The 72,089-nt window shown below is 45.3% G+C and overlaps 3 non-coding genes across 3 annotated transcripts; 1 reads left to right on the plus strand and 2 right to left on the minus strand.

Annotated features, from left to right (window-relative positions):
* Positions 1–23,207: 23,207 nt before the first annotated feature.
* trnar-ucg (transfer RNA arginine (anticodon UCG)) lies at positions 23,208–23,296 on the minus strand. The gene is given in 2 exon segments: positions 23,208–23,243; positions 23,260–23,296. It is a non-coding gene; the product is annotated as a tRNA-Arg (tRNA).
* Positions 23,297–29,266: 5,970 nt separating this feature from the next.
* On the minus strand, positions 29,267–29,340 carry trnat-agu (transfer RNA threonine (anticodon AGU)). The gene has a single exon. It is a non-coding gene; the product is annotated as a tRNA-Thr (tRNA).
* A 28,031-nt stretch (positions 29,341–57,371) lies between these two features.
* On the plus strand, positions 57,372–57,445 carry trnat-ugu (transfer RNA threonine (anticodon UGU)). The gene has a single exon. It is a non-coding gene; the product is annotated as a tRNA-Thr (tRNA).
* The last annotated feature ends 14,644 nt before the right edge of the window (positions 57,446–72,089 follow it).

Below are 72,089 nucleotides of genomic sequence, written 5' to 3' on the forward strand. Positions count from 1 at the left end.
CCTCCCTGTACATGGATGATGTTGCTGTATTCTGATCGGATCCGCTGTCCATTCACAGACTGATGAGCATCTGCGACCAGTTCGAACTGGATTCGGGAGCCAATGTTAACCATGGCAACAGCGAGGCCATGTTCCTTGGGAACTGGGCTGACCGATCCTTTGTCCCCTTCACCGTCAGGTCAGACTACCTGAAGGTGCTGGGGATATGGTTTGTAAGGGCCGGGACGTGCACCAAAACCTGGGAGGAGCGAGTAGCCAGGGTACAACATAAACTGAGCAAGTGGGAGCAGCGATCTCTCTCTATTATGGGTAAGAACCTGGTCATCAGGTGCAAGGTGCTCACGTTGTTGCTGTAAGTGGCACAGGTCTGGCCCATACCCCACTCCTGTGCTGTGGCGATCACCCGAGCCAATTCCCGCTTTATCTGAAGACGTAAAATGGACAGGGTCCAGAGGGACACGATGTTCAAACCTCTGGATAAAGGCGAAAAAATGTACTCAACGTCGCCCTCAACCTGATGGCCGCCTTATTATGTGGCTGCATCAAGCTGTGCGTAGAGCCCCAGTATGCAAACACCAAGTGTCACTACGTGCTGAGGTTCTATCTGACCCCGGTGTTGCGAAGGATGGATCTGGTCACATTGCCACGGAACGCTCCATCCAGTTGGACTGTGCGTTTGTGGAAATGATTGTGTGGAAAAACACCTTTGACCACCAATCCATCAGGCAGTGGTCTGCACGGAATGTCCTCAAGTATATTTTTGGAAAAGAAAAGTCTGGAAGAGGAAAGACCGGCGGGAAAGCTCGGTCCAAAGCCAAGTCTCGCTCCTCCCGGGCTGGACTGCAGTTCCCGGTGGGCCGTGTTCACAGGCTCCTGAGAAAGGGCAACTATGCTGAGCGTGTGGGTGTCGGAGCCCCGGTCTATCTGGCTGCTGTGCTCGAGTATCTGACTGCTGAAATCCTCGAGTTGGCCAGTAACGCGGCCCAGGACAACAAGACGACCCGCAACATCCTCAGACACCTACAGCTGGCTGTCCAGAATGACGAGGAGCTCACCAAGCTGCTGGGAGGGGTGACCATCACTCCGGGCTGGGTGCTGCCTAATATCTCGGCCATGCTGCTGCCCAAGAAAACCAGCGCTCCTGGCACCAAAACCAAGGCAATCTGCCAGCATTTTATCAAATACCCAAAGGTTCTTTTCAGAGCCACCCACAGTATCATTCTTGTAAATCTCCTCTGTACTCTCTGCACAGCAATTATGTCCTTTCTGTAATGTGATGACCAGAACTGTACGCAATACTCCAGCTGTGGCCAAACCACCGTTTTAAACAGTTCTCGCATTACATCCCTGCTTTTGTTGACCAAGAAAGGAAAGCATTCCATATGCCTTCTTCACCACTCTATCTAACTATCCTGTCACTTTCAGGGACCTGTGGACATGCACTCCAAAGTCTCTCACTTCTTCTACCCATCTCAATATCTTCCCGTTTATTGTGTATTCCCTTGCTTTGTTTGCCCTCCCCAAATGCATTACCTCACACTTCTCCAGATTGAATTCCATTTGCCACTTTTCCGCCCACTCAATTAATCCATTCATATCATTCTGAAGTCTACAGCCATCCTCCTCACTATCAATTAAACGGCCAATTTTTGTGTCATCAGCAAATTTCCCAATCATACCTCCCACATTTAATTCCAAATAATTATTTTTTTTTAAAGAGATACAGCACTGAAACAGGCCCTTCGGCCCACCGAGTGTGTGCCGACCATCAACCATCCATGTTATACTAATCCTACACTAATTCCATATTCCTACCACATCCCCACCTGTCCCTATATTTCCCTACCACCTACCGAGGGACAATTTATAATGGCCAATTAACCTATCGACCAGCAAGTCTTTGGCATGTGGGAGGAAACTGGAGCACCCAGAGGAAACCAACACAGACACAGGGAGAACTTGCATACTCCACACAGGCAGTACCCAGAATTGAACCCACCACTAAGGTCAGACTTACCACATCCTTTTAAAATAATAGTGCAACGTTCGCAGACCTCCAATCCTCCGGCACCTCCCCCATATCCAGTGAGGATTTGAAGATGATCCTCAGCGCATCCACTATTTCCTCCCTGGCTTCCTTTAACAACCTCAGATGCAAACCATCTGGCCCTGGTGATTTATTCATTTTCAAGGATGTCAGACCCTCTCGTACTTCCACTCTCATTATGCTTATCGTATCTAATATTTCACACTCCTCTTCTTTTACGACAATGTCTGCATCATCCCTCTCCTTTGTGAAGGCAGAGACAACAAACTCATTAAGAACCCCGCCCACATCTTCTGGATCCACACAGAAGTTCCCTTGTACATCTCTGACAGGCCATACCCTTTCCTTAGTTATCCTCTTGCTCTTAATGGACTGATAAAACATCTTTGGGTTTCCTTCAAGTAGTTGTATCCAGTCCACATCCACCAAATCACCTCTCAGTTTTGTAAAATTTGCCTTCCCCCAATTTAGAACTTTTACTTTTCGAGCTGCCCTGCCATTACTTAGCTTTACAAACTCATTATTGCTCGTGTAATAAGTGTAATAAGTAGAATAATTTACCAGTTACTCACCGATCAGCATCTTCCCCTGTACCATGGAGGCTGAAAAGGCAGAAAAGAAAAGAGAGACCAAAGAGCACCTCCTTCCCCTAGTCAGTGAAGTCCCTCACACATCAACTCACAGCTTTACACTCTGTCCAAACAGCACTTTCTAATTAGTAATTATTCATAAATTACACTTACTAAAACATGAGTAACCTGACCAATTACAAGGTAGCTATTTGAGGGTTTTTAAACAAAGAGCTTTTTTCCCTCTCCTGATTTCAGGTCCCACTCTGGACACTTGCTTTTGATTCCAGGACACTGAGGACAGGGTGCTGCCGAATATCCAGGCCGTGTTGCTGCCCAAGAAAACCAGCGCTCCGGGCACCAACACCAAGTCAATCTGCCAGGATTTTATCAAATACCCAAAGGCTCTTTTCAGATCCACCCACAGTATCTGAAAGGGCTGATTACTGTCTGACGTCTGCTGTACCCACACCTCTGTCTATCCCTCTTCATCTAGAACAACCAGCGTCATCTTCCATTCCTTTCACCATCGTGTGTTTAACTCGCTTCTCCTTATAGACAGTCAGATATCAATGTAATAATGAAATGATCTGTGTCAGTGCTGGCCATTTCCCTGTCCTGATTTCAGACCCCACTCTGGACACTTGTTTCCCATTCCAGGACCTTCTTGTATTAATATTCAGCACCACCTGTCAGTCAGAAACTTGTCTCAATGAACTGATCCTTTTACTGAACTTCCAACTGCTGCTGTCTATTTCTCGAGGGAAAGAGCTGCTCACTGTATAAGGATGTGAGGGGAATGTAACCCGGCTGCTGGTGAGAAGGTCCCGTCTTCTCAATCAAAAGCCTTTTATTTTACTGTCGTGATTCCCAGATTCCCAGCTGGTCTGTTGAGGATTTTGTTTTCACAGAAATATCTTGTTAAATACAAATCTGATTCCAACATGTCAATAACAGGAAAGAATGGGAATCTTTTAAAAGGATGAAGCAACTATTTCAGTGGCTTCTCACTGTCCCCCTGAAGCCTGTGTGAAGGGGAATTACCAATAGTCTGTAATTTATTACTTCCACACCGAGTTTGAGTTATTTGTCGCGTGAAAATTGCTGAACGGAATCTTTTACTGTCAGTTACGGATGAGAAGTTGCCAAAAATTGGCAAAATAAAGCTGTTCATAAAATAGCACCAGAAATTTGAGTCGGTAAAAGCAAAATTGTGTTTTAAAAGTTTATTTAAACCGCTACGGGAAAATAGATTTTTATTTACTTTTCCAGTCGAACACTTATTTTCCATGGTGAAATTGGCGGCTTTCACAAATTCAAATATTCTGCCAGGTTGACAGGTTCAACCAATGATTTTTTGTATTTTGTGCTTCGAGGTTCTCTAATTGAATCGCTCATACGAGCTCATGGCTGTGTGCCCTAATGGATGAGGCGTCTGACTTTGGTATATTCTATGATGTTAGGATAAGATTGCAGGCTCGAGTCCTGCCACAGTCATTTTGACCCAAAGGGATTGTGCAGGGCTTTGGGGATCGAGTCGGGGACTGAACAGATTGGAAACCCGACATGGACTTAATGGGGCGAATGGCCTCCTCATGTGCTGTCACTGACTTTATGAGAAGAGGGTGACCAATCAGAAGTGGGCTGGGGTTACAGCGGGCTCAAACTGCAGGAATTCCAGGTCCCTGAATGACTGAGCTGAAACTGATCAGTTTCACTGCAGGAAACACCGTCTCGGGGGAAATAACATCACAAATAATTCCATTTGACTAATAATTCAATTATAAAACAATGGGCAGATGTGAAGGTGTGATGTTACTTTTCACTGTGAGGGGAGAATCCGCCATCTGGGTAAATCAGCAACTTTATAACATCGTCTGTACGTTTGGAAAAGAAACGATGAAAACTCTCCCCATAACCCTGGTGCGGTGGAAAGGCTCAATTCAGAGATTGGAATATAACGAGAGCACAACATAAATCATTAACTGTTATTTCCGGCATAAAACACACCCCAGCTCCCGTTCCCAGGTCACTGCTGTCCCGATGAGGCGGTGGGTGACTCTGAGAAGAGACTTTGTTTTGTGTTTCTGCAGGAAAACCACAAAGGTCCTCCCAGGCAGTGAAACTCATCTGCCCAGAATCTCCATACCAGATTGAAACAGAAAACACAAAGACAGTGAGAAAGTTCCAGAGAGTTACTGAGCATTAAAACCAATGAAATAAACCAATTCTAGAGAGATGTTGGTGCAGCTTTTTCAGAGAGATTGTGGGTGGCTCTTAAAAGAGCCGTTGTGTTTCGAGTGTTTTCACTACATGGTGGAGTTTTATTTGGAGTTGATGTACTTGGTCACACACTTTGTCCCTTCTCACATTCCGAGCGCTTTGTTGGGTGGAAATATTTATTCAGGCAGTTTCAACAGCTCAGAGCCGACATTGAGTCAGAAACCAGAAATGGGAGTACGGGACACAGACAAGGAATTTACGCTGGACCTTTAGAAATCTCACTGGTTATAGGCCTCAGTTAGAGCGTTGTGTCTAATTCCATGCTCCACACTTTAGCAGGAATGTCAAGGCCTTCGAGAGGGTGCAGAGGAGATTTACTGGAATGGTATCAGAAATGCAGGAATTCAGCTAATGTGGAAAGAATAGGGGTCTGGGGTGTGTGAAGCTGGGGTCCTTCCTCTTAGAGCAGAATGGCAGTTAATAGTTGTGTTCAACATTGTGAAGAGTTTTTATAAGAATAAAGAAGTTTGACTGCAATTAGACAGAGCCTTGGTGAGATCACACATTATGGGCAGCACAGTGGTGCAGTGGTTAGCACCGCAGCCTCACAGCTCCAGCAACCCGGGTTCAATTCTGGGTACTGCTTGTGTGGAGTTTGCAAGTTCTCCCTGTGTCTGTGTGGGTTTTCTCCAGGTGCTCTGGTTTCCTCCCACAAGCCAAAAGACTTGTTGATAGGTAAATTGGCCATGATAAATTGTCCCCAGTATAGGTAGGTGGGAGGGAAATATAGGGTCGGTGGGGATGTGGTAGGAATATGGGATTAGTGTAGGATTAGTATAAATGGGTGGTTGTTGGTTGGCATAGACTCGGTGGGCCGAAGGGCCTTTTTCAGTGCTGTATCTCTCTGTGACTCTCGAGATGTGGATGCCCAATCATTGGGTATATCCAAGAGAGAGATTGATAGGTTTTTGGATACTAAGGGAATCAAGGGATCTGTGCCAGTGTGGTAAGATGGAGTTGATGTAGGAGATCAGCTGTGATCTTATTGAATGGCAGTGCTATTTCGATGGGCCGAATGACCTACTCCTATTTTTTATGTAAAGTTCCATTCCTCTCAGGGAATATTTTATTTTCAAAAAGAGAAATACTGCACACACTGGAAATCTGAATAATAACAGAAGATTCTGGAAACACTCAGCAGTTCCAGCAGTATCTGTGGAGAGAGGAAGGGAGGAGCAATGTTTCAGGTCTATAGAAGGGTCACAGAACTGGACCATTAACCCGAGCTTCTCTTTTCCACAGTTGTTTCCGGACTGGCTGAGTGTTTTCAGTATTTTAGGCTTTTTCTTTCTGTATTTCATCCATTTCCCATTTGACTATTTGCTGTGAAACTTTCAGCGTTGTGCTCAATTCTTTGTGTCGTTGTGTTATCTTTATTTGAAGTAATGTAAATAGTAACCTGAAATGAATTTGCCAAATGGTTGGGCAAATTGTTAAAACCAGTTTTTGAGCAAGTTCTCCACATGCACAGTAAAGGATTTCTTCACATTTGCGAAGACCATACAGGACTTGCATATCGATAGCAATGCCGTGCCCATGTGTCATTTGACATTGCTAGCCTATTCACCAATGTACCACTTCAGGAAGCCATAGATATTTGCACTGCAGTGCTATATCATGGCGATATAGACCCGTCACCATTGTGTGAATCAGTATTCATTGAACTTATGAACTCGGCAACTTGCACAGTTGAGTTCAGTTTTACTGACACCATGTATCGCTGGTGTTGCCATGGGATCCCCTTTAGGCCCAGCTCTCACAAACATCTTTGTTGGATTCCATGACAAACCTGTTTTTAAGGGAATGACGCCTAACCTCCTACCTCTTGCATATTTCCAATATGTAGATGATACGTTTGCGATATTTGAATCCGCAGCTGCATGAAATAATTTCCTTGCACGTCTTCATGGGCTCCATCCTGCACTCAAATTCACCTTTGGAATGGAGCAGTCAAATGAGTTCCCTTTCCTTGATGTACTAGTTGAGAAATCTGCTAAGGGGTTTTCTACCACGGTCTACCGCAAACCTACCTTCACTGGTCAATACACGCGTTGGGATTATTACAGTTCCACGCGCTATAAGATTGGTCTTATCGACAACCTCATAAATAGGGCTGAGCCATTTGCTCACCATGCAAGCTTGATGCTGAAATAGGGCGAATCAAAGACATCCGGCATTACAATGGCTACACTGATCAGATCATTTCTCACTGTATATCACACAAACTTATAAACGGGCTGAAGGACGTCATTTTGAGCCCTGAAAAGTGTCCAGTCTCCCTCAAATTACCCTGGAAGGGTAATATATCCCCAGTATTTGAGTAACAGGTGAAGCGAGCTGTTTCCTGCTGTTACTATGCAGGAGCAACAAGTGTGGTGTTCACCACTAACAGGATGCTGCTGTCAAGCAAAAGAGACGTCCTGCCTATCACACAAATAAGTAACGTGATATATGAATTTCAATACCAGTGTGATGCTAGGTTTCTAGACCGTACATCCCAAAACTGGCGGATTGTATCAAATAACATGTCCCTTCCGCTGTTCGCAATGGGCCCTACCCAACCAACCCGTGCTTGCAAAACTCAAAACACAGTATCCAACATGAGATGTGATTCCACAATAGGAGAACATTTGCTAAATAATTCTCAGTGTGCTAAGAATTACACTGACAACCGATTTAAGACTGTCAGTCGGGCTCGCAGTGTGGTGCATTGGTGTGTACTGTAAGCTACATATATTAATACACAGGGCCCTGTTCTTTGCAGACAGAAAGAACATGCACACATATTGTGCCTGTTTCAGCTAAACAAAATAAGTGACAGCCATTCACTGGCTCATTCCACAGGGCAATGCCTTGACCAATCAGAGTCAAGCTGCCTGGTTTAAATTTCAAACAAAGCTGGGCAGTTATCTGTCAGTCACCATAAACTGATGCATTCTGAATGGCAATGCCTCGACCAATCAGAGTTCACTTGCCAACCAATCAGCACTCTCTTCTCATACAGAAGAAAGTTGTTGTTTTCCCTTAAATTGGTATTCTTGCGGATGGCCCTGCTGAGTGCAAGACGAAAACAACTGGCTACCAAAGTTTGGACAGCATGTCACTATTTTCACGAAATGATTACTTTTATTTTCAATATAAAAATATAAAGCAATATGAGTGTAACATTTACAGACAAATTCTATTACCTCACATTGCCTGATTCTTTCACACTGACAGACTATGTGAACTACTGTCCCGATTTTGCAGTTCTCACTTCCAGTTAGCAAATGTCAGCAATCTGTGATACAGTGCAGTTTACAGACCAGACCGTCAATCACAACATGCAACAATTGTTCAGCTTCTGTTGGACTGGTGGGATTTAGAAATACTAGGAATTGAGATGAGCTGTTATTGCATTTAATTATTTGTTTCATGGGATGTGGACGTCGCCAGCCAGGCCAGCATTTATTGTCCATCCCTAATTGCCCATGAGAAGGTGGTGGTTTTCTTCCTTCTTGAACCACTGCAGTCCATGTGGGGTAGGTACACCCACAGTGCTATTAGGAAGGGAGTTCCAGGATTTTTACCCACGACAGTGAAGGAATAGCGATATAGTTCCATGTCAGGATGATGTGTAGCTTGGAGGAGAACTTTCAGGTGGTGGTATTCCCATGCATCTGCTGCCCTTGTCCTTCTAGGCAGTAGAGGATGCAGGTTTGGAAGGTGCTGCCTGAGTAGCCTTGGTGCATTGTTGCAGTGCATCTTGTAGATGGTGCACACTGCTGCCACGGTACGTCAGTGGTGGAGGGTGTGAATGTTGTGGACGGGGTGCCAATCAAGCGTGTTGCTTTGTCCTGGATGGTGTCGAGCTTCTTGAATGTTGTTGGAGCTGCACCCATCCGGGCAAGTGGATAGTATTCCATCACACTCCAGACTTGTGCCTTGTAAATGGTGGACAGGCTTGGGGAGTCAGGAGGTGAGTTACTCACCGCATGCTTCCTACCCTCTGACCAGCTCATGTAGTCACAATATTTATAAGGCGACTCCAGTTCAGTTTCTGGTCAATGGGAACGCCCAGGAAGTTGATAGTGGGGGATTCAGCGATCGTAATGCCATTGAATGTCAATGGGAGATCGTTGGATTCTCTCTTGTTCGAGATGGTCATTGCCTGGCACTTGTGTGGCGCGAATGTTACTCGCCACTTATCAGCCCAAGCCTGGATATTGTCCAGGTCTTGCTGCATTTCTACATGGACCTCTTCAGTATCTGAGGAGTCGCGAATGGTGCTAAATTTTGCAATCATCAGTGAACATCCCCACTTCTGACCTTATGATTGAAGGAAGGTCACTGATGAAGTAGTGAAGAAGGTTGGGCCGAGGATACTACCCTGAGGAACTCCAGCAGTAATGTCCTGGAGCTGAGATGATTGACCTTCAACAATCACAACCATTTTCCTTTGTGCTAGGTACGATTCCAACCAGTGGAGAGTTTTCCTCTTGATTCACCCATTGACTCCAGTTTTGCTCTGGCTCCTTGATGCCATACTCAGTCAAATGCTACCTTGATGTCAAGGGCAGACACTCTCACCTCACCTCTTGAGTTCAGCTCTTTTGTCCTTGTTTGAACCAAGACTGTAATGAGGTCAGGAGCTGAATGGCCCTGGCAGAACCAAACTGAGCGTCACTGAACAGGTTATTGCAAAGCAAGTGCCCCGTCGATGACATCTTCCATCACTATACTGATGATTGAGAGGAGACTGATGAGGCAGCAATTGGCTGGTTTGGAATTGTCCTGCTATTTGTGTACAGGACATACCTGGGCAATTTTCCACATTGCCGGGTAGATGCCAGTATTGTAGCTGTACTGGAACAGCTTGGCTCGGGGCGCGCCAAGTTCTGGAGCACAGGTCTTCAGTACTATTGCCGGAATATTGTCAGGGCCTGTAGCCTTTGCTGTATCCAGAGCCTTCAGTCGTTTCTTGATATCACGTTGAGTGAATCGAATTGGCTGAAGACTGGCATCTGTGATGCTGGGGACTTCAGGAGGAGGCCGAGATGGATCATCAACCCGGCACTTCTGGCTGAAGATTGTTTCAAATTCTTCATCCTTGTCTTTTGCACTGATGTGCTGGGCTCCCCCATCATTGAGGTTGGGGATATTTGTGGAGCCACCTCCTCCTGTTGGTTGTTTAATTGTCCACCACCATTCATCACTGGATGTGGCAGGGTGTAGATCTGATCCGTTGGTTGTGGGATCACTTAGCCCTGTCTATTACATGCTGCTTCTACTGTTTGGCATGAAAGTAGTCCTGGGCTGTAGCTTCATCAGGCTGACGCCTCATTTCAAGGTATGCCTGGTGCTGCTCCTGGCATGCCCTCCTGCACTCTTCATTGAATTAGGGTTGATCCCCCAGCTTGTTGGTAATGTTAGAGTGGGGGAATATGCTGGGCCATGAGGTTATAGAATGTGGTTGACTGCAATTCTGCTGCTGCTAATGGTCCACAGCACCTCATGGATGCCCAGTTATACATTGCTAGATCTGTTCAAAATCTATCCTATTTAGCACAGTGGTAGTGGCACACAACACGATAGAGGGTATCCTCAATGTGAAGACGGGACATCATCTCCACAAGGACTGTGCAGTGGTCACTCCTACCAATACTGTCATGGACAGATGCATCTGCGGCAGGCAGATTGGTGACGATGAGGTCAAGTATATTTTTCCCTCTTGTTAGTTCCCTCACCACCTACCGCAGACCCAATCGAGCAGCGATGTCCGTTAGGACTCGGCCAGCATGGTCAGTAGTGGTGCTACCGAGCCACTCATGGTGATAGACATTGAAATCCCCCAGCCAGACTACATTCTGTCCCTTGCCACCCTCAGTGCTCCCTCCAAGTGGTGTTCATCAGTCTCTCGCTGTCTCTTATAATAAAAACAAGAAATGCTGGAACCACTCAGCAGGTCTGGCAGCATCTGTGGAAAGAGAAACAGAGTTAACGTTTCGGGTTTACGATGAAGGGTCACCGACCCGAAACGTTAACTCTTCGTTCCGATGAAGGGTCACAGACCCGAAACGTTAACTCTGCTTCTCTTTCCACAGATGCTGCCAGACCTGCTGAGTGGTTCCAGCATTTATTGTTTTTATTTCAGATTTCCAGCATCCGCAGTATTTTGCTTTTATCTCGCTTTTTCTTGCTCGTTTGCTCAGTACCATTCTCTGTCTGTTCATTTCTGGATCCTGATAATCTCTTCCTGGTTTTCTGTGTGTCTTTCTCTGTCTGTTCCTTTCTGAGTCCTGATAATCTCTTCCTGGTTTTCTGTGTGTCTTTCTCTCTCTGTTCCTTTCTGAGTCCTGATAATATCTTCCTGGTTTTCTGTGTGTCTTTCTTTGTCTGTTCCTTTCTGGGTCCTGATAAACTCTTCCTGGTTTTCTGTGTGTCTTTCTCTGCCTGCCTCATTGTCGGTGCTGTTACTCAGTGTCCTTGTGTTGTTGTGCAGTGAGGGTGAGTCCGTCAGCACGTGTGTTGCTGAGTCTGGGATTCTTAAGAAATCCGACAACAATCCTATTTTTATAAAAACATTGGGGAAATGAACATATTTCACTAACGGGCAGCTAAAATTTAAAACAGTAGTTAGCAGAGTGGCACAGCGGAAGCGTGGTGGGCCCATAACCCAGAGATTGATAGATCGAACCCATTCTCTCCTATTTATGTTCGATTGCAACACAAACAGTTCACTTTCAAAACATCAAGTGTTTCCCCATAATAACAAGATGCGCTGGATTGCAATCAGCTTTTTCCTTCGAGTGAACGCATCAATCAGTAACAAATCACTTTTGCTCACACGAACACAAGCTGCAAACACGGACCAGCCGAGTCTTTCCCACTTTGTCAACCCCCTTCCTGCAGAGCCTCCTCTCCACCACCAGATGGTGATGTTGGCCACAATAAAACCAGGACAAATGGTCACAGTGAGGAGACGGTCAGTAACAGAAAATAAAACAATAACAGGGAAAACCTTTACACAACAACAGGGTACATCTTTACACAACAGAAAACATATTTACACAACAGGAAATACAGTTACACAACAGGGAGAACACAATCATACAAATGCCTTGTTTCTCCACCTCAGTTTCGTTGTCTGTCTCTTTCTCTCCGTTCCTCACTTTTGCTTCCTCACAGTCTATTAGTTTTCTGTGTGTTTTTCTCTCTGTCCCGTTGTCGATGGTGTCACTCAACGTCATTGTAACATTGTGTACCAGACTGAGCCTCCCAACACCTGTGTTATAGAACATAGAACATAGGACAGTACAGCACAGTACAGGCCCTTCGGCCCACAATGTTGTGCCGAACCATTAACCTACTCTGAGATCAAAACTACCTACATACCCTTCATTCTACTATCATCCATGTACCTATCCAAGAGACGCTTAAATGTCCCTAATGTATCTGCTTCTACTACCACCACTGGCAGTGCATTCCACGCACCCACCACTCTCTGTGTAAAGAACCGACCTCTGACATCTCCCCGAAACCTTCCTCCATCACCTTAAAATTATGCCCCCTGGTGATAGCCCTTTCCACCCTGGGGAAAAGTCTCTGGCTATCCACTCTATCTATGCCTCTCATCATCTTGTACCCCTCTATCAAGTCACCTCTCATCCTTCTTCGTTCCAATGGGAAAAGCCCCAGCTCCCTCAATCTTTCTTCGTAGGACATGCCCTCCAGTCCAGGCAGCATCCTGATAAATCTCCTCTGCACCCTCTCTAAAGCTTCCACATCCTTCCTATAATGAGACGACCAGAACTGAACACAATATTCCAAGTGTGGTCTAACCAGGGCTTTATAGAGCTGCAGCATAACCTCGCGGCTCTTAAACTCAATCCCCCTGTTAATGAAAGCTAACACACCATACGCCTTCTTAACAACCCTATCAACTTGGGTGGCAACTTTGAGCGATCTTTGGACATGGACCCCAAGATCCCTCTGTTCCTCCACTCTACCAAGAATCCTGTCTTTTAGCCTGTATTCTGCATTCAAATTCGACCTTCCAAAATGAATCACTTCACACTTTTCCAGTTTGAACTCCATCTGCCACTTCTCAGCCCAGCTCTGCATCCTGTCAATGTCCCGTTGCAACCTACAACAGCCTTCCACACTATCCACAACTCCAGCAACCTTCGTGTCATCGGCAAACTTGCTAACCCAGACTTCCACTTCCTCATCCAAGTCATTTAGAAAAATCACAAAGAGCAGAGGTCCCAGAACAGATCCCTGCGGAACACCACTGGTCACCGAGCTCCAGGCTGAATACTTTCCATCTACTACCACCCAAAGGCAGCTGGGTAACAGTTAGAGGTGGGAAGAGGTCAGTGCAGGGATCTCCTGTGGTCGTTCCCCTCAACAACAAGTATACAGTTTTAGATACTGTTGGGGGGGACGGCCTATCGGGGGCAGGCTGCAGTGACCGGGCCTCTGGCACGGGGTCCTGCACTGTGGCTCAGAAGGGAAGGAGGGAGAATGGGAGAGCACTAGTCATCGGGGACTCGATGGTGAGGAGTACGGACAGGCGGTTCTGTGGGCGCAGGCGAGACGCACGGATGGTTTGTTGCCTCCCTGGTGCCAGGGTCCGTGATGTTTGTGATCGCGTCTTCAGGATCCTTAAAGGGGAGGGGGAGCAGCCAGAGGTCGTGGTGCACATTGGCACCAACGACGTAGGAAGGAAGGGTGGCACAGATGTTAGAAGTGAGTTTAGGGAGTTAGGCTGGAAGCTGCAAGCTCGGACGGACAGAGTTGTTATCTCTGGTTTGTTGCCGGCGCCACGTGATAGTGAGGCTAGGAATAGGGAGAGAGCACAGCTGAACACGTGGCTGCAGGAATGGTGTAGGAGGGAGGGCTTCCAGTTCTTGGATAATTGGACTGCATTCTGGGGAAGATGGGACCTGTTCAAACAGGACGGGCTGCATCTGAACCAGAGGGGCACCAATATCCTGGGAGGGAGGTTTGCTAGTACTGTTCGGGAGGGTTTAAACTAGTTTGGGAGGGGGATGGGAACCGGACTTGTAATCCAGGGACCAGTGGGTCCACTCAGAAAGACAAAGAGTGTAGTGAGGTATTGGGGAAGGTAGCACTGTCGCAGAGGACAGATGGGCACGGAGAAGGGTTAAAGTGCGTATACTTCAACGCAAGAAGCATCAGGAATAAGGTGAGTGAATTGAAGGCGTGGATGGGCACTTGGGACTACGATGTTGTGGCCATCACTGAAACGTGGATAGGTGAGGGGGAGGAATGGTTTTTGGAGGTACCTGGTTATAGATGTTTTCATAAGATTAGGAATGGTGGTAAAAGAGGTGGGGGGGTGGCATTGTTAGTTAGAAATAGTGTAACAACTGCTGAAAGAATTTTCGAGGAGGATCTGCCGACTGAGGCACTGTGGGTTGAGGTCAGGAACAGGAAAGGAGCAGTCACCTTGATGGGAGTTTTCTATAGGCCCCCCAATAGCAGCAGGGAGGTGGAAGAGCAGATTGGGAAACAGATTTTGGAAAGGAGCAGAAGTCACAGGGTAGTAATTATGGGGGATTTCAACTTCCCAAATATTGATTGGCAACTCTTTAGATCGAACAGTTTGGATGGGGTAGTGTTTGTGCAGTATGTCCAGGAAGCTTTTCTGACTCAGTATGTAGACTGCCCGACCAGAGGGGAGGCAATATTGGATTTGGTACTAGGTAATGAACCAGGGCAAGTGATAGAGCTGTTGGTGGGCGAGCACTTTGGAGATAGTGATCACAATTCTGTAGCATTCACTGTGGTAATGGAGAGGGATAGGTATGTGCAACAGGGCAAGGTTTACAATTGGGGGAAGGGTAGATATGATGCTGTCAGGCAGGAACTGAGGAGCATAAGTTGGGAGCATATGCTGGCAGGGAAGGGCACGGTCGAAATGTGGAACTTTTTCAAGGAGCAGATAGTAGGGGCCATTGATAAGCATGTCCCTGTCAGACAGGGAAGGGATGGTCATGTGAGGGAACCGTGGTTGACAAGAGAGGTTGAGAGTCTTGTTAGGAAGAAGAAGGATGCGTATATAAAGTTGAGGAAAAAGGGCACAGGCATAGCTCTGGAGGGATACAAGATGGCCAGGAAGGATCTGAAGAAAGGGATTAGGAGAGCTAAGAGAGGGCATGAAAAATGCTTGGCGGGTAGGATAAAAGAAAACCCCAAGGCCTTTTACGCGTATGTCAGAAATATGAGGATGACTAGGGGGACCGTAGGTCCGGTCAAGGACAATAGCGGGAGACTGTGTGTTGAGCCGGAAGAGATAAGTGAGGTTTTGAATGAGTACTTCTCTTCGGTATTTACAAATGAGAAGGGGTGTATTACTGAAGAGGACGGTGGGAAGCAGACTGGTAAGCTCGAGGAAGTGCTCGTTAGGAGGGAAGATGTGTTGGGGTTTTTGAATAACTTGAAGATAGACAAGTCTCCCGGGCCTGACGGGGTATATCCAAGGATGTTATGGGAAGCAAGGGATGAAATTGCAGAGCCGCTGGCAATGATCTTTTCATCTTCTCTGCTGACGGGGGTGGTACCAGGTGATTGGAGGGTGGCGAATGTTGTGCCCCTGTTCAAGAAAGGGAATAGGAACAACCCTGGGAATTACAGGCCAGTTAGTCTTACTTCGGTGGTAGGCAAGTTGATGGAAAAGGTGCTGAGGGATAGGATTTCTGAGCATCTGGAAAGACACTGCTTGATTCGGGACAGTCAGCACGGTTTTGTGAGGGGTAGGTCTTGCCTCACAAGCCTGATTGAATTCTTTGAGCAGGTGACCAAGCAAGTGGATGAGGGTAAACCAGTGGATGTGGTGTACATGGATTTTAGTAAGGCATTTGATAAGGTCCCCCATGGTAGACTTATGGAGAAAGTCAGGAGGCATGGGATAGTGGGGAATGTGGCCAGTTGGATTAAGAATTGGCTAACTGATAGAAGGCAGAGAGTGGTCTTAGATGGTAAATACTCAGCCTGGAGCCCAGTTACCAGTGGCGTGCCGCAGGGATCAGTTCTGGGTCCTCTCCTGTTTGTGATTTTTATTAACGACTTGGATGAGGAAGTCGAAGGGTGGGTCAGTAAATTTGCAGATGATACAAAGGTTGGTGGAGTTGTGGATACCGAGGAGGGCTATTGTCGTCTGCAAAGGGACTTGGATAGGTTGCAGTGCTGGGCTGAAAAGTGGCAGATGGAGTTTAACCCTGAAAAGTGTGAGGTCGTCCATTTTGGAAGGACAAACATGAATGCAAAATACTGGGTTAACGATAGGGTTCTTGGGCATGTGGAGGAGCAGAGAGACCTTGGGGTCTATGTGCATAGATCATTGAAAGTTGCAAGTCAAGTGGATAGGGCTGTGAAGAAGGCATATGGGGTGTTAGCGTTCATTAGCAGAGGGATTGAATTTAAGAGCCGTGAGGTGATGATGCAGCTGTACAGGACCTTGGTAAGGCCTCATTTGGAGTACTGTGTGCAGTTCTGGTCGCCTCATTTTAGGAAGGATGTGGAAGCCTTGGAGAGGGTGCAGAGGAGATTTACCAGGATGTTGCCTGGAATGGAGAATAAGTCTTACGAGGAAAGGCTGAACATTCTAGGCCTCTTCTCATTAGAAAGGAGAAGGATGAGGGGTGACATGATAGAGGTTTATAAGATGATCAGGGGAATAGATAGGGTAGACAGTCAGAAACTTTTTCCCCGGGTGGAGCAAAGCGTTACAAGGGGTCATAAATTTAAGGTGAAGGGTGGGAGATATAAGGGGGATGTCAGGGGAAGGTTCTTTACCCAGAGAGTGGTCGAGGCATGGAATGCCTTGCCCGGGGAAGTTGTTGAGTCAGAAACTTTAGGGACTTTCAAAAGGCTTTTGGATAGGTATATGGATAAAGGAGAATGATGGGGTATAGATTAAATTGTCCTTGACAGAGGACAAAGGATCGGCACAACATTGTGGGCCGAAGGGCCTGTTCTGTGCTGTATGTTCTATGTTCTATGTTCTATGTCCTCTATGGGCCAGCCAATTCTGTATCCAGACAGCCAACTTTCCCTGTCTCCCATGCCTCCTTACTTTCTGAATGAGCCTACCATGGGGAACCTTATCAAACGCCTTGCTGAAATCCATATACACCACATCCACTGCTCTTCCTTCATCAATGTGTTTTGTCACATCTTCAAAGAATTCAATAAGGCTTGTGAGGCATGACCTGCCCCTCACAAAGCCATGCTGACTGTCTCTAATCAAACTATGCTTTTCCAACTAATCATAAATCCTGTCTCTCAGAATCCTCTCCAATAATTTGCCCACTACCTACGTAAGACTGACTGGTCTGTAATTCCCAGGGTTATCCTTATTCCCTTTCTTGAACAAGGGAATAACATTTGCCACCCTCCAATCATCTGGTACTACTCCAGTGGACAGTGAGGACGCAAAGATCATCGCCAAAGGCGCGGCAATCTCTTCCCTCGCTTCCCGTAATATCCTTGGGTATATCCCGTCTGGCCCCAGGGACTTATCTGTCCTCATGTCTTTCAAAATTTCCAGCACATCCTCCCTCTTAACATCAACCTGTTCGAGCATATCAGCCTGTTTCACGCTGTCCTCACAAACGACCAGGTCCCTCTCACCCCTAGTGAATACTGAAGCAAAGTATTCATTTAGGACCTCCCCTACCTCCTCCGACTCCAGGCACAAGTTCCCTCCACTGTCCTTGATCGGCCCTACCCTCACTCTGGCCATCCTCTTGTTCCTCACATAAGTGTAGAACGCATTGGGATTTTCCTTAATCCTACCCGCCAATACTTTTTCATGTCCCCTTCTAGCTCTCCTAAGTCCATTCTTCAGTTCCTTCCTGGCTACCTTGTAACCCTCTAGAGCCCTGTCTGGTCCTTGCTTCCTCAACCTTAAGTAAGCTTCCTTCTTCCTCTTTACTAGCTGTTCCACATTTCTTGTCATCCAAGGTTCCTTCACCCTACCATCCCTTCCTTGCCTCATCGGGCAAACCTATCCAGCAGTCGCAGCAAGTGCTCCCAAAACAACCTCCACATTTCTGTCGTGCATTTCCCTGAGAACAACTGTTCCCAATTTATGTACCCCAGTTCCTGCCTAATAGCATTGTAATTCCCCCTCCCCCAATTAAATATTTTCCCATCCCATCCGCTCCTGTCCCTCTCCATGACTATAGTAAAGGTCAGGGAGTTGTGATCACTATCACCGAAATGTTCTCCCACCGAGAGATCTGCCACCTGGCCTGGTTCGTTGCCAAGCACCAAATCCAACATCGCCTCCCCTCCAGTCAGCCTATCTACAATGTTCAAATCTCTGGACAAGGGCGGGAAAAATGTACCCAACGTGGCCCTCATCCTGATGACCACCTTCGTGTGCGGCTGCATCAAGCTGTGTGTAGATCCCCAGTACGCAATCTCCAAGTGTCACTACGTGCTGAGGTTCTATCTGTCCCCGGTGTTGCGAAGGATGTGCCTGGTCACATTGCCGCGGAACGCTCCATGCAGTTGGGCGGTGCCGTACCACCTATCCTTCGTGGAGCAGTTTCTGCTGGAAAACACCTTTGACCACCGGTCCATCAGGCAGTGGTCTGCACGGAATGTCCTCAAGGCCCTACGGGAAAAGGAAACGGTGGATCCTGTCGGATGGTTCCCCGAGCAGACCGTCAAAGTCATTTGGCGGAATGCCTCATCACCAGAGCTTTCAAACAAGCACCAAGACGTAGCTTGGCTGGTGGTGAGAAGGGCCCTCCCCGTCAGATCCTTCATGCACACCCGAAGTCTCGCCCCCTCCGCACAGTGCCCCCGCGTTGGCTGTGGTGGGGAAGAGACGATCGCACACCTCCTCCTGGAATGTGCCTTTGCAAAGCAGGTGTGGAAAGAGATGCAGTGGTTTTTGTCAAGGTTCATCCCAATCAGCTCTGTAACACAGGAGTCTGTGCTCTACGGGGTGTTCCCAGGGACGCACACCGAGACAAACATCAACTGCTGCTGGAGGACTATCAATTCGATGAAAGATGCCCTTTGGTCTGCCCGAAACTTGCTGGTCTTCCAGCGCAAAGAGATGTCCACCACCGAATGTTGCAGACTGGCACATTCCAAGGTCCAGGACTACGTGCTGAGGGACGCACTAAAGCTTGGGGCAGCCACAGCAAAGGCTCAATGGGGAAAGACCACAGTGTAAGGTTCCCCCACCAAGCTGGACTGAGGGGCTGGATCCATGGGAAACCCCTCGAACTGTATCGTTAATATTCTCAATTGCTGTAAATGTAAAACTGTAATTGACATGACAATTGTGAAACGGAAGGGTTGGGAAGAAATTCATGACAGTATTGAAGGAAACTGATCCCCCTTGCAATGTTTGTATTTTTTGTTACTGTTTGGCAATGTAATTTTTACAGATTTTTATGAATAAAGTATATTTTGGAAATAAATAAAAAAAATCTACATATTGAGTCAGGAAACCTTCCTGGACACACCTGACAAAAACTGCTCCATCCAAACTATTTGCACTAAGGAGGTTCCAATCAATATTAGGGAAGTTGAAGTCACCCATGACAACAACCCTGTTACTTCTGCACCTTTCCAAAATCTGCCTCCCAATCTGTTCCTCCGTGTCTCTGTTGCTATTGGGGGGTCTATAGAAAACTCCCAATAAAGTGACTGCTCCTTTCCTGTTTCTGGCTTCCACCCATAATGACTCAGTAGACAAACCCTCCTCGATGACCTCCCTTTCTGCAGCTGTGATACTATCCCTGATTAATAATGCAAGTCCCCCACTTCTTTGACCTCCCTCCCTATTCCTTTTGAAACATCTAAACCCCGGAACATCCAACATCCATTCCTGCCCTTGTGATCCCCAAGTGTCCGTAATGGTCACAACATCGTAGCTCGAAGTACTGATCCATGCTCTAAGTTCATCACCCTTATTCCTGACACTTCTTGCATTAAAATGGACACACTTCAACCCATCATACTGGCTGAAACTTTGCCCTGTCAACTGTCTAACCTTCCTCACAGACTCTCTGCACTCGGTATCTGCCTGTTCAACAGCGACCCCATCCACTGATCCATAGCTCCGGTTCCCATCCCCCTGCCAAACTAGTTTAAACCCTCCCGAAGAGCTCTAGCAAACCTCCCGCCCAGGATATTGGTGCCCCTCCAGTTCAGATGCAACCCGTCCTTCTTGTACAGGTCCCACCTTCCCCAGAAGGTATCCCAATGATCCACATAACTGAAGCCCTCCCTCCTACACCAGCTCTGCAGCCACGTGTTCAGCTGCACTCGCTCTCTGTTTCTAGCCTCACTAGCACGTGGCACCGGTATCAATCCTGAGAATACTACTCTGCTCGTCCTGTCTTTTAGCTTCCAACCTAACTCCTATATTCGCTTTTCAGGTCCTCATCCCTTTACCTAGCTATGTCATTGGTACCGATATGTACCACGACTTCTGGCTGCTCCCCGTCCCCCTTAAGAATCCTGTACACTCGATCTGAGACATCCCTGACCCTGGCACCCAGGAGGCAACATACCATCCGGGAGTCTCATTCGCGACCACAGAATCTCCTGTCTGTTCCTCTAACCATTGAATCTCCTATCACTATCGCTCTCCTATTCTCCACCCTTCCCTTCTGAGCCGCAGAGCCAGGCTCAGTGACAGAGACCTGGCCGCTGTGGCTTTCCCCTGGTAGGTCCCCCCCCCAACCGTATCCAAAACGGGATACTTATTATTGAGGGGAACGGCCACAGGGGATCCCTGCACTGTGTGCCTATTCCCTTTCCCTCCCCTGACGGTCACCCAGCTACCTTTATCCTGTGACAGAGGTGTCAGTACTTCCCTATAACTGCTCTCTATCATCCCCTCTGCCTCCAGCTCCGGTTCCCTAACGCGGTCTGTGAGGAGCTGGAGTTGGGTGCACTTCTCACAGGTGAAGTCAGCAGGGACACAAGTGGTGACCCTTACCTCCCACATCCTGCAAGAGGAGCATGCAACTGTCCTAGCTTCCATCCCCTCTGCTCGAAATTGACAACAGAGAATAAAAAAATATAAAGGAAAACCTTACCTTACCAAACCCTCCACATAAGAGTCCTTTTATTTGGTTGGAGGAGGAGGATGGGTGGGAGACACTACACATGCAGTGTTTCGGGTTTAGCCACTGCCCGAATATATAAGTTCACTTACCCAGCAGTCCCCGTGTCCGCGTCCGCCGATTCGTCAGTTAAGTACTTTATAGTGAAACGTACCTTCCCGGCTGCCCCCTGGCTCGCACTATCACCACTACTGCTGATCAAAGGTGTTGCTGTAATAAAAACAGAAAATGCTGGAAATGCTCAGTAGGTCTGGCAGCATCTGTGCAGAGAGAAACAGTTAACAGTTCAGGTCTGTTTCCTTAGCTCACATTAACTTTGTTTCTCTCTCCACAGATGCTGCCAGACCTGCCGACTATTTCAAGCATTTTCTGTTTATGTTTCAGATTTCCAGCATCCGCAGTATTTTGCTTTTGTACGTGTGTTGCTATGTCTGGGACTGTTTGAGTGCAATGCTATTGCTTTATAAACAGCGTTGAAACAAACATTTATCTAGTTAACACACAGCACTAATACACAGCTGGATATAAACAGCAGCCTGCAACAGAGGGTGCAGTGGAAGTTTATTAACACAAATAATTCACCAACACTATATTTACTGCGATCCTCAATCACACCACCCTTCATCTTAACACGTTTTATTCTTCATTGACATCAACTTCTTGCTTCCAATAAACACTTCAATTTGGAACACAGCTTTCAAATCACCTTTATTCACAAACCCGAACACAAACTGCAAATGCTGCAAACACACACCAGCCCAGACTTTCCCCTTTCTGTCAACCCATTCCTGCATCACTGCCTCTCCACCAACAGTTGCTGCTAGAATCATACAATCATAGAATGGCTAAAGCACTGAAGGAGGCCATTCGGCCTGACGAACCCATGTTGGCTCTCTGCTAAAGCAACTCACCTCGTCTCACTCCCCAGTCAGTTCAATTTCGGTGGTGGGAAAACTTCTCGAAAGAATATTTCGGGACAAAATTAATAGTCCCATGGACAAATGTGGGTTAATTCAGGAAAGACAGCATGGATTTCTTCAGGGAAAATCATGTTTAACTGTCCTGCTGGAGTTTTTTGATGAGGTAACAGAGAGGGATGATGAGGGCAATGCTGTTGATGTGGTGCACATGGACTTTCAAAAGGTCTGGCAGCCTCTGAATGTTCACTGACCTGAAACATTAACTCTGTTTCTCTCTCCACAGATGCTGCCAGACCTGCTGAGTATTTCCAGCACTTTTTGTTTACATTTCAGATTTCTAGCATCTGCAGTATTTTGCTTTTATTGACTTTCAAAAGGAGTTTGATACAATGCAACACAACAGACTTGTGAACAAAGTTATAACTCATGGAATAAAAGGGACAGCAGTAACATGGACATGGAATTGGCTGAGTGACAGGAAACAAAGAGTAGTGATCAATGGATGTTCTTCGGGCGAGAGGAAGGTTTGTTGTGGAGTTCCCCAGGAGTCAGTGTTGGGACCCTTGCCTTTCCTGATATATATTAATGACCTAGACCTTGGTGTACAGGGCAGAATTTCAAAGTTTATGGATGATACGAAAATTGGAAGCATTGTGAATTTGTAGTAACAATTCTGTGATTCTGTGATTCCAATATTCAAGTCATTTATATATATGGTGGTCCTGACACTGACACTTGTGGACATCACTGTTCACCATCTTCCATTCTGAAAAACAACTAAATACCACAAGTCGCTTTTCTTGATATTTCATACATTTTTTAATCTAAGCAGATACTGACCCTCCTATTCCAGGAGCCTGAGTTTTGTTACCCAGCCTTTTATGTGGTAGTTTGTCAAACGCTTTCTTAAAATCCAAATGGACAACATCCATTGCTTTCCCTTCATCAACCATTCTGTTACTTCATCAAAAAAATCAGTTATTTATTAATAGATGCAGTACTGAAACAGGCCCTTCGGCCCATCAAGTCTGTGCCGACCAACAACCACCCATTTATACGAATCTGACATTAATCCCATATTCCCGATCACAGCCCCACCATTCTTCTCCCACCTCCCTGCACGGGGGGCAATTTACAATGGCCAATTTACCAATCAATCTGCAAGTCTTTGGCTGTGCGAAGAAACCCACGCAGTCACAGGGAGAACTCAAACTGCGCACAGGGACTGAACACGGGTCGCTGGAGCTGTGAGGCTGCGGTGCTGAACACTGATCGCCCAAAATGACCGTGGCAGGACTCGAACCTACAATCTTCTGATAACCTTGTAAAATACACCGAAGTCAGACGCCTTACCCATTAGGCCACACGGCCAATAGTGAAGAAGTAGAAAGGTGCTGAACCTCTCAGTTTTCGGTCTACCCAAACCAAGTTCAAGGCCTGAATAATGAACCGATTGCCTCATTCGTTCTGTGAATAATACAATGATTTAATAGACAAAGTTTTGGAACATTCCTGCCCATAAATCTTGATAACAGAGAGTGTGTGGATCTCCTGACTCAGAATGTTTAATGGATACAGTCCTCAGATCCGACAAGGAACCCCTGAACATCCACAGTAAAGACAGTGTGGATGAGGAAATGTAAGAGCTGGGAGCTGAAACTCAGGGACGGCCGAGCTCTCCTGTCATTGAGCTTGTGTGTCTGCTCTGCTCGCCGCGCTTCCGGCTCTACTTTGTTTCCAATGAAAAGATGAAAAGGGCCGTTCAGTTTTCCTCTCACTGACAGCGTGTTTCACTCGGGTTAATATAACCCGGGACTTCTGCTGCTGAAATGAATTCTGCAAGGTCCCAGCAAACACACCGGCTCCCTCCTTTCTCCCCTCTTTCTATCGGATTGTTTTACCAGGAGGGGCTCAATAATAACAAACCCCCTGCAGGGAATGACCGCAAATTGAGCATCTAAATGGGGCAAGTGGGCAGCTTTCTGGGTTCTCGGTTCCCCCTACCCCGCCCCTCCCTCCCTCCAGTCCAAGCCCCTCTTCACTTTCTTTGGGACTTTGATGAGGGTGAAATGGGGAAAGTTCCCATTGATGCTTGAATGCTGAATTGCTGCAAAGATCTGCGCACGCGCGACATAGCCCCGCCCCCAGTGGGACGTCACAATGAGGAGTGGAGCGCATGCGCATCCTTTCCCCAACTCAGTCTGTGAGGCCATTCACTTAATCAGGGGAAGATGCTTTAAATCAGCTGCTAATGGAGACTTCCCGGGCCCGGGGGAAGGGAACAAACAGCATCTGCTTCCAGCAGCCACTGCTTTGGGAGCGTGTCCGCAGATGTGCTCAGAGATTAGCATTGAGTGGTGGGAAGTTGAGGGGGAGTCGGGGAGTGTTTGTAACAGACACTGTGGAGCAGGAGCTGCTCCCGGAACATGGAGTGAGCCGGGGACACGGGGAAGGGAGAGTTCATTCTCGGACAGTGTCTGTACAGGTTCAGGGAGACACAATGGGAAGAAATCACTATTGAAAATCACTGACAATTTCACCACCCAAAGGAGAGGGAATTTTCCTGCTTTAGTTCCAGTCTCTCACTGTTTGGTGGATCGTGAACAGTGGCGGAAAAATAGCCGCAAAATAACAATCTGGACAGTTAGACAAAGAGCATTTATTGCAGACACCAGGTGAGAAGTGTGAAAGGCACATTTTAAATAGTGTAAAGGTCACTGCTCTGTCGGACAGTCCCAGTCATTGAGCAGTGCAGGGCTTGTGTTGTTTCTGAATGTCACAAACTTGTTGTAAATCCACTGCAAACACCTGGTAAACAGAAGCAGAATACTGCAGTACTGCAGTGCAGTCAGACACTGACACTGTTTGTGTTCCTGGTTTTCATTTTGTGATTGTTCATAATGATTATTATTGGGACGATTACATTGATCGCTTTTGTATCTTCTACCTCACCAGTTCTTTCATTCCTGCAGGAAAATACATGAAGGAACCTGAATGGATGTGCTGATTCTCGGACACAAGGAAAAGTGCAGTGATCTCGTTCCAACACACAGTCGGTACAGGATCACTCCCAAAGCACAGAGATACTGCCAGCTCATCAGTTCCACTGGAACAAACAAAAGAAGTAGTCAGACAGACACTGATCCCAAAGTCGAGAGACACATTTTCAATCCAACAGTCAAACAACAGCAGGAGAGACAGAAGTTGTTTCCATTTCACTCCAATTCAGTACAGCTGACAGGTTGATACATCAATCACAGTCCAAAAACAAACTCACCATCAGATCTAAATAAACTCTGTCACCATGGTGACATTTTAAATATAAAATCTGAAATAGAACAGCGGCACAGTGGCGCAGTGGTTAGCACCGCAGCCTCACAGCTCCAGGGACCCGGGTTCAATTCTGGGTACTGCCTGTGGGGAGTTTGCAAGTTCTCCCTGTGTCTGCGTGGGTTTCTTCCCACATGCCGAAGACCTGCAGGTTGATAGGTTAATTGGCCATTATAAATTGCCTCTCGTGTAGGTAGGTGGTAGGGAAATATAGAGACAGGTGGGCATGTGGTAGGAATATGGAATTAGTGTAGGATTAGTATAAATGGGTGGTTGATGGTCGGCACCGACTTGGTGGGCCGAAGGGCCTGTTTCAGTGCTGTATCACTAAAATTTACAGAATTGAAAGGTACAGAATGAATGCAAGGAGGCTTCAAGGGGATTTGGACAGGTTAAATGAATGGGCAAGAACATGGCAGATGGAATATAATGTGAATAAGTGTGAAGTTCTCCACTTTGGTAGAATAAACAGAAAGACAGAGTATTTCTTAAACGGTGAGAGGCTGGGAAGTGTCGATGTTCAAAGGCACCTGGGTGTCCTTGTTCCTGAGACACTAAAAGCAAGTATGCAGGTGCAGCAATCAATTAGGAAGGCAAATGGTATGTTGGCTTCATTGAAAGCGTATTTGAGTACATGAGTAAAGATGTATGAAGTCTAGATGAGACTGCACCTGGAGTATTCTGTACAATTTTGGTTTCCTTATCTAAGGAAGGATAGACTTGTCACAGAGGGAGTGCAACAGAGATTCACCGGTCTCATCCCCTCGGATGGTGGGATTGTCTTATGATGAGAGACTGCAGAGACTGGGCCTAAATTCTCTAGAGTTTTGAAGAATGAGAGGTGATCTCATTGAAACAGACAAAGTTCTTCCAGGGTGTCACAGGGTAGATATGGATAGGATGTTTCCTCTGTCTAGTGAGTGTAGAACAAGGGGACACAGTCTCAGAATAAGGGCAGGCCATTTGAGACTGAGATGAGCAGGAATTTCTTTACTCAGAGGGTGAGAAATCTGTGGAATTCTTTATCCCCGAGGGCTGTGGAAGATCAATCATTGAACATATTCAAGACATAAATCGATAGATTTCTAAATACTAACAAGATCAAGGGATATGGAGATAGCAGGTTAAAATGGCGTAGAGGTAGATGATCAGTCACGATCTGTTTGAATGTTGGAGCAGGCTCGATGGGCTGAATGGCCTCATGCCCCTATTTCCTATGATCCTATGAATCCCAATAATGTACATCGGAACGTTAGACCAAGTTATGCATAACATACCAGTTCAAAAATCCCACAGATATTAAGACTGAAAGATACAGTATCAATTCCATTACTACAAAATGAAGGACTTGGAGCTTGCAGACCAGCCCATGTATAAGATTGAAAGTTATATTTACATTCGCAATCGTTTTCACAGAGCTGAATATTGAATACCAATCCACAACTTGTACAGGACTACCAAATAAAACCTACAACTGTAAAATACAGTTCATCCATATTTTAAATTAAACACAAGGCAAATAAGTATTGATACATTAAGAGAGCGGGAAACAGTGAGAGCAGAGTGGAGCATAAAGAGCCCAGGAGAGGGAGCAAGAGTTCACTCGGGGAGCAGGGAACAGCGAGAGCAGGCGTCAAAAAAGGCAAAGGAATACACAATTAATGGGAGAACACTGAATGGTGTAGAGGAAGTGAGGGACGTTGGAGTGAATGTCCACAGATCCCTGAAGTAGCAGTACAGGTCAATAAGGTGGTTCAGCAGGTATATGGAATCCTTTCCTTTATTAACTGAGGTATCGAGTATGAGGGTGACCTGGTATCCATGTCAATAAGTCATTGACAGCTAACATGCAGGTGCAGCAAGCAATTAGGAAGGCTAATAGTATGTTAGCCTTTATCGCAAGAGGATTTGAGTACAGGAGTAGTGAATTCTTGCTTCAATTGTATAGAACCCTGGTTAGACTGCACTTGGAGTACTGTGTGCAGCTTTGGTCCCCTTACCTTAGGAAGGATATCTTTGCCATAGATGGAGTGCAAAGAAGGTTCATCAGACTTGTTCCTGGGATGGTGGGACTGTCCTATGAAGAGAGATTGGGGAAACTGGGGCTGTATTCTCTAGAGTTTTGAAGAATGAGAGGTGATCTCATTGAAACCTACAAAATATTTAAAGGACAGTCAGGGTAGATGCAGCTAAGATGTTTCTCCTGGTTGGGGAGTCGAGAACCAGGGGACGCAATTTCAAAATAAGGGGCAAGCCACTTAGGACAGAGATGAGGAGAAATGTTGTTCCTCAGAGGGTTGTGAATCTTTGGAATTCTTTACCCCAGAGGGCTGTGGAAGCTCAGTCATTGAGTATGTTTAAAGCAGAGATTGATAGATTTCTAAATACAAATGACATAAGGGAATATGAGGAAAGTGTGGGGAAAAGGGCATTGAAGTGGATGATCAGCAATGATCATATTGAATGGTGGGGTAGGCTCGATGGGCTGAATGGCCGACTCCTGCTCCAATGTTCCTGACTCCACATGATCGATGAGACACAGCCTCAGGCCGACTTGTCGGGTGTTGCAAACAGATAAGACTGCTTCTGATCTTCACCAGAACAGAGAGTGAGATGTAAAATTGATCATCAAACAGACTGTGAGAGAATACAACAGAATAAAACACATGGAGAGACACTGTGGAATAACAAATAGATTTGATTGGAATGTTGAATTTTGATTGGAATGAATAAAACACCAGAAACAACAGATTAAATTGGGACAGAAAAGAGAAACTGATGGGAAGAAGGAAGAAAAGAAAGGATGGATCTGTTCACTTTTTTCAGTTTTTTCACTGGTCCATCAAAGCTGGATTAAAAAACGATGCAAAAAACAGAGAATTTCACCAAAAAGGGAGATTAAATGCTGCCGAAACCTTGGATCGAAGGATGCCCCAACAGATCACCTGTTTAACTGTCTCCTCACTGGGGGATTTCAATCAATGAGCAATATTATTCTCTTCTTTTGTTAAATGAAACCCCTACTGTCACTTGGAGTTAATATCCCTGTCTTCCAACTCCTGAATAATAAAATTGTGAGTTTCGCGATATTTTCTGGACACATTTCCTGCTGAAAGAACTAAGAACTCTTTTCTAATTTACACAATACTATATACACACTCATCAAGCCTCCGAAACTAGCATCCTTGGTGCTGCTCTCTCTTCTCCCAAACCTCATCTCATGTGACTGTTACATCATCACTCTGATTGTGGGAGGGGTTAATCCCACTTCTCTTCAGCATTAACCCTTTACATCCTCATACTGCACTGTCTGTCCAAAAAAATCGGTGGAGGGAACTTGAATTATCAAAACAGCAACAGCTGCCAGTTGAAAATCAACTCAACCCATCAGAGAGAGACTGTCAGAGAACTTCCTGCATCCAGTCCTGACCCTGTCACATTAAGCAGTTGCTCAACCAGAACCCACTCTCATCAACACTGAACATTTTTACTGAGACCCTTCAAATACTGTTTATACTGCCGCAAAGATCAAAGTTCACACTGTTGTATTAAATACAACAAAGTTTTATATCTTCTCACCGTTTCTCGGTAACCACATGAGACATAGGTTTTCTTATTTGGTTCCTTTGATTTTTCTTGTTCCTGACAGACAAATATTCCAAACCTCAGATAAACCCTCCCACTTGCGTCATGTCCCAGTCTCGGTTAAAAGCAACACATAATGACACAAACACTCTGAAACACTTTCACACTTTCCTTCAGTGAGATTAATATCAAGCTGTTTTCCAGGTTGAATGTAACTGTGAACAAATTTATGTCAAAGAAGTTACCTTTGATGTATCAGCACTGAAGTTCTGTACAAGGAGGAACAGCCATTTCAAACTCAAATCCTTCACAAAGGCTGTTTTTTTGTGTGATTGAAATTCATCATGTATTTTGAATTAAAGTTCACAAGACACAGATGTCAATGTTGATGAAGAAACTTTTCAAGTATGTTGCTACTGTGAAATAAGGCTCTGCCGGGAGTTGAACCCAGGATCTTTTATTTACTAGACAAGTGCTTTAACCAACTAAGCGACAGAGCCAGATCACGAATGTGCGTGTAATTGAAATCAGAGGAAGGCCTTGTAGATGGTGGGAAGGCTTTGGCGAGTCAAGAGATGAGTTCGTCACGGCAGTGATCCCAGCCTCTGACTCGCTCTTGTAGTTGTAGCTGTAGTTGTAATTATAATAGGCAACCGTCCGTCTCGGAAGACGATGGGCTACACCCGGGGTGTACGTCACTTCTGTATTAAACATCGTTTGTTGTGGCTGCAGAGGATGACTCGTGAGTGACGATACCTTCCGCAGATGGTACAGATGAATATCATTGGCCCGAGGTCGACTGATAATTTTTCCTTCCTCTGAGCTCTCTTTCCCACCATCTGGTCATTTCTTTTGTCCTCTGCTTTTCCCATGGTCTTCCTGAATGCCTTTCTCCAGGAATTCCTGTCAGCAGGAAGGACTTCCCATGCATTGACTCCAATCCCAGTCAGCTTGAGATCTCGCGTTGCAGATGTCCTTGTATCACAGACGTGGGTGGCCTGTTGGTCTCGTGCTGATAGCAAGCTCACCATCGAGCGTGTCTTTGGCAATGCGACCGTCATCCATTCAGCACACATGACCCAGTCAACAGAGTCACTGCTGACTCAAGAGGGCAAACATGCTGCAGATCCCTGCACGCTGGTGTACTTCCGCATTCGGCACTCTGTCCTGCCAGGAGATGCCCAATATCCATCTGAGACAGCGGAGGTGGAAGCTGTTTAGCTGCTTTTCTTGGCTTGTATAAGTTGTTGATGCTTCTCTACTATAAAGGAGGGTGCTGAGAACACAAGCCTGGTACATGTGGAGCTTTGTATTTTCGATCAGTTTGCTGTCGGTTCACACTCGTCTTCTCAACTTTGACATGACAGCTGCAGCATTGACAATCCTGGTGCTGATTTCAGTATCAAGGGACAGATTGCTGGTGATTGTTGATCGAAGGTCTGTGAAGCTGTTGATAACCTCCAAAGTGAGGCTGTCGATGTTGATGGAAGGTGGAGTCTCTACGTCCTGGCCCATAACTTTGATCTTCCTGATGCTGATCGTCAGTCCAAACCCCTTGCAGGCCAGGGAGATCCGATATACAAGCTGCTGTTAATGAACTTCATTATGGGATGTCAGCACAGCGTCATCAGCAAACAGCAACTCACAGACCAAGAACTGACTCATTTTGGTCTTGGTGCGCAGTCTTGCCAAGATGAACAGCTTGTCATCAGCTCTGGTATGCAGGTGGACACCCCCATATGAGTCACTGAAAGTTTAAAATAGCAGCATGGAGAAGAATATGCCAATTGTAAAGGATGTGAGCTGTGAGGAGGTTACAAGGAGGTTTCCATGGGACTTGGACAGGATAAGTGAATGAAATGACAGATGGAATATAATGTGAATAAGTGTGAAGTTATTCACTTTGGTAGAATAAACAGAAAGACAGAATATTTTTTAAATGGTGAGAGGTTAGGAAGTGTTGATGTCCAAAGGGACCTGTGTGTCCTTGTTCATGAGACACTAAAAGCTCGCATGCAGGTGCAGCAATCAATTAGGAAGGCAAATGGTATGTTGGCCTTAACATGAGGGGTCATGAGTGCAGGAATAAAGATGTCTTGCTGAAATTGTATAGAGCCTTGGTGAGACCGTGCTGGAGTATTGTGTACAGTTTTGGTTTCCTTATCTCAGGAAGAATATACTTGCCACAGAGGGAGTGCAACGGAGAGTCACCAGACTAATCCCTGGGATGGTGGGATTGTCTTCTGAGGAAACTGGGCTTGTATTCCTTAAAGTTTCATTTAAAAGGCCATTTAAAACTGAGATAGGGTGGATTTTCTTCACTCAGGTTGGTGAATCTTTGGAATTCTCTACCTCAGGGGTTTGTGAAAGTTCAATCATTGAGTATGTTCAGGACAGAAATTGATAGAAATCTTGATACTCATGACATCAAGGGATATGGGGAGAGCACGGGAAAGTGGTGTTGAGGTAGATGATCATCAAGGATGTAATTGAATGACAGATCAGGCTCGACAGGTTAAACTGCCTCCTCCTACGTTCCGAAGAGAGTTTGCACCAGGACACAGCCCTGTTTTACCCCACTGCTGATCGTGAAAGTGTCTGATGTTGCTCCATTGTAACTGACGGAACTGTGCATGTTCTCGTGGAAAGAAGAGATGACGCCCAAGAGTTCAGGAGGGCAGCCTAGTTTCCACAGCAGTTTGAAGAGTCTGTCTCTGCTAACAAGATCGAAGGCCTTGGTGATGTCTATGAAGACAATGTAGAGTGGTCTGTACTGTTCACAGTACTTCTCCTGTAACTGCCGAAGTGAGAAAACCATGTCAGCTGTCAATCTACCAGCTCTGAAGCTGCACTGAGACTCAGGATAGATGTGTGATGTCAGGGTCTGCAATCTGGTCAGAGCAATGCGAGCAAAGACCTTCCCCACAATACTTAGCAAGGAGATGCCTCGGTAATTGCTGCAGTCACTGCGATTCCCCCTTATTTTTGTACAAGGTGACAATGTTTGCATCACGCATGTTTAGAGGCGCAGATCTCCCCTTCCAACAGAGACACAGGAGTTCATGGAGATGCTGCAGCAGAGCCGCTTTTCCACTTTAGATGATTCCAGGTGGAATACCATCATTTCCCAGGGCTTTACCACTGGCAAGACGGTCAATGGCGTTGTTGAGCTCTCTGGTGGTGTCACTGTCCAGCTCCTCCATGACATTGAAGTCTGGAATGGTGCTGAGAGCTACTTCAATGACAATTTTCTCCGTTATGTAGAGTTCAAGGTAATGCTCCACTCACCTTTCCATCTGCTTGTTAGGTTTAGTGATGATTGTCCCTGTCTTTGTCTTCAAAGGTGCTGATTTAGTTCCTGCTGGGCCCATTGCTTTCATAATTTTTTTTTATTCATTCATGTGATGTGGTCATCACTGGCTAAGCCAGCATTTATTGCCCATCCCTCATTTCCCATGAGAAGGTGGTGGTGAGCTGCCGTCTTGAACCGCTGCAGTCTGTGTGAGGTAGGTACACCCATAGTGCTGTTAGGGAGGGAGTTCCAGGATTTTGGCCCAGCAACAGTGAAGGAAAGGCGATATAGTTCCAAGTCACGATAGTGTGTGGCTTGGAGGGGAACTTGCAGGTGGTGGTGTTCCCATGAATTTGCTGCCCTTGTCCTTCTAGTTGGTAGAGGTTGCGGGTATGGAAGGTGCTGTCTAAGGAACCTTGGTGTGTTGAATTCCTTCATATGTCCCTCTAGCATCCCCCAGATTCAGTGGCAGATTGTATGCTGTTGCAGATTTTTAACCAGTATTGATTGGTGCAGTGCCGAGCAGTCTGCAGAGACTTGTTTCTGGCAGCTCTGAGAGCATCTAGAGTTTGTTTGCTGGGGACTTGTTTGTAGTTCATGAGGGCTCTCTTCTTAGTTGCAGTAACTGACTCCATTTCAGTCCAATAAGCCTCAAACCAGTCAGCATTCCTCCCATCTCTTTTCCCATACACAGCGAGTGCAGAGTAAAAGATGGTGGTGTGCAGATGATTCCACTTTGATACCACACTGAGGCCTTGGGTGTTCTCTGAAAGAGCCTGATCGAGGATGTTGAGGAACTCCTGGGTCTTTTCTGGATCAGTGGTTCGGCAAGTGTTGATCCGAGAACGACCTTTCTTCTTGGATGGGTGAAGCTTCCTTGTTGCACACCAGGGAGTGATCAGTGTCACAGTCAGCACTGTGATAGCTGTGTGTGATGAGGATACTGCTGAGGGTGGTATGTCTGGTGATGATAAGGTCTAGCTGGTGCCAGTGGCATGATCTCGGACGTCTCCAGGACACCTTGTGGCACAGATTGACCTGGAAATAGCTGTTCATCACACAGAATCCATGGTGACAGCATAGCTCCAGAAACCTCTGTCCATTTTTGTTCATCTTGCTAATCCCCTGGTGCCCTATGCTCATTGGCCAGGCTGTAGTCAGTACCCAAGCTTGCGTTGAAATCCCCGAGAAGTTACAGTCCCTCGGTGCTGGGAATTCTACTGATGGCAGTGTCAAGTGTCTCATAGAATTAATCCTTGACATCTGGGGTGGAGGTGAGTGTCGGGACATGGATGCATATGAGATTAACTGGGCCCGCGCTAGTTGACAAGTGAAGGGTAAGAAGTCTCTCTGAGCCAACTGTGGGGGGTTCACTCATTGCAAGTAGCGTGTTTTTTACTGTGAAACCCACTCCATGCTCACGAGTTGCCTCTTGGGCTTTCACCTGCCAGAAGAAGGTGTAGTGTTTCTCTTTGAGGGATCCACTTTGAATGAGTCTAGTTCCTTGCAGCACAGCAATGTCCACATTGAGCCTTGTGAGTTCCTTGTCAATCACAGCTGTCTTGTGTGTGCTATCAACCTGCAGAAGGTTGTCAGTAAGGCCAGGACACATGGTCCTTACATTCCAGCTCCTGGTGCATAGATTATCAATCCGCCAGTTGAGAGATATCTCTCTAAGCTGCAAGCACCCATTAAAGCAAGTAGGTCGTGGCAGGACAGCACCTAACTGACTGGGGGCTGCACAGCTGGGAGTAGGTGGTAGTTATCCATTGAGACGCGATGATCTCTCCCACTGTCAAAAGTAACCCCTGGTGCTCATACTCTACACCAATTGAGTGAGAGCTTATAATCGGTAACTGTTTCTTCCCATGTTGTGCTAATGTTTAACCATGAAGCTGGAGTGTCCTCTCCAGGACACAGGCCTGGGCAAATAGTATGGAGACCCTGAGCATCAGGACCCCCTCTCAGCATTGCTAGTATTGTCCAAAGGAAAGGAAAAAAACAATACTGTTTGGTACCAGCTCTGCTGTAGGAGTTGCTGGAAAACTGCCTGATAAGTAACAGGTAACCGCCTACGGGACTCCACTCCGGATTTACTGTCCAGGTTTACTCCCTCAGCCTTCTTCTCTCTCAAGACACCCACAGGGAAGTGAGACTTTTTGCCCATAGATGGGGCTCTGTTTCTTGGCATCAGGATGGAACCACACGCCAGTGGGCCTGCATGACGTGCACAAGGATATCACACACTGTCCCATCCCTGGGACAGCTCAGAGAGATACCCTGATGATAATGCACCCCACAGGAAAATCACAAACAGCCCCCTCCCTAGGACAGCTCAGGGTCAGACACTGCACACACTGCAACAACAGTGACATTACTGGATTAGTCCCTCCATTCTGAAAAACAAGCATTCACCCTACTTTATGCTTTCCGTCTCTCAGCCAATTTTGTATCCACGCTGCCACTGCCTCTTTAATCCCATCTGCTCAAATTTTGTTAACAAGTCTATTTTATGGTACTTTTTCAAACACAATTTTGAAGTGCAGACACACACCATCAACCTCACCACCCTGGTCAACTCTCTGTGAAACTTCATCAAAGAAATTAATTCATTAATTTATTCATACACAATCTTCTGTTAACCAATCTGTACTGGCTGTCATTTATTAGCCCATGTTCTACCAAGTGCCAGTTAATTTTCTCCTGGATAATTGTCTCTAAAAGTTTCCCCACCACTGACATTTGACTAACTGGTCTGTAGTTCCTGGGTTTATCTCTCTTTTTAAACAGGGCTGTAAAATTAGCAATCCTTGCAGACTTATCTTTCAGTTCTGGAAAGTCTATTGTGGACAATCTCTTTGGGCATGACTTTAACCAATTAAATCAACAGGATACTTGATTAATAAGTCCAGAACTTTTATTGAGAGTAAAATAGTACTTAATAATTGGAAGTAAAATTATCTTGAACAAACTTGGGGAATATAGCTTGACAGCTCTAGCAGGTGTGTGGACCGGTCGAGCTTGGTCTCAGAGTGTCACGGTCCCCTTTGTCCAGTCTAGATCCCTCATCAGGTGGAGAACTTGGTTGATGATCTGAGCCTTTACCCCTGAGATCTTCTAGTGGTCCTGCACACTGAAACCTTACAAGATCCCTACTTTTAACCCCTGGATGGCCATCACACCACCATGTAAAATAATAATTGGTCTGAGCTGTTGCTAGGTACATTTAATTACTGTCTTCCACGAACAGCCAACTGTCCTCAGAATCTCAGACATGAGTACAATGGAGTGGTTACACACTGTCTCCCAATCTGATCTGAAACAAGTTTCCTGTTCATTAAATCGAGACTCTTGAAAATGCTGGAAATACTCAACAGGTCTGACAGCATCTGTGGAGAGAGAAACAGAGTTAACGTTTCAGATCTGTGATCTTTCATCAGAACTGGGCTGAAATTGTTTGAAGGACTGAGATTGTGGAATCAATTTCAGGGTCAAAAACATTGTACTCTGTCAGGATGGGAAGATGGTGATTATTAAGTACAGTGCAAGAATATAGATGCTTTTGCATTATTTGAATCAACATTGACTTAAACCTTGTGCTCACGAAACCTATCTTTTGATCAAAATGACACTGATAACAATGGAAAAAGCAACACATACATTTCACGACCACAGAAATTTATAAAGCCTTTTACAGCCAATGAAGGACTTTCCAAGTGTAGTCACTGTACAGTACAATACAATACCCTACAATAAGGATATTTCACATTCGAGTCACGCAAGTGCCAGGCAATGACAATCTCAAACAAGAGAGAATCTAACCCTCTCCCCTTGACATTCAACAGCATTACGATTGCTGAATCCCCCACTATCAACATCCTGCGGGTTACCATTGACCAGAAACTGAACTGCAGTAGCCATATAAATATCATGGCTACAAGAGCATGTCAGACACTAGGGATCCTGCGGCAGGTAACTCACCTCCTGACTCCCCAAAGTCTTTCCCCTATCTACAAGGCACAAGTCAGGGGTGTGATGCAATACTCTCCATTGCCTGGATAGGTGCAGCTCCAACAACACTTAAGAAGCTCAACGTCATCCAGGACAAAGCAGCCCACTTGATTGGCGCCTCATTCACTATATTCACTCTCTCTATCACCAACGCACAGCGTGCACCATCCACAAGATGCACTGCAGCAACGCAGCAAGCCTCCTTACACAGCACCTTCCAAACCCATAACTTCTATCACCTAGAAGGACAAGGGCAGCAGATGCATGGGAACACCACCACCTGCAAGTTCCCCTCTGAGCCACACACCATCCTGGAATTGGAACTATATCACCGTTCCTTCACTGTGGCTGGGTCAAAATCCTGGATCTCCCTTCCGAACAGCACCACATCGACTGCAGCGGTTCAAGAAGGCAGCTCACCACCACCTTCTCCAGGGAATTAGGGATGGGCAATAAATGCAATAAATAAAAATAAAATCAATAAAAAAGACAATAATCCCCAAAAATAGAAAATACATATGAAAATGAAAATATAATAAAGTACAGTCAGCATGGATTTCACAAAGACAGACTTGATTAACCTTATCTTTGAAGAATCAACAGCAAGGGTAATACAGCAGATGTAGAAGAGTTTAAGTGAATAAAGCCTGATCCTTTTATGTGCTTGAACCAACAAATTGTGGGTTAACAAACAAGCAAATTAACTGGCAGAGCTGGGTGTTGTTCTTTTTAGATTACCCTAAAGCAGGGTGTCAATGAGTTAAATCTTCAGGTTGCTGACTCCGGATATTATTGTGATTAAATGTGAAAAGATGCACTGTGTCTCAGCCCCGGTATATTGGCTCTTTCTCTGTACAGTGCTGTATACAGTCAGATACTGACAGTGTCTCTCCCTCGCTCACTTTTCCAGCCCTGACATTGCAGAAAGTGCTGCTCAAAGTTACACATTCTGACTGTTTGCAGTTGATTAGTGAGAGATTATTAACGTATCCTTCTGCAGCGCTGCCTCGGTTAATAACAGCAGATCGAAGTCACATTTCAGATACAGAAACAGACGTATCAATTATTCACTCTTTCCCAGAGTGAGTGAGGCCGAGACAAGCAGCAACATTCCAGCCCCACACTCTGCAATTAAACAGCACCAGCGGAAAGCAGTGAATACAGATTCAATCAGTGGGTTAATGTCCATTACCGGGATGCAAGATTCGACAGCCCAGGACAAACATCCCCATACACCGAGAACAAGCTCAGGAAAACCCGGGGGAGTTAATAACCCAATCACTGAGCATTCCAGCAACATTGAACAAGTTCCTGAACTGAGTGAACCTTTCAAAGTGCAGAAGTGATGACGAGGTCAAAAAGGTCTGAACAGTTGAGGTGACTGAGCGGTTTCAGCTTCTCTGTTCAGGTTGCAGCTTTCACTGGAGGCATGTGTTTAAATCCCCCTTCTGACAACTTGATTTTCAGTTACTTTGCAGAGCTTCCTTGAAGGTTTGAGGTGGAGTAAATACTGAGGAACTGTTTCTAACTGCTGAACGGTCAATAACCGAAGGTTACAGATTTAAAGAGACTCACAAAACCAGAAGGAACTTGAGGAAAAATTGCTTTCTGCAATGTGTGGTTAGGATTTCAGTTATGTGGTTAGTTTGGAGAAGCTGGGGTTGTTCTCCTTCGAGAGGAGATTTGATAGAGGTGTTCACAATCATGAGGGGCCGTGACAGACCCGATAGAGAGAAACTGTTGTTAGAAGGATTGAGACTCAGGTAAAAGCTGTGGCTCAGTTGGTCACACTCACCTCGAAATCACAAGCTTCTGGGTTCAGATTTCACAGCTGACACTCCAGTGCAGCACTGAGGGTGTTGAAGGTGCTGCCTTTCAGGTGTGATGTTAAACCAAGACCTGGTCTGCATGTTTGGGTGAATGTAAAAGATCCCATGCTGCAATTTCAAACAAGTGAAGAGCAATTCTCCCTGGTGTTGTGATCAATATTTGCCTCTCAATCAGATCAGTTGGTCATTATCACATTGCTGTTTGTGGGTATTAGCTGCTGCATTTCTGACATTACAACAGTGATTACACTTCAAAAGTATTTCATTGTCTACAAAGTGCTTTGATATGTCCAGTGGTCTTGAAAGGTGCTATATAAATGCAAGTCTTTTCTTTCTTTATCACAACACATTGCTGTGTAAAAAATGGTTCTTCATGTCACCTCTGGTTCTTCTGCCAATCACCTGATACCTGTGTACTCTGCTTACTGACCCTTTTACCACTGGAAACAGTTTCTCCTTATTTAAACTATTGAAACCCTCCATGATTTTGAACAAATGTGTCAAATCTCTTCTGAATTTTCTCTGCTGCAAGGAGAACAACCCCAGCTTCTCCAATCTCTCCACATAACTGAAATCCCTCACCCTGCTACCATTGTGGTAAATCTCTTTTTTATTCTTTCATGGGATGTGGGCACTGCTGACACAATGTGATTCCTGTCAATGGAGCGGCCCGCTGACATCATCGGACTGTGCCAAGCTGTGCATAGGCACAGCTACATCTTGCCAGGATTAAGTGGCACATGCGCAGGATGATGTCATTGTGCAGCGCCAACGTCATCGCATATCCGCGCCTGGTCCATCTTCGCTCATGTGCGCGAAAGCATCATCGGGTATCCAGCCCCTCACTCAGCTGGAGGAAGCGGCTGAATAGGAGACTTTGAGGCTGGAGCTCTCACCCCTCGGCAACTCGCTCCAGGCCTCGACGCTTCCTCCCCTCAGCCGCTCGCTCCACACCTCGATGCTCCCGTGGCCGATCGTTCCCCGCTCGTGTCACCGAGCTCTCTGGCTGCTCGCTCTCAACCCCCCAATCTCCGCTCCAGCTGCTAGCTCTAGGCTGTGCCACTTCCCTCCTCTAGGCCACTCACTACTCGCTCCTATGTCACACTTTGCAGCCCACCTTACTTCTTCGGGCGGCGCGTGGAGACTGGACAAACGTGGGAGCAAGTGGCCGAGAGAAGGGAAGCAGCGCAGCATAGAGCTAGCGGCTGGAGGGGAGGGGGGTGGGGAGTGAGCAAGCGACCAGAGAATGGGGTGACGCGATCGGGGGACAATCGTCCAGGGAAGTGGGGGGAGCAGTGAGGTCTGGAGTGAGCGACTGTGGAGGGTGGAAGCGGCCGGTGCGAAGGAGGGGGAGAAAGCGAGTTGTGCCACCTAGTGGTTGTGTTGTCAGCAAACGCAGCCTTTATTGTCGATGCTTAATTGCCCTTGAGAAGGTGGTGGTGAGCAGCTTATTTGAGCCACTGCAGTCCATGTGTTTTATAAACAACAGTGCTGTTGGGAAGGGAGTTCCAGGATTTTGATCAAGTGACAGTGAAGGAACGGTGATATAGTTCCATGTCAAGATGGTGTGCAGCTTGGAGGGTAGCTTGCAGATGGTGGTGTTCCCATTCATTCAATGTCCATCCAGGTTCTCAAGGTCGGGCGTTTGGAAGGTGTTGTTGAAGGAGGCTTGGTGAGTTGCTGCAGTGCATCTTGTAGATGGTACACACTGCTGCCACTGTTCACTGGTGGTGCAGGGAATGAATATTTAAAGTCGTAGATGAGGTGCTGATCAAACGAGCTGCTTTGTCCTGGACGGTGTTGAGTTTCTTTGGTGTTGTTGGAGCTCCACTCATCCAGGCAAGTGGGGAGTATTGCATCACACTCCTGACTTGTGCCTTGTAGATGGTGGACAGGAGGTGAGTCAGTCACAGCAGAATTTCCAGCCTCTGACCTGCTCTTGTAGCTATGCTATTTATATGGCTGATCCAATTCAGTTTCTGCTCAATGGTAACCCCCAGAATGTTGATAGTGAAGGATTCAGAAATGGTAATGTCATTGAATGTCAAGGGGATATGGTTAGATTCTCTCTTGTTGGAAATGGTCATTGCCTGGCATTTTTGTGGCGTGAATGTTACTTGCCACTTGTTAGCCCAAGCCCAACGTTGTCCAGGTCTTTCTACATGTGGACTTGGACTGCTTCAGTATCTGAGGAGATGTTAATGCGACAGAACATTTTGCAATCATCAGCGAACATCCCCACTTCTGACCTTATTACAGAGGGAAGGTCATTGATGAAGCAGCTGAAGATGGTTGGGGCCCAGGTCACTACCCTGAGAAAGTCCTGAGTGATGTTCTGGGACCGAGATGATTGGCCACCAACAAGCATCACCATGTTCCTTTGCGCGATGTATGACTCCAACTAGTGGAGAGTTTTCCCCTGATTAAAATTGACTTCAATTTTGCAAGGGCTCCTTGATGCCCTTGGCAAGAGTAGTCACTGTCACCTCACCTCACCTCCTGAATTCAACTCGTCTGCCCATATTTGGGCCAATGCCATAATGAGGTCAGGAACTGAGTGGCCCTGGCGGAACCCAAAATGAGCAATGAAGAGCAGGTTATTGCTGTGTAGGTGCTGCTTGATAGCACTGTCAACGACACCTTCCATCACTTTACTGATGATCAAGAGGAGGCTGACGGGGCAGTAATTGACCGGGTTGGATTTGTCCTGCTTTTTGTGTACAGAACATACCTGGGCAATATTCCACATTGCCGGGTAGATGCCAGTGCTGCAGCTGTACTGGAACAGCTTGGCTGGTGGCACGGCTAGTTCTGGAGCATAAGTCTTCAGCACTACAGCCGGGATGTTGTCAGTATCCAGAGCCTTCAGCCATTTCTTGATTTTCTTTTTATTCATTCATGGGATATGGGCGACGCTGGCCAGGCCAGCATTTATTGCCCATCCCTAATTGCCCTTGAGAAGGTGGTGGTGAGCTGCCTTCTTGAACCGCTCCAAATATCATGTGGAGTGAATTGGGTTAGCTGAAGATTGGCATCTGTGATGCTGGGAACCTCAGGAGGAGGCCGAGATGGATCATCAACTTGGCACTTCTGGCTGAAGGTGGTTGCAAATGATTCAACCTTGTATTTTGCACTGATATGCTGGTCTCCCCTATCATTAAGGATGGGAATATTTGTGGAGCCTTGACCTCCTGTTAATTGTTTAATTATCCACCACCATTCAGGTCTGGATGTGGCAGGACTGCACTGCTTTGATCTGATCTGTTGGTTGTGAGATCACTCAGCTCTGTCTATTGCATGCTGCTTCCACTGTTTGACATGCAAGTAATCCTGTGTTATAGCTTCACCAGGTTGACACCTCATTTTTAGGTCTGCTTGGTGCTGTTCCTGACATGCCCTCCTGCACACTTCATTGAACCACTATTGCTCCCTTGGCTTGATGGTAATGGTAGAGTGAGGGATATGTCAGGCTATGAGGTAACATATTGTGTTTAAATACAATTCTGCTGCTGCTGATGGCCCACAGTGCCTCATGGATGCCCAGTTTTGAGCTGCCAGATCTGTTCATTTCTTCCCTCAGAAATAATTGGAAAACAAATCCCTAAGGAATGCATGAACTAAATAAAAAGGAGAGAGAAATAAATACTGACAAAATAGATGGCAGCATTTGGAAGGTAAAAAGATTTCAGTTTTATTATTGATGAGTGAAAGGAATATATCACACTTTGGGGCTTCTGGAAGTGGATTTCCTGATAATCTGGGGAATTGAAGGGAAGCTGCTTCATGGTTGGTGGAACAAACTCCCGCCCTTGGGGTGGAGCCAACAGCTGCATCCGTCCAATAACAGACAGAGTAGAAGTACTGTATCAGGTCTTGTTTGCTCAGTTGGTCGAGCATGAGACTTTTAATCTCAGGGTCTTGGATTTGAGACCCTTGTTGTGTGGTTGTTCTTCCCTTTTTCAGACTTCATCGGCAGAGAGTTCAAGGAGTGTTTGAAATTAAATTCAACAACATCATCAGATTTCAACTCCCCCCCCCCCACCGCCCCCTCCCAGTGTAGTTGACAGGACCCTCAACCTCTGCCCTCCGCCTTCTCCTCCCTCCCAGAACTGCGACAGGGTTCCCCTTGTCCTCACTTTCCACCCCACCTGCCTCCACATCCAAAGGATCATCCTCCACCATTTCCGCCACCTCCAGCGTGATGCCACCACCAAACGCATCCTCCCCTCCCCTGTCAGCATTCTGCTGGGATTGTTCCCTCCACGACACCCTGGTCCACTCCTCCATTACCCCAACACCTCGTCCCCTTCCCAAGGCACCTTCCCATGCAATCGCAGGAGATATAATACCTGCCCTTTTCCCTCCTCTCTGCTCATTATCCAAAGCCCGATACACTCTTTTCAGGTGAAGCAGCGATTTACTTGTACTTCTTTCAATTATGTATACTTTATTCACTGCTCACAATGCGGTCTCCTCTAAACCGGGGAGACCAAACGCAGATTAGCTGGAACACCTCTGCTCAGTGCGAAAGCATGACCCTGAGCTTCTGGTTGCTTGCCATTTCAACACTGCACTCTGTTCTCATGTCAACATTTCTGTGTTTGGCCTGTTCCAGTGTTCCAGTGAACATCAACGCAAGCTCGAGGAGCAGCACCTGACCTTTCGATTCAGCACTCTGCAGCCTTGTGGACTGAACATTGAGTTCAATAACTTCAGAGCATGACTGGTGTCAGGCAACCACAAGCATTAACACACTCTTTGCCTTTGTCCCAGGACAGCTTTGTTATTTAATCTCTCCTGCCCTCTGCCCTATCAAACAACTTCCCCTTTGTTCACTCCCACACACCCCTCCCCTTCACTTGTTTAAAACCTAATTCTTTTTTAACCTTTGTCTGTTCTGATGAAAGGTCACAGACCTGAAATGTTTTCTCTGTTTCTCTCTCCACAGATGCTGCCAGACCTACTGAATATTTCGAGCACTTTTTGTTTTTATTTCAGATTTCCAGCATCTGCAGTATTTGGCTTTTATTATATCAGAAAGTCTCTCCTTGATTCAGGACTCTTACCTCTCTCCAGAATCTCTCTGCTAAAGATTGAACTTAATCTCATTTCACTCACAGCTCAGGGTCAGTGCTGCTCAGTGGGACTTCTGGCTGTCTCCCGCTTCACAATCCATCAGTACTGAGAAAACAATGGGGAATATTACTCACATGTTGTGTTCTGTAACTTTTTACAAACACTTTAATGTATATATTGTCTTCCAAAGCAGTGACAGAATGGTGGCTTTAGTGTGTTGTTGAAATAGCTTTGTTGAGTTAGTGCTATACTAACAGTTAAACAGTTCTTGGTTCAATACCAGGTTTTGGCACTTTCAACCTCTCCTGTGTCTTTTTCTTTGGCTCCAATGGTCAAGCTGCATGATTTACTCTGAAATTAGCACCAGAGAACCAAGGCACCAGCGAGCATGAGGAGCTGAAATTAGCACAGATCAAATCCACTTAATATTTCTGACTGAAGATGGTTGCAAATGCTTCAGCTTCATCTTTTGCACTGACGTGCTCAGCACCACCATCATTGAGGATGTGAATGTTTTTGGAGCCTCCTCATCTGGTTAGTTATTTAATTATCCACCACCATTCACGACTGGATGTGGCAGGACTGTGGAACTGTGATCTGATCCTGAGGGAGATATCCGTGCGTGGAGTGGCGGGATGTATGGAGAGTGATCCTGACAAGGGTGTCCGAGACTGGAGTGGAAGCTTTCTGTGGAGGGACAGGAAGAGGCCATTCAGCCCCAGTGTTTTATAAAGGTTTAGCATAACTTATTTGCTTTTACTCTATGCCTCTATTAATAAAGCCAAGTGTCCTGTTTGCTCTTAGCAACCTTTTCAAACCTTGATCAAAAAAGATTGGTGTACATTGTCTCATTCTTCCTCCCAAACTGTATCACTTCACACTTCTCTGTGTAAAATGTTATCTGTTGTGTGAAAGCCCATTTTACCAGTGTGTTTAAGTTCCTCTGAAGTGTATTACTGTCACTAGCATAGGACGAAATTCCCGAGCATTCTTTGATGCTATCTCCATGTCAAGAGCAATCTTACACGCTAGCTCAAATGTGGGATTTTGTGCGTTTAGTATCTTTTCTCATCCGCCAATATAAGCACAAATCTGTCTCATAATGTACGATCGAAAAATGTGTCAAAGTTGCAATGTAGTGATAAATTCTTCAGTGCCACAATGTACTCACCAACTGTTTCACTACTTTATGCTTTCTCATTCCAAATTTGTAGATTTCCGTAATCTCGCGTGTCTTCGGGTTGAGCCTCACTTCAGCGAAGAAACAGAAAATTATGATTCAAAGATTACACTGTCAATTATTCACTTCTCTGTCTTCTCCTGAACTTCGAGTTCAGATTTGTCTGTGAAGTTGAGTCACACGTTAAGACAGCACAGTTTTTGTCTTTGTGAAGGAAGTGATTTGGGAATGGCTGTTTGAAACTGTCGCTTCTTGCACAGAAATTCAGTGCAAATACTCAATCACCCACAATTTCCTCGAAATAAATTTGTTCACAATCGCATTCGACATGGAAACTGCTTCAGCATTAATCTCACTGAAGCAGAGTGTGACCATGTTGTATGTTTCAGAGTGTTGGTGCCGTTATGTGTCACTTTTAACCGAGACTGGGACACAACACAAGGTTGATCCAAGGTTGAAATATCTTATCATTCAGGAGCAAGAAAAATCGAAAGGAACTATTTAAGAAAACCCAGTCTCCAGATTTGCTCTTACCTTCCAAGAGTGGAGAGGCGAGGAGCAGAGCGGACCTGTGGGGGGAACACCGGGAGCGGAGCCTGTAAATTGACCCCGAGGATCAAGGTCCAGTCTCTTACCTTCCGGGAGCGGAGAGCAGTCGAACCTCTTCCAATGCGCCGGAATATTGAACAAAAAAGGCAAACAGTGACATCAGAGGAGAGCTGCAAGCCGATTGGTTGGTATGTAGCAGCTGTTTGAATATCTTAAAAAATAAAGGGAAAGTTGTTTTTTTTTGTTGGAAAAAAAACCTCTGGTGATAAGGTGAGTACTACTAAAGTGTTCTTTTTTTCAGGACTTTAGATTGTAGTGGGTGGAACAATTACCCTAGTATAATTAGTATTTTTTAATGAAGGTAGTAACTAATTAACCTAAGGGTAAGTCATGACAGGAGAGCTCAGCCCCGTGATATGCTCCTCCTGCGCTTTGAGGGAAATCAGGGACGCTTCCAGTGTCCCTGGTGACCATGTCTGCAGGAAGTGTATCCAGCTGCAGCTAGTGGCTACCCGCATTACGGAACTGGAGCTGCAGGTGGATTTACTGTGGAGCATCCGTGATGCTGAGGACGTTGTGGATAGCATGTTTAGTGAGGTGGTCACAATGCAGGTAATGGCTGCACAGGCAGAAAAGAGATGGGTGACCAACAGACGGAGTAGCAGATGGTGCAGGAGTCCCCTGTGGCCATCCCCCTCTCAAACAGATATACCGCTTTGGATACTGTTGCGGGGGGATGACCTCCCAGGGGAAAGCAGCAACAGCCAAGTTTGTGGCACCACGGAGGAAAAGTGTTGCAAGAGCTATACTGATGGGGATTCTATAGTAATGGGTGCAGATTGGCGTTTCTGTGGCCACAAACGAGACTCCAGGATGGTATGTTGCCACCCTGGTGCTAAGGTCAAGGATGTCTCGGAGCGGCTGCAGGACATTCTGAAAGGGAAAGGTGAGCAGCCAGAGTTCGTGGTCCATATTGGTACTAACGACATAGGCAGGAAGAGAGATGAGGTCCTGCAAAGTGAATATAGGGAGTTAGGCAGAAGGTTAAAAAGCAGGACCTCTAGGGTTGTAATCTCAGGATTATTCCACGTGATAGTGAGGGTAGGAATAGGAGGATAAGGCAAATGAATGCGTTGCTGAAGACTGGCGAAGGCGGGAGGGCTTCAGCTACTTGGATCATTGGGATCTATTCTGGTGCAGAGGTGACCTGGACAAGAAGGATGGGTTGCATCTGAACTGGAGGGGGACCAATATCCTTGAAGAGAGGTTTGCTAGTACTAATCAGGAGGGTTTAAACTAGTCTTGCAGGGGGTGGGATCTGAAGTAGTAATCTCTCAGATGAGATGGTTGAGGCAAATGTAGAGGTTAAAGCAAGCAAGACCAGTAGGCAGGCAGGGCAGGGGCAGGACAGGGAGCGTGGAAGGTCTGGTAGGCTAAACTGCATTTACTTTAATGCAAGAAGCCTTACAGGTAAGGCAGATGAACTCAGAGCATGGATTGGTACATGGGATTGTGATATTGTAGCTATTACGGAAACGTGGTTGAGGGATGGGCAGGACTGGCAGCTCAATGTTCCGGGGTACCGAAGCTTTCGGCGTGACAGAGGTGGAGGTAAGAGAGAAGGGAGAGTTGCACTATTGATTAGGGAGGACATCACAGCAGTACTTAGAGAGGATATCTGGGGGGGAATGTCCAGCGAGGACCTGTGGGTAGAAGTTAGAAATAAGAAAAGGGTGATCACTTTGATGGGATTATACGATAGGCCCCCCCAATATTCAGAGGGAAGTGGAGGAGCATATATGTAGGGAAATCACAGATAGGTGTAGGAATTATAGGGTTGTAATAGTAGGTGATTTTAGCTTCCCTAACATTGACTGGGACTGCCTTAGTGCTCAGGGATGAGATGGGGAAGAATTTGTTAAATGTGTCCAGGATAGTTGTCTGAAGCAGTATATGGATGGTCCTACTAGAGAAGGGGCTACACTCGACCTCCCCTTAGGAAATGAGGATGGGCAGGTGGTTGATGTGCCAGTGGGGGAGCACTTTGGGACCAGTGACCATAACTCTATTAGCTGCAAGATAGTTCTGGAAAAGGATAGGACTGGTCCTCAGGTTGAAGTCCTAAATTGGGGGAAGGCTAATTTCGATGGCATCAGACAGGAACTCTCAAAAGTTGAATGGGAGAGGCTGTTTGCAGGTAAGTGGGAGGCTTTTAAAAATGAGATAGGAAGAGTTCAGGGCAGGCATGTTCCTGTTAGATGGAAGGGCAAGCTGACAAGTTTAGGGAACCTTGGTTGACGAGGGATATTGAGGTCTGGTCAGGACAAAGAAGGAGGCATATGTCAGGTATAGGCAGCTGGGATCGAGCGAGTATAGGGGATGTAGGACTACACTTAAGAAGGAAATTCGGAGGGCGAAAAGGGGCCATGGGATTTCCCTGGCACATAAGATAAAGGAGAATCCTAAAAGATTCTATAAGTATATTAAGAGTAAAAGGGTAGCTAGGGAGAGAGGAGGTCCCCTTAAGGATCAGTGTGGCAATCTATGTGTGGAGCCACGGGAAATGGGCGAGGTCTTAAATGAATATTTCTTATCCGTATTTACCGTGGAGAAGGTCATGGAAGCTAGTGAGTTCAAGGGAAGGAACACTGATATCCTGGAGCATATCAACATTACAAAGGATGAGGTGTTGGAGGTTTTGAAGTGCCTTAAGGTGGATAAATCCCCAGGGCCTGACCAGGTGTATCCTAGGATGCTATGGGAAGAAAGGGAGGAGATTGCTGGGGCCCTGGCAGAGATTGTTGTGTCATCATTAGCTACGGGTGAGGTACCGGAAGACTGGAGGATAGCTAATGTTGTGCCTTTATTAAGAAGGGCAGAAGGGATAAGCTAGGAAAGTACAGGCCGGTGAGTCTTACATCAGTGGTGGGAAGGTTATTGGAAGGGATTCTGAGAGACAGAATTTATATGCTTCTGGAAAGGCATGGTCTGATTAGCGATAGTCAGCATGGCTTTGTGCGTGGGAAATCATGTCTCACGAATTTGATTGAGTTTTTCAAGGAAGTCACCAAGAGGATTGACGAGGGCAGGGCGATGGATGTTGTCTACATGGACTTTAGCAAGGCCTTTGACAAGGTCCCACTTGGTAGGCTGGTCCAGAAGGTTCGAACAAATGGGATCCAGGATGAGCTCGCAAATTGGATGCAAAATTGGCTTGGTGATAGGAGGCAGAGGGTGGTAGTGGACGGTTGTTTTTCAGATTGGAGGCCGGTGACCAGTGGTGTGCCGCAGGGATCGGTGCTGGACCCCCTGTTGTTTTTCATATATATTAATGACTTGGATGTGAATGCAAGGGGCATGATTAGTAAGTTTGCAGAAGACACCAAAATTGGTGGTATAGTGGACAGTGAACAAGGTTGTCTAAGGTTACAACAGGATATAGATCAACTGGGAAAGTGGACAAGGGCTTGGCAAATGGAATTTAATGCAGACAAGTGTGAAGTGATGCATTTTGTGAAGTTAGGCCAGGGCAGGACATATACAGTGAATGGCAGGGCTCTGGGGAGTGTTGTTGAGCAGAGAGACCTTGGTGTGCAAGTACATAGTTCCCTGAAAGTGGCAACACAGGTAGACAGGGTGGTGAAGGGGGCGTATGGCATGCTTGCCTTCATCAGCCGAGGCATTGAGTACAAGTGTTAGGACGTCATGTTACAGTTATACATAACGTTGGTTAGGCCATATTTGGAGTACTGTGTGCAGTTCTGGTTGCCGCATTACAGGAAAAATGTGATTAAGCTAGAAAGGGTGCAGAAAAGATTCACAAGGATGTTGCCTGGTTTGGAGGGCATGAGTTATCAAGAGAGATTGGACAGGCTGGGTCTGTTTTCCCTGGAGCGAAGGAGGCTGAGAGGAGACATGATAGAGGTATATAAAATTATGAGAGGCATAGATAGCATAGATAGCCAGAGTCTGTTTCCCATGGGAGGGGTGACTAAAATTAGAGGGCATAGATTTAAGGTGAGAGGGAGGAGGTTTAAAGGGGATCAAAGGGGTAAATTTTTCACATAAAGAATCGTGGGTATCTGGAATGAGCTGCCTGAGGAGGTAGTGGAGGCAGGAACAGTAGTGACAATTAAGAGGCATCTGGACAGGTACTTGAATGAGCAAGGCAGAGAGGGATATGGAATTAATGCAGGCAGGTGGGATTAGTATAGATAGGCATTATGGTCGACATGGATGCGGTGGGCCGAAGGACCTGTTTCTATGCTGTACGATTCTGTGACTATTTGAGAATCTGAAGATCCGCTTGGGGAAAGCGAATCAGAGCATAATGAAGGGTGAACTGTGCGACTGACCAGAAGAGATGAAGACACAGCTCAGTCAGCACGTTCCCCTGGTTTATGATGCTGGAATATTTCTCACACAGAAATTATTCAACCCAATGACAAACATTCTTACAGCTGATAATTTATGCTACTGATTTAAGGACTGTCTCTCATGTGGTCACTGAGTGACGGTGAAAAGATATTAAACTTTGTTCTATTCAGTCCAGCTGCGATGAACTTTGAATGTTTCCGCCTTTTATAAACATTATTTGAAGGGTCTCGGTAACAGTATTCAGTGTTGATGAGGGTGGGGTCTGGGTGAGCAGCTGCTGAGTGTGACAGGGTCAGGACTGGATGCAGGAAGTTCTCTGACAGTCTCTCTCTCTCTCTCTCTGATGGGTTTGAGTTGATTTACAACTGGCAGCTGTTGGTGTTTCGATAAATGAAGGAAGTTCTCTAACCATTTTTTGGACAGACAGTGTAGCATAAGAATGTAAAGGGTTAATGCTGAAGACAGTGGGATCAACCTCTCCCACTGTCAGAGTGATGATGTAACAGTCACATGAGATGAGGTTTGGGAGAAGAGAGAGCAGCACCAAGGATGCTAGCTTAGGAGGCTTGATGAGTGTGTATATAGTATTGTGTAAATTAGAAAAGAGTTCTTAGTTCTTTCAGCAGGAAATGTGTCCCGAAAATATCGAGAAACTCACAATTTTATTATTCAGGAGTCGGAACACAGATATTAATTCCAAGTGACAGTTCTGGGTTTATTTCACAAAAAAAGTAGTGAATAATATTGCTCACTGATTGAAATCCCCCAGTGAGGAGACAGTTAAACAGGTGATCTGTTGGGGCACCCTTCAATCCAAGGTTTCGGTAGCATTTAATCTCCCTTTTTGGTGAAATTCTCTGTTATTTGCAACTTTTTTATCCAGCTTTGATGGGCAAGTGAAAAAACTGAAAAAAGTAAACAGTTCCATCCTTTCTTTTCTTCCTTCTTCCCTTCTTTCCATCAGTTTCTCTTTTCTGTCCCAGATCAATATAATGATGAGAATCCCAATTTAATCTGCTGTTTCTGGTGTTTTATCCATTCCAATTAAAATTCAACATTCCAGTCAAATCTATTTGTTTTTCCACAGTGTCTCTCCATGTGTTTTATTCTGTTGTATTCTCTCACAGTCTGTTTGATGATCAATGTTACATCTCACTCTCTGTTCTGGTGAAGATCAGAAGCAGTAATATCTGTTTACGCCACCTGACAAGTCGTCTGAGGCTGTGTCTCTCTGATCATGTGGAGTTAAAGCAATTCTTCCAGTCAGTTAGTTTAGTTGTCATTTCATGAGAAATTAGAAGTCACCATGACTTCGTCAGTGACCTAATGGTTCAGGTGTCTGAGTGATGTTAATCATGGTGTGATCAAATGTTTGTATGTTCCAGTCTTTCCGTGGTGAGTTTTCACACTGAGTAGAAACGTGTTGGACATGGTCTGGAATGTTTCACACCGCTCCATTCCCAACAGGCCATGACCTGATGTGATGGAAATTTCATTTACTAACAGAAGCAACATTTCCATCATTGCACATCTGTCTGCACAGTCAGGATCTGAGCTGAAGGTGACCATCACATCAAAACAGTTGACAAGGTGGCGGAGAGGTTAACATGATGGATTGTTAATCTATTGTGCTTTGCGTGTGTGGGTTCAAATCCCATCCTTGTTAGTTTATGAACTGTCGAGTGCATTGTTGTTTCCAGGGGGGGAAATGTTGTGTTAAGTCGGCCTGGAAACCTCTTCTTGTCAATATCTTGGCGGCGCCATGGTTAGCACCGCAGCTTCACAGCTCCAGCGACCTGGGTTCAATTCCGGGTACTGCCTGTGTGGAGTTTGCAAGTTCTCCCTGTGTCTGCGTGGGTTTTCTCCGGGTGCTCTGGTTTCCTCCCACATGCCAAAGACTTGCAGGTTGATAGGTTAATTGGCCATTATAAATTGCCCCTAGTATAGGTAGGTGGCAGGGACAGGTGGGGATGTGGTAGGAATATGGGATTGGTGTAGGATTAGTATAAATGGGTGGTTGATGGTCGGCACAGACTCGGTGGGCGAAAGGGCCTGTTTCAGTGCTGTATCTCTAAACTAAATATCTAGAAGGTGATTCCAGAATTGTTTATACTTTATTAAAATTGAGACAGACAATTGGAATTCTTCACCAAATTGGACTGGAATGAAGATCAAATTGGGATCACGAAAAGGAGGAAGATTTTTCCCTCCCTCCCTTCCTTCCATCTTTACTTTCTCTGGATTTACACCAAGTGAAAGACTAACTGGAAAAGCAAACGGCGAGGGAGCAGAAGCAGAACATTATCCTTTGGCAAGAAATTTATTTTCAAATCTTCTTGATAGATTAAGTGAGTGAGCAATGCTTTGGCAGATGGAGTTTAAAATGAGGGGTCATCTAGGACCTACGAAAGATAGATCAGAGTGTTTTTATAAGTGGTGAGATGTTAGAAACTGGGGAAGCAGAGACCCGAGTGCTGAATCACTAAAAGCTAGTGGACTGGTAGAAAATAATGTGAAAGGCGAATGGAATCTGAAGATTGGAACTCATGTTGTAGTTATATAAAGCTCTGTGCTCCTGAAGTAAATGTCCAAGCCTGAATTGTGGGGAATCTTTGGAGAGTGATTTGGTTTTTATTCATTCTTGGGCGCGAGTATCGCTGATAAGTCTAGCATTTATTACCCATCCCTAATTGCCTTTGAGAATGTAGTGGTGAGCTGCCTTCTGGAACCACTGCAGTCCATATGGTGTAGGAACACCCACAGTGCTATTGGGGAGGGAGTTCCAGGATTGTGACCCAACAATAGCGAAGAAATGGGGATATAGTTCCATGTCAGGATGGTGAGTGACTTGGAGGGGAAACTGCAGATAGTGAGTTACCATGCATCTGCTGCCCTTGTCCTTCGAGGTGGTAGTGGTCACGGGCTTGGAAGGTGCTGTTGAAGGATACTTGGCAAGTTACTGCAGTTCATATGGAGATGGTACACACTGCAGCCACTGTGTCCTGGGGTGGAGGAAGTGAATGTTTAAGGTGGTGGGTTAGGTTCTGATCAAGTGGGATGCTTTGTCCTGGATGGTGTTGAGCTTCTTGAGTGTTGTTGAGTGAGGTGTATTCCATCACACTCCTGACTTGTGCCTTGTAGATAGTGGACAGGTTTTGGTGTATCAGGAGGTGAGATACTTGCTGCAGAATTCCCAATCTCTGACCTACGCTTATGGCCGCAGCATAGATGTGACTGGTCTAGTTTAGTTTCTGGTCAATGGTAACCCCCAAGATGTTTATGGTGAGGGATTCAGCGATGGTAATGCTGCTGAATATCAAAAGGTGGATGGTTTGATTTTCTCTCATTGGAGATGTTCACTGCTTGGCACTTGTGTGGCCAGAAGGTTGCTTGTCACTTATCAGCTGAAGCCTCAACGTTGTATCGGTCTTGCTGCTTGTGGGCACAGACTGCTTCAGTATCTGAGGAATTGTGAATCAGCAGGGAACATTCCCGCTTCTGACTCTTCTGAGTCAACAATGAAACAGCTGAGGATGTCTGGACCTAGGACACTACCCTGAGAAACTCCTGAGGCAATGTCCTGGGCTGAGATGATTGGCCTCCACTAACCACAACCATCTTGCTTTGTGCGAGGTACGACTCCACCAAGTGGAGAGTTTTCCCCCGATTCCAATTGACTTCAATTTTGCTGGGATCCTTGATGCCACACTCACTCAAGGGCAATCACTCTCACCTCTCCTCTGGAATTCCACTCATTCTGGGGCGGCACAGTGGCGCAGTGGTTAGCACCGCAGCCTCACAGCTCCAGAGACCCGGGTTCGATTCCGTATACTGCCTGTGTGGAGTTTGCAAGTTCTCCCTGTGTCTGCGTGGGTTTTCTCCGGGTGCTCCGGTTTCCTGCCAAAAGACTTGCAGGTTGATAGGTAAATTGGCCATTATAAATTGTCACTAGTGTAGGTCGGTGGTAGGGAAATATAGGGACAGGTGGGGATGTTTGGTAGGAATATGGGATTAGTGTAGGATTGGTATAAATGGGTGGTTGATGTTCGGCACAGACTCGGTGGGCCGAAGGGCCTGTTTCAGTGCTGTATCACTAATCTAAAAAAAAAAAAAATCTAATCTAAAATTCGTCTCTGTTTGAACCAATCTGCAATGAGGTTATAAGAACAGAAGAAATAGTAGCAGGAGTGGGCCATTTTGCCCCTCGAGCCTGCTCCGCCATTCAATAGGATCATGGCTGACCTGATCATGGCCTCACTCCCACGTTCTTCCTGCTCCCCATAACCCTTGACTTCCTGGTTGATAAAAGTCTGTCGAACTCAGTCTTGAAGACATTCAATGATCCAGCCTCCATTGCTCTCTGCGCTAGATAATTCCAAAGATTAATGAATCTCTGAGAGAAGAAATTCCACCTCATTTCCTTCTTAAATGGAAAACCCCTAATTCTGAAACCGTGTCCCTGAGTTCTAGATTCCACCATGAGGGGAAACATCCTCTCAGCATCTACCCCGTCAAGCGCCCTCAGAATCTTATATGTTTCAATACGATCACCTATCATTTTTTCTCAGTTCCAATGAGTACAGGTCCAGCCTGCTCAACTCTCCTCATAAGACAACCCCTTCATCACAGGAATCAATCCAGTGAACCTTCTCTGAACTGCCTCCACTGCAAGGATATCCCTCCTTAAATAAGGAAACCAAAACTGTACACGGTACTCTCGGTGTGTTTTCACCAACACCCCTGTACATTTGCAGCAAGACTTCTCTACTTTTGTCCTCCATTCCCCTTGAAATAAAAGGTAACATTCCATTTGCCTTCCTAATTATTTGCTCTACCTGCATGCCAACTTTTAGTGATTCATGTACAAGGACACCCAGATCCTTCTACACCGTAGCATTCTGTAGTCTCTTGCAATTTAAGTAATATTTTGCTTTTCCATTCTTCCTACCAAAGTGGATAACCTCACATTTTCCCATATTATACTCTACCTGCTAGTATTTGCTTGGAGCCGAGAGACCCTGGCAGAACCTAAACTGAGCATCGATGAGCAGATTATTGCCAAGTGTGTGGTGCTTGATCGCACTGTTGATGACATCTTCCATCACTTTGCTGCTGATTGATAATAGACTGATGGGGTGGTAATTGGTCAGATTGCATTTGTCCTGATTTTTTTTATGGAGAGGGCACACTTGGGCAATTTTCCACATTGTCGAGTAGATGCCTGTGTTGTAGCTCTACTGGAACAGCTTGGCTGAGAGTGCAGCTAGTTCTGGAGCACAAGTCTTCAGTACTAGAGCCGGAATGTTGTTAGGGCCCATAGTCTTTGCTGTATCGAGTGCCTTCATCTGTTTCTTACTATCATGTGGAATGAATCGAATTGGCTGAAGACTGGAAACTGTGATGCTGGGGACCTCAGGAGGCCGAGATGAATCATCCACTGAGCAATTTCTGACAGAAGATTGTTAGAAATGCTTCAGCTTTGGCTCCAACATCATTGAGGATGGGGATGTTTTTGGAGCCTCCTCATCTAATCTGTCCACCATCATTCATGACTGGATGTGGTAGGACTAAGGACCTGTGATCTGATCGTGAGGGAGATATCCTTGCATGGAGTGGTGGGATCTATGGAGAATGATCCTGACAAGTGTGTGTAAACCTGGAATGGAAGCTTTCTGTGGAGGTACAGGAGTAGGCCATTCAGACCCAGTATTTTATAAAGGTTTATCATAACTTATTTACTTTTACTCTATGCCTCTATTAATAAAGCCAAGTGTCCTGTTTTCTCTTAGCAGCCTTTTCAAACCTTCTAAGATTGGTGTACATTGTCTCTTTGTTCTTGCACCCACTTTAGAATTGTAACATTTCATTTATATGGCCTCTCCTTATTCTTCCTCCCAAATTGTATCACTTCACAATTCTCTGTGTAAATATTATCTGCCATTTGAAAGCCCATTTTCCAGTTTTTTTTAAGCTCCCCTGATGTGTGTTACTATCACTGGCACAGGATGAAATTCCCGAGCATTCTTTGATGCTATCTCCATGGAAAGAGCAATCTGACACGCTAGCTCAAATGTCGGATTCTGTGTGTTTCGTATCTTTTCTCATTCACCAATATAAGCACAAATCTGTCTCATAATGTACCGTCTAAGAATGTGCCAAAGCTGCAATGCAGTGATAAATTCTTCAGTGCCACAATGTACTCACCAACTGTTTCACTACTTTTCTGCTTTCTGGTTCCAAATGTTTAGCTTGCCGTGATCTCTAGTGGCTTAGGGTTGAAATGTTCCTCTAACTTGGTGATGATTGTTTTGAATGGCACATCTTTTGCCTTGATAGGAGCAGGAAGCTTTGTTAGCTGGTCGTACACTTCCAGGCTAATTTCCATTAGCAAAATTGCTTTCTTGCCCTCAAGAATTGCTTTATTCTGAGTCTTGACCTCTATATTTTCATCTTCACATTCCAATATGTTATTAGCTCTGAAAAACATTTCAATTCTTTCAATATATGAACTGAATGGTTCTCGAGCCCTCTCATATGTTCCGAGCCATGTATCCCTTGGGTGTACCCATATTTTCCCAAAATATCACTTTGAATCAGATGCACACTAAGACCCTGCGGCATCTCATTCAACTGAGGAGACAGTCTGTGGCCCAGGCTTCACACAATCCACCCAAAACCTCCACCATCCGAGCAGGTAGCTCACCAGGAGCTGGCTGATCTGGTTCACTGCAGTCCCTGCTGCTGTTTGCTGCCAATATTTTCGGACTTTTATCTCATCCTCATCACCATTTTCTCTGATATATTCAGGGGGCATCAGCAGAGAAAATGTACACCAAGTGTGGGAAGTGCAAGGACGTGTTTATTTACATCATTACCTCATGAACATAATATACAAATACATTACATGTGTGAATCACATCTTGATCACTATTACCTTTATACCAGATGTGTCTGAATAAATGGAACCCCGTCACAATAAACACTGTCACCTTTCAATGTTTAGCGGAGAGGTTTGACGGCCTGGTGTGTGTGATTCCCACATTAATGTGTTTGTACAAAGTTCGGAGAAAGACGGAGATATGAATAATTGGTTGGGAAATCTTTAAGCAGATCACCATGTCTCTCACGCACAAAGAACTGCAAACACATGGATTCAGAAAGAACCTGAGTGCAAAATCAACTGAAAAAAACACAGCCAGAGAGACTTGCAATAACCTGTAGCTCATGGAAAGTACATGATGTTATGGAAGGGACTTTGAATTTTTTTTTTGTGAATTTTATTTTGTTGAGGAAATTATAATCAAACTGAATAAATGTAAGACCAGTTCTTTTTCAAGAGGGCACTGAAAGTATTAATTTGACAACTATGTTGACAAGTTGTCACGACTCAAGTTAAATGTAGAACAGAAGCCCTGGTAACGGGGAAATGTGGACAGAAAAGTCGGTCGTGCCTCTTAATTGGACAAGCCCGGCAGCAGCAGCGCGCACCAAAGAGGGCAGAAAAATCGCAAGCTTTTGTTTGTAGCAGTCATTGTGTTTTAGCTTCTGGAGTGAGCAGCTGATAAAGTTAGCCAGAAGAAGTGTCAAGGAATGAGAGAAGACCGCAACCCGCCTTGTTTTGCAGCAAATCTTGAAAAGACTCTGAGGAGTTCACTGTGTCAATTCGTCTCATATTCTGTCTTTGAAGAAAGCCTGCTAAAATTAATTCTCAACCCCGCCTCTAAATAAACTCTTCTAAAAGAACCGAGTGACCTGTGGACATGTACTCGGAAATTAGACTGTATGTCAATTTTGGAACAACATATCTCATCTGCTGTTTTCTTCAGAAATGAGCAAGTAATCAGTCCAAGTGTTTTTATTGTCTTTAACAGAGCCCTGAATTGTATAGAAAAATCCTTTTTTTTTCAGTATGTGTGTGTGCGTGTGTTCAGCTGAGGTAAGAAAGGGACTTTAAATGTTGGTTAAGGTAAAAAGGGAACTTTTAAAATTTCCACCTATGTGTTTATGCTTTACTTCATGATTAGTTAAAACTTGTTCTATAAGAAACTGATAATTTTGTTGTTCATTAAGTGTCTTCTATTCTGGGAAAAATAGAGCAGATGATTGACGGTATCAGTAAGTGGGAAAAGTTAAAATTTTTGTTGTGACCTGTGGAGAAGTGGGATGAGAATAAATAGTAACCACCTCAGATTTCAATTGCAACAGCACTTGTGATCTGGCTCTGTAGCTTAGTTGGTTAAAGCACCTGTCTTGTAAACAGGAGATCCTGGGTTCGATTCCCAGCGGAGCTTTATTTCATATTTGCAATATGCTTGAGAAGTTTCCGTATCAACATTTATGTCTGTGTCTTGTGAACTTTAACTGAGAATTCAAATTTCATGATGAATTTCATTCACAGGAGAAAACAGCCTTTGTGAAGGATGTGAGTTTGGAATGGCTCTTCCTCCTCGAACGAAAATTCAGTGCTGATATTTCAAAGGCAACTTCTTTGATACAAATTTGTTCACAGTTGCATTCAACCTGGAAAAAAAGCTCGACCTTAATCTCACTGAAGGAAAGTGTGACCGTGTTGTATGTTTCAAAGTGTGTGTGTCATTATGTGTTGCTTGTAACTGAGACTGGGACACGACACAAGTGGAAGGGTTGATCTGAGGTTTGGAATATTTCTCAGTCAGGAACAAGAAAAATCAAAGGAACCAAATAAGAAAACCATTGTCTCATGTGGTTACCGAGAAACGGTGAGGAGATATCAAACTTTGTTCTATTCAAAACAGCTGTGAACTTTGACCTTTCCTGCCTTTTCTCAACAGTATTTGAAGTGTCTCGGTAACAATGTTCAGTGTTGATGAGAGTGGGGTCTGGGTGAGCATCTGCTGAGTGTGACAGGGTCAGGACTGGATGCAGGAAGTTCTCTGACAGTCTCTCTCTCTCGCTGATGGGTTTGAGTTGATTTTCAACTGGGAGCAGCTGGTTTTTCGATAAATGAAGGAAGTTTCCTCTCTCCATTTTTTTCTGACAGACAGTGTAGTATAAGGATGTAAAGGGTTAATGCTGAAGACAGTGGGATCAACCCCTCCCACTGTCTGAGTGATGATGTAACAGTCAAATGAGATGAGGTTTGGGAGAAGAGAGAGCAGCACCAAGGATGCCAGCTTAGGAGGCTTGAAGAGTGTGTATATAGTATTGTGTAAATTAGAAAAGAGTTCTTAGCTCTTTCAGCTGGAAATGTGTCCAGAAAATATTGATAAAGTCACAATTTTATAATTCAGGAGTCGGAACACAGATATTAACTCCAAGTGACAGTTCTGGGTTCATTTAACAAAAGTAGAGAATAATATTACTCACTGCTTGAAATCCCCCAGTGAGGAGACAGTTAAACAAATGATCTGTTGGGGCATCCTTCGATCCAGGTTTCGACAGCACTTAATCTCCCTTTCTGGTGAAATTCTCTGTTATTTGCAACTTTTTTTATCCAGCTTTGATGGGTGAGTGAAAAAACTGAAAAAAGTGAACAGTTCCATCCTTTCTTTTCTTTCTTCTTCATTTCTTTCCATCAGTTTCTCTTTTCTGTCCCAGATCAATGAGAATCCCAATTTAATCTGCTGTTTTATCCATTCCAATCAGAATTCAACATTCCAATCAAATCTATTTGTTATTCCACAGTGTCTCTCCATGTGTTTTATTCTGTTGTATTCTCTCACAGTCTGATTGATGATCAATGTTACATCTCACTCTCTGTTCTGGTGAAGATCAGAAGCAGTAATATCTGTTTGCACCACCCACCAAGTCGGCCTGAGGCTGTGCCTCGCTGATCATGTGGAGTTAGGAACATAGGAACATAGGAGCAGGAGTCGGCCATTCAGCCCATCGAGCCTGCCCCACCATTCAATATGATCATGGCTGATCGTCCACTTCAATGCCCTTTTCCCACACTTTCCTCATATTCCCTTATGTCATTTGTATTTAGAAATCTGTCAATCTCTGCTTTAAACATACTCAATGACTGAGCTTCCACAGCCCTCTGGGGTAGAGAATTCCAAAGATTCACAAACCACTGAGTAAAGAAATTTCTCCTCATCTCTGTCCGAAGCGGCTACTCCCTTATTTTGAAATTCCTTCCCTTGGTTCTCGGCTCCCCAACCAGGGATCTTAGCTGCATCTACCCTGACTGTCGTTTAAGTATTTTGTAGGTTTCAATGAGATCACCTCCCATTCTTTGAAACTCTAGAGAATACAGCCCCAGTTTCTCCAACCTTTCTTCATACAACAGTCCCACCATCCCTGGAAGAAGTCTGATGAACCTTCGTTGAACTCCCTCCATGGCAATAATATCCTTCCTAAGGTAAGGAGACCAAAACTGTATTCCAAGTGCGGTCTAACCAAGTTTCTGTACAATTGAAGCAAGAATTCACGACTCCCGTACTCAAATCCTCTTGCGATAAAGGCTAACATACTATTAGCTTTCCTAATTGCTTGCTGCACCTGCATGTTAGCTTTCAGTGACTTATTGACAAGGACACCCAGATCACCCTTATATTCTATACCTCAGCTAATAAAGGAAAGGATTCCATATACCTGCTGAACCACCTTTTTGACCTGTCCTGCTACCTTCAGGGATCTGTGGACATTCGCTCCAACGTCCCTCACTTCCTCTACACCGTTCAGTGTTCTCCCATTAATTGTGTATTCCTTTGCCTTTTTTGACCTCCCAAATGCATCACCTCACACTTGTCCAATTTGAATACCATTTGCCACTATTCTCCCCACCTGACCAGTCTATTGATTTCTTCCTGCAGTGTACAGCTATCCTCCTCGCTATCAACAACACGGACAATTTTCATGTCATCTGCAATCGTCTTGATTATGCCCTCTACATTCATGTCCAAATCATTAATTTATATCACAAAAAGCAGGGAACCGAGTTCTGAGCCCTGTGGAACACCACTTGAAACAGACCTCGAGTTGCACAAACACCCGTACCCAATTCCTTTTTGCTTCCTGCCACCGAGTCTATTTTATGTCCAGCTTGCTACATTCCCCTGGATCCCATGTGCTTTTATTTTTTTTAACCGGTTTGTCATGTGGGACCTTGTCAAAAGTCTTGCTAAAATCCATGTAGGCCACATCAACTGCACTACCCTCACAATCCTCATTGTTACTTCTTCAAAAAATTCACTCAAGATAGTCAGACAGGAGCTTCCCTTAACAAATCCATGCTGATGATACTTGATTAATCTGAGCCTTTCTAAGTGACAGTTTATCCTGTCTCTCAGAATTAATTCCAATAATTCACCCACTATTGAGGTTAGGCTGACTGGCCTTTAATTATTCGGTCTTGCTTCCTTTTTCAACAATGGTGCAATGTTAGCAATAAAAACAAAATGTACTGCAAATACACAGCAGATCTGGCAGCATCTGTGGAGAGAGAAGCAAAGTTAACATTTCAGGTCAGTGACTTTTCATCAGAACAGATATGTTAACTTTGTTTCTCTCTCCACAGATGCTGCCAGACCTGCTGTGTATTTCCAGCACTAATAGTTTTTATTTCAGATTTGCAGCATCTGCAGAATTTTGCTTTTATTGTAGAGACCTCCAATCCTCTGACATCATACCTGTATCCAGTGAGGGATTGGAAACTGATGGTCAGACCTTCCACTATTTCCTCACTGGCTTCTTTTAACAGCCTGGGGTACATTTCATCCGGCCCTGATGATTTATCCACTTTCAAGGATGCTCATCCCATTTATACTTCTTCTCCCCCTCAGTTTATCATGTCCAATGCTTCACACTCCTTCTCCTTAATTATAATGTCTGCATCACCCCCTCATTTGTGAAGACAGTAAAGTATTCATTAACAAACATACCAACATCTTCAACCCTGACACATAGGTTACTTTTTAGTTCTTTGATGGGCCCTACTTTTTCCTCTGTTGCCTCTTACTCCCATGTATTGAAGAAATATCTTTGAATTCGTTTTGATTTTGCTTGTCAAAATTCTTTCATGCTCTGTGTTTTTCACCACTGCTCCCAAATGCCTGTAGTCATGTCAAAGCACAACTTGTCAGAAGTGGGATTTAAACCCACCCCTCCAGAGAGCGTTGTGATCTGAATGCACCATTTCAGACTGCTTGACCATCCTGTCTACCCCATGTGGATGCTTAATGCTGAGGTAGTTATCCATTCTTTGTGAAAGTATTTGTGAGATTGTGGAAATGTCTGGAAGAGGAAAGACCAGCGGGAACTCTCGGTCCAAGGCCAAGTCTCGCTCTCCCGGGCTGGACTGCAGTTCCCGGTGGGCCGTGTTCACAGGCTCCTGAGAAAGGGTAACTATGCTGAGCGTGTGGGTGCGGGAGCCCCGGTCTATCTGGCTGCTGTGCTCGAGTATCTGACCGCTGAAATCCTCGAGCTGGCCGGTAACGCGGCCCGGGACAACAAGAAGACCCGCATCATCCCCAGACACCTGCAGCTGGCCGTCCGCAACGACGAGGAGCTCAACAAGCTGCTGGGAGGAGTGATCATCGCACAGGGCGGGGTGCTGCCTAATATCTAGGCCGTGCTGCTGCCCAAGAAAACCAGCGCTCAGAGCTTCCAGAAAAAGGAAAGCGGCCAAAATGTCATCTAATAACCCAAAGGCTCTTTTCAGAGCCACCCACAGTCTCTGTGAAAGGTCTGATTACTGTCTAATTCCAGCATGTCAGTAACAGGACAGAATAGGATCTATTTAAAATGTTTAAGCAACTATTTCAGTGGCTTCTCACTGACCCCCTGATCCCTGTGTGAAGGGAATTACCAATAGTCTAATTTATTCCTTTCCACACCAAGTTCGAGTTATTGGTCCCTTAAGGATTGCTGAATGGAGTCTTTTACCGCCAGTTACAGATAAGAAATGGGAAAAAAATGACAGGTTAAAACTGTGCGTAAAATAGCGCCAGGAATTTGTGGCGAAAATAGCGGAATAAACAAAGGTTTTTAAAGGTTGGTGGAAAATATTTTACGAACAACTTTAAACAGATTTTCCAGTAATCACTTCTTTCCAACACTGAAGTTGGCGCCTTTTGCGAATGCAAACTTTCTGCCAGGTCGACAATTTAAACCAATGTAATAAAAACAAGAAATGCTGGAACCACTCAGCAGGTCTGGCAGCATCTGTGGAACGAGAAGCAGAGTTAACGTTTTGGATCCGGAACTGTTCGCACCCACACTGTTTGGGATCATCTTTTCCCTGCTGCTCTCATATGCATTCAAGTCTTCAGAAGAAGGAATTTTCCTCCACACATGATCAGGTGGCAGGTTGTTCAACCTTGCCTGTCTAAGAGCGAAGACCAAAGTACGGAAAGTCCTCATCAGGGAACTCCTCCTTGCTGACAATGCTGCATTAACATCTCACACTGAAGAGTGTCTGCAGAGTCTCATCGACAGGCTGGCGACTGCCTGCAACGAATGTGGCCTAACCATCAGCCTCAAGAAAACGAACATCATGGGACAGGATGTCAGAAATGCTCCATCCATTAATATCAGCAACCACACTCTGGAAGTGGTTCAAGACTTCACCTACCTAGGCTCAACTATCACCAGTAACCTGTCTCTCGATGCAGAAATCAACAAGTGCATGGGAAAGACTTCCACTGCTATGTCCAGACTGGCCAAGTGAGTGTAGGAAAATGGCACACTGACACAGAACACAAAAGTCCGAGTGTATCAAGCCTGTGTCCTCAGTATCTTGCTCTACAGCAGCGAGGCCTGGACAACATATGTCAGCCAAGAGCGACGCCTCAATTCATTCCATTTTCGCTGCTTCCGGAGAATCCTTGGCATCAGGTGGCAGGACCGTATCTCTAACACAGAAGTCCTCGAGGTGACCAACATCCCCAGCTTATAGGCCCGACTGAGCCAGCGGCGCCTGAGATGGCTTGGCCATGTGAGCCGCATGGAAGATGGCAGGATCCCCAAGGACACATTGTCCAGCGAGCTCGCCACTGGTATCAGACCCACCGGCCATCCATGTCTCCACTTTAAAGACGTCTGCAAATGCGACATGAAGTTCTGTGACATTGATCACAAGTCATGGGAGTCAGTTGCCAGTGATCGCCAGAGCTGGCGGGCAGCCATAAAGGCGGGGCTATAGTGCGGCGAGTTGAAGAGACTTAGCAGTTGGCAGGAAAAAAGACAGAAGCGCAAGGGGAGAGCCAACTGCGTAACAGCCCTGACAACCAATTTTATCTGCAGCACCTGTGGAAGAGTCTGTCACTCTCGAATTGGTCTTTATAGCCACTCCAGGCACAGCTCCACAAACCACTGACCACCTCCAGGCGCTTACCCATTGTCTCTCGAGACAAGGAGGCCAAAGAAGAAGGTGTGGCATTTCACTGAGGGCATGTGTCGACTGGGGAAATAACTAACTGTGGAACCTCAGGCACTGTTTACACAGCCCGTTTAGAAAATCAAATCCACTGCACATCCTTGCTGCAAGTGAAATGTCAAATTCGGGGATTCCAGTTTTATTCCCGAATGCAGCACAGATTTATTCCAGTCAGTTCTGAACAGCCTATCCCAGCTCCCGTTTCCAGGTCACTGCTCTCTCTGTGTGAGGCGGTGGGTGGCTCTTAGAAGAGCCTTTGTTGTGTGTTTGCTGGAAAGGGTCGAGTTGTTCAGCCGCCGAATCCGTGGAGTGCGGCCCTACTGTTTCAGAACGTACACCACATCCATGGCAGTGACCGTCTTGCGCTTGGCGTGCTCAGTGTAGGTGACCGCATCCCTGATCACATTCTCCAGGAAAATCTTCAACACCCCGCGAGTCTCCTCATAGATCAAACCTGAGATCCGCTTGACCCCGCCGCGGCAAGCCAGGCGGCGGATTGCTGGTTTGGTGATGCCCAGGATATTATCACGAAGCACTTTGTGGTGCCGCTTTGCTCCGCCTTTTTAGTACCTCCCTCTCTCAATTTGTACCCTCTCCATTGCCTCTACTCTCTTCACTTCCACTGATATTTTGTCCAATTCCACTTCCTTAGTGATCACTGATACAAAGTACTCATTAAGTAGATTAACATTGCCCTGCACTTCCAAGCATATATTACCCTCTTTGTCCCTAATCGGCCGCACTCTACCTCTTACTACCCACTTATCATTTACATGCTGCTCAAAGATTTTTGGGTTCCTTTTCATGTTGACTGCCAGTCTATTCTCATAGAAATAGAGAATAAGCTAAATATAGAAGATATAAATATTTCGCATCCTTGATGAGGTGGAACTTTTTTCTGTTGTGGGTGGTAATGACTTGGCCCACGAGTGTGGTGGAAGCAGAGACAATCAATGATTTGAAAAGGAAATTGGATGGATACTTGAAGGAAAGAAACTTGCAGGAGGAAAGGGATCGAGCTGGTGAGTGGAACTGACTAGATTGCTCCAGGGAGAGCCAGCATGGACATGATGGGCCAAAGGACCACCTTCTGTGCTGTAAATAACTCTGTGTTGTTTCTCAAATTCAATCCACTGGTGCTTGGTAAATAATTTCAAAGTAAATTGTGCAACTGGAAAATCAGAACCAAGGCAAGGGACGCATAAGGAAGCAAAATTGCTGAAACCCGGGATTGAACCTGGGTTCCCATGGATCAGATACTCCTCCACTAGGGATCCACTAGGGATCATCCAAGTTACTTTTAAATCCTCCCATGGGTCCACATGTCAGACTGAGTTCCATGTTGTAGAATCAAGCAAAGGAAATCTGCTCAGTTCCAAAACTATCAGCAAATTGAAGCTGATTGCGATCAACATCATCAGAGGTCAGAACGACCTGGTGAAAGAAGACACCCTGAAGAAGGATCCACAATTATTCAAAGACATCAGCAAAGTAAAAAAGAAGAAAATCGATGATAAAAACAGAAAGTGCTGGAAAAACTGAGCAGGTCTGGCAGCATCTGTGGAGAGAGAAGCAGAGTTAACATTTCAGGTCAGTGACCCTTCTTCAGAACTGGCAGATATAAGAAATGTAAAGGATTTTAAGCAAGTAAAGTGGGGGTGGGGCAAGAGATAACAAAGGAGAAGGTATTGATAGGACAAGGTCACGGAATAGCTTAACAGAAGGAGAGGGCGGGGGAAGTGGGGGTTGGAGAGGGTGGGGGGACATCGCGGGGGAAGTGAGGGGAGAGGGCGGGGAGAGGGGTGGGAAGCAAGTAGAGAGCGTGGGGGAAGCGGGGAGAGAGTGTGGGGGAAGCAGGTAGAGAGCGTGGGGGAAGTGGGGAGGGAGCGGCCGAAGACCTTGGTGGCCGTGGGTGTGCTCTCCTCCTCCTCCCCGCTCTCTCTGGACATTCTCCCCCGCCTGATCTCTCTGGCCATTCCCTGCTGCCATGTAAACACATGGCCTTTGTTTTGCTTTACATTGCCTTTGTGTGATTATTTGAGCAGCGCCATCTTCGGTCCTGGCAGCTGCCAGAACGTCGCTGACTGGGACGTTTTATTTGAACAGGCTGCTTTTGCACATGTGCTGATGCAGCGCCACTTAGTGGTGGCATTGTCAGCAAATGCAGCCTTTCATTTCCTGGAATGTTAGTGCGTGTTTTCTTTTGTACCTGTCAGTGCCTGGGAGGAGAGAGTCAGCTTCTCTTCGTAACCGTGAATTTCTGGTGTGACAATGTGGGTTTTTACTCTGTATGTTTCAATTTTTGATCTGTTATTGCGATGTGAGTTTCACCACCTATCTTTCAACAACTTGCATGTGAGCATCAGCTTTTGTCCAGATCTATCAGTTTCTGATATAGAGTCATAGAGTTATACAGCACAGAAACAGGCCCTTCGGCCCATCGTGTCTGTGCCAGCCATCAAGCACCTAACTATTCCATTTCCCATTATCCAGCACTTGGCCCGTAGCCTTGCATGCTATGGCATTTCAAGTGCTCATCTAAATACTTCTAAAATGTTGTGAGGGTTCCTGCCTCTACCACCCATTCAGGCAGTGTGTTCCAGATTCCAACCACCCTCTGGGTAAAATTTTTTCCTCAAATCCCCTCTAAGCCTCCTGCCCCTTACCTTAAATCTACGCACCCTGGTTATTAACCCCTTTGCTAATGGAAATACTTTCTTCCTATCTAAATTATCAATGCCCTTCATAATTCTGTATAGCTCTCCCCTCAGCCTTCTCTGCTCTAAGGAAAACAACCCTCGCCTTTTCAGTCTCTCTTCATAGCTGAAACTCCCCAGTCCAGGCAACATCCTGGTGAATCTCCTCTGCACCCTCTCCAGGGCAATCACATCCTTGCTATCATGTGGTGCCCAGAACAGTACACAGTACTCCATCTGTGGCCTAACTAGCATTTTATACAGCTCCATCATAACGCCCTGCTCTTATATTCTATGCCTCAGACGATCTATATCGTTCTGTAATCTAATATTTACGACACCACCAATTTTCGTGTCATGTGTGAGAAAGGGTTTGATTCTATCCCTATCAATTTCTGTTACATGCATGTGCTTTTAATCTGCACCTCCTCTAAGTGAGTGTGTTTTATTCTCTGTAATGGTCTGTCTCTTGTAGGTGAGTCTGTGTTTTGCTTTTTATCTCTCAATCTTCCATGTATGAGCCTGGTTGTGTACCTACTTTTCTTTGTACCTTGCAGTATGGATATGGAAGAGAGGTTTTTACACATTACCTGCCAAATCCTGCGAAATGATTTTTGGGTTTCACACAGTATCTGTCAGTTTCTTGTCTAGGCCTGTTGTTTTAATCTGTCCCTGGCATTTGCTGGTTTGTTAGTGTGGGGTTTACACTGTACCTGTCAGTTTCTCAGATGTGAGTGTTGGTTTCACTTTGTATAGAATCATAGATCACAGAATACTTACAGCACAAAAGGAGGTTTCAGCAGTCGTGCTTGTGCTGCCTCTCTGCACAAGCAACTCAGCTCATGCCACATCCTCATGTATTCCATGAAAACCTGATTTTTTTTTTCTCGTCAGATAATTATCATATATCCTTTTGAAAGCTATGGTTGAACCTTCCTCCGTCACACTCTCCGGCAGTACATATCAGATCTTAACCACTCGCTGCGTAAAAAAAGGTTTTTCCTCATGTTGCCTTTGGTTCTTTTCCCAATCACCTTAAATCGGTGTCCTCTGCTTACTCAGCCATGAATAATATTTCCCATTGCTTTCTCAGCACTGATGAATTGTGAGGTGGGAGACAGCCAGAAGTCCCACTGAGCTGCACTGACTCCCAGCTGAAAAAGAAATGAGATAAAGTTCAATCTTTCACAGCGAGATGCTGCAGAGAGTTAAGAGTCCCGAATGAAAGTGAGACTTTCTCATACTGTTGTTGAATTTCATTTCAAACACTCCTTGTACTCTCTGCTACTGAAGCCGAAAAATAGGGAAAATCTAAATAGCACTCAAACTCACAACCCTGAGATTAAACGTCCCATGATTGACAGACTGAACTGTCACTTCTACTCTACCTCTGTTTGGATGGATGCAACTGTATGCTCCAATGCAAGGGCAGCTTTCAAATCCTCCCATGGATCCACATGTCAGACTGAGTTCCATGTTGTAAACTCAAGCAAAGGAAATCTGCTCACTTCCAAAACTATCAGCAAATTGAAGCTGATTACGATCAACATCATCAGAGGTCAGAACTACCTGGTGAAAGAAGACACCCTGAAGAAGGATCCACAATTATTCAAAGTCATCGACAAAGTGAAAAACAAGAAAATCGATGAGTCAATCCAAGCCAAACAGAAACAATTGAAGAATTCCATTCCAGACCAGAACACAATTTTGTTGCTTTTGGAGCCAGGTCTCAGTTAATGCTAGAATATGGCTACCTGACTGACCCTAACCCGACGGGTCCTGATGACATGTGTCGGGTTTGGGTCGCTCCTCCTGGTTCGGCATTTGGGTTCGGCATTCGGGCTCAGGTCAGGCCGGGCTGGGTCAGACACACTCGAATACTCTAAATGCCTTGTGTTCGAATTGTGTTAGTGAAACACTGGAAACTGCAGATCTTTTGAAGTGTACTTCCTACTCTGCTTGGTATTTCAACTTACTGTGTACTAATCAATAAACAGTTTTTGTGTACATTGTAGCAGAACTCAGCCACAGGCACATAATTATCTGGTTAGCTCTTTCTTGCCCTTTCCTGATTCTAGGGGTGTTGAAGGTCTTTGCCATTTTAATCTTAATGAAATATTTACAATGTAATCAGTTGCTGCACTGTTGTGTAATAAGATGTTTTTAATGAGTTCTATTTTTCATTGACACAAATTTAACCTTTTTGTGTTTTGGTTTCTCTCTTGGTTTTCCTTCGTGCTTTGTATTCTTGGTGACAAAAGCAGTTGAACTGCTTCAATCTGCATTAATAGCAACTTCACCCTTTTCTTTAAGTGCACAGTTTGCAAATGAATTGCCTGCATCCCGTTAGGGGTTGGCAAGACGTCTCGTGCCTGCCTCAAAACATATTGTATTGAATAAAGATTGTAAAATAAAGGAGGCTTGTAATGCAAATTAAGAGATTTATAGGGGAAAGACAATGAATTATGCTCTGAATTTGGAATATATTTAATTAATTAAGTGTCAGACTTGATAAATCGCTGCTTTTAGTTTAATGTGGCCTCAGTGTTTATGGATAATTAATGAAATTAAGAGGCATTTTTTATATACAAAGCTGGGCATTAGTACTTAATAGTTGATAAATAATTCTGAATATATTTTAATTTCTTTATTCATTTGACACGGGTAAATACGAAGCAGTCTTAAATAAGTTATTTTTTTTTTTGTAAAATCTGATTCCCAGATTAAAATATTAGATCAAGGGAGAAATTTCAAAGATTACTGGACCAGTAATCCAGAGTCCTAGACTCAAGATCCAGTGACAGCCAGGACGTTAAGGCGGGAAACACTCCGCACTAGTCTGCAGTGAGCGATTCCATCGAAGGTAGAGCACAATCTCTTTAATATAAGAATGTATATTTTATAATAATTAATCACTCAAGACCTTCCTGGTCTCTGCATCTCAGCTGCTCTCTGGATAAACTTGCAGAAAGTAGTTCAACCTGTAAAGCAGGAGTCCAGGGAATGTATAATGATATTTTCTAGCCTTCTGGCAATATTTAAATCAATACAGTGTGAGACAACCTGTCTGGGCACAACTCCATGACTTTCTCTTTAACCAGTGACCTAACAATCACTAACTTCTATGGTAACAATCTTCAGCTCATCACCTCCGGTACATAGCTCTAATCTTAATGTACATTTAAACAACCTTTCAAGTCCAGTTACAGTTTTTGTTGCCTTATCTGCACAAGCTTAAAAAGTGAAAAACGGAAGCAAGTTTAACTGAACATTCTGGTGGTCGGTTCGGGCACGGGAAAAATGAAAGGACTCGGACCAGGTCGGATGTGGTGCTGTCAGGCTTGGGTCGGGTTACATTTGCTGACCCGAGCAGGCCTTTAGTTACTGTTGCAACCTTATATTCCCACTTGACAATCTGTATATTTTGTTCATTTCAATTTTGTCGACAAGCTCTTTGAATCCAGTTCCCCGGTCCTCAAGCAGGCTCAGTTTGGAAATCGATTCCGCTTTCTGGAAGGCTGAAACCAATCGATGACCTTAAACTAAAAATGGCAACAGAGAAGGGCTCGTCTGGGATTTGAACGCAGGACCTCTCGCATGTTAATCATTTATACACCCAAAGTGAGAATCATGCCCCGAGACCAACGAGCCACGATTGGTGAACTTTTTATTTGCTCCTGTGGAATTTCACTGGCGCCCACAGCCGATCATCCATTTTTTTCTGATCAAAGCAACATCATGCAAAGCTGAAATAAAAACAGAAAGTGCAGGAAATGCTCAGCACCTCGGGCAGCATCTGTGGAGAGAGAATCAGAATTAACATTTCAGGGTTTTCACCTTTTGTTTGAGCCATCTTTTCAGACTGCTTCTGTCCATCCAATCTCACTTTTTATTCTATCCACATTCTAAAGGTGATACAGTGGTGAGCACTGCAATCTCACAACTCCAATGACCCAGGTTTAGTTCTGAGTACTGCTTGTGTGGAATTTGCAAGTGGTACTTTTTCAAATGCATTCGTAAAATCCAAATAAACAACATCCACTGCATTCCCTTCATCAACTTTCTCAGCAAGTTTATAAAAAAATGCAGTTAGAATTGTCAAGCATGAACTCCCATTTATAAATCCATGCCCACTCTCCTTAGTTAACTCAAACCTCTCCAAATTTGATTAGATTATGGATACAGCAGTGAAACAGGCCCTTCAACCCACCAAGTCTGTGCCGAACATCAACCACCCATTTACACTAATCCCATATTCCGACCAAACATCCCCACCTGTCCCTATATTTCCCTACAACCTACCTACACTAATGACAATTTATAATGGCCAATTTACCTATCAACCTGCAAGTCTTTTGGCTTGTGGGAGGAAACCGGAGCACCCGGAGAAAACCCACGCAGACACAGGGAGAACTTGCAAACTCCACACAGGCAGTACCCAGAATCGAACGCGGGTCCCTGGAACTGTGAGGCTGCGGTGAAAACCACTGTGCCACTGTGCCGCCCAAATGACTTCAATTTTTTTCCTAACCTGTTTGTTTCATGCTGATAGCAAGCTCACCATGGAGCATGTATTTGGCAATGTGACCGTCATTCATTTGGCCCAGTCAACAGAGTCACCGCTGACTCAAGAGGGCAAACATGCTGCGGATCACTGCACGCTGGTGTACTTCCGCATTCGGCACTCTGTCCTGCCAGGAGATGTCCAATATCCATCTGAGACAGCGGAGGTGGAAGCTGTTCAGCTGCTTTCCTTGGCTTATATAAGTTGTTGATGCTTCTCTACTATAAAGGAGGGTGCTGAGATCACAAGCCTGTTACACGTGGAGCTTTGTATCGTTCAGTTTGCTGTCGGTTCACACTCATCTTCTCAACTTTGACATGACAGCTGCAGCATTGACAATCCTGGTGCTGATTTCAGTATCAAGGGACAGATTGCTGGTGATTGTTGATCCAAGGAATGTGAAGCTGTTGACAACCTCCAAAGTGAGATTGTCAATGTTGATGGAAGGTGGAGTCTCTACGTCCTGGCCCATAACTTTGACCTTCCTGAGACTGATCGTCAGTCCAAATTCCTTGCAGGCCAGGGAGAAGCTATCTACAAGCTGCTGTAAGTGAACTTCATTATGGGATGTCAGCGCAGCATCATCAGCAGACAGCAACTCACAGACTAGGAATTTACCCACTTTGGTCTTGGCGCACAGTCTTGCCAAGTTGAACAGCTTGTCGTCAGTTCTGATGTGCAGGTGAACACCCCCATCTGAGTCACTGAAAGCGTACAATAGCACCATGGAGAAGAATACACCAATTATAAAGGATGTGATAACTAGACAGTTAGAAAATAATGATATGATTGGGCAGAGTCAACATAGATTTATGAAAAGGAAAACAGGTTTGAAAAACCTGTTGAGTTTTTTGAGGATTTTACCTGCAGAACAGATAAAGGACAACCAGTGGATGTGTGGTATTTGCATTTTCCTTTGGTAAGATCCCACACAGGAGGTGAGTAAACAATATTAGAGCACATAGGATTGGGGATAATATACTGGTATGGATTGAGAATTGGTTAACAGACCGAAAACAGAGAGCAGGAATAACGGGTCCTCCTCAGGATGGCAGGCTGTTACTATTGGGGTACTGCAAGGATCAGTGTTGGAGCCACAGCTGTTAACAACCTATATAAATGATTTGGATGTGGGGATTAAATGTAATATTTCCAAGTTTGCAGATGACACAAAGCTCGGTGAAGTGTGAGTTGTGAGGAGGATGCAGAGAGGCTTCCAGGGGACCTGGAGAGGCTAAGTGAATGGGCAAGAACATGGAATATAATGTGAGTAAGTGTGAAGTTATCCACTTTGGTAGAATAAACAGAAAGACAGA

This window comes from Heterodontus francisci, unplaced genomic scaffold, assembly GCF_036365525.1.
Source record: "Heterodontus francisci isolate sHetFra1 unplaced genomic scaffold, sHetFra1.hap1 HAP1_SCAFFOLD_59, whole genome shotgun sequence".
NCBI lineage: Eukaryota > Metazoa > Chordata > Chondrichthyes > Heterodontiformes > Heterodontidae > Heterodontus > Heterodontus francisci.